Source organism: Strix uralensis, chromosome 1 (assembly GCF_047716275.1).
Source record: "Strix uralensis isolate ZFMK-TIS-50842 chromosome 1, bStrUra1, whole genome shotgun sequence".
NCBI classification, from domain to species: domain Eukaryota; kingdom Metazoa; phylum Chordata; class Aves; order Strigiformes; family Strigidae; genus Strix; species Strix uralensis.
The window spans coordinates 104,309,099-104,368,362 of record NC_133972.1 but is presented as its reverse complement, the minus strand read 5'-3'; the positions used below and the strand labels follow the sequence as shown (position 1 = coordinate 104,368,362).

Genomic DNA, 59,264 nt, shown 5'->3' with positions numbered 1-59,264 from the left:
ATTATGAGTCACATCTTTGTAAATGTATGCTACATGTATATTATATTAAATATCTCCAGTAATTTAGTCATGAAACAACATACTTTCTGTTCCTTTGAAACAGTGGTGATTCTGAGTATTTTGCAATCCTATTCTGATTTGAAGGCAAATGGGTGTTGTTTTCCTCTCATTAGCAATCAGCTAAGTTGTCCAGTTTGTATCCACTTGCCAAAGTTAATATTTGTGCCTAACATGATCATTGGACTATCATACAAATAGACTGTCAAAGCCATTCCTCAGAAAATCATGAAGACTGTGGGGAACATCTGCCAACCTACTGCTCCTTCTGAAAGTGTAATTCTTGATTAGTCGATGGAGTTTTCACAAGAGATCAGCAATACATATGAATTAAAATCCCTGACACGTGTGTTTCAGATAATTTTTACTTGATTTCACTCATAATTCAGACTTCCCTATTCTTTTTAATAGTTCATTATATTTTCTTTTCCTTTTTCTCTTCATGTTTTGGTCTACTTTTCTCAGGTTTCTAATTTTGTCATGTTCCAGGTGGAAAGTAAATATAAGGTCTTCTTTGTCCTGCCTTGGAATTGCTCAGATAACTCATTAAGATGAGAGCACAGTCATTTTCCAAGAGAAAGAGACTGCATTTTAGTTTTGATGTTTCCAGTGTAAAAATCTCAATGTCATTAACGGTTCTTCTAAGCTCACAAGCAAGAACTATTAACAAAATTTTGACATTTTGCGTTTTCTTTTGACAATTTCCCAGTTAATTGATCATTAAGGCAGAGATCACACTCATGCTCTGTCCTTGTCCCTCACAGACAAAGATCTCTCTATGGTACCAGCCCCCCAAGACACACACAGACACAGACAGACACACACACACACAGAGAGTCTCTTCAAGGCTACTTGATCCCCACAAAGACCCATGCTGTCTGAACCACCAACCCTGGGGCGGAAGGAACTGCCCTGCCCTCCCCGTGGGAGTCATTGCATTTGGCAGGGGAGAGATGGACCTGGCAAGGTTTGCTTGGGTGCTCCAGCTGCCCCAGCGGGACAGGCTGGATGCCACGCTCCAGGGGACCAACAGAAAAAACACTTAAACAAGCACTGGAGGAAGGGCTTGAGCCCTGGCCTGTCCCAGTGTCAGACGAGGAGCCCACACTGTGGCTTGCAGGGTGCTTCTGCCAACAGTGACCACATGAACCCTCACAGACAAAGGAAGGGAAGCGATCTATTTCTTACACCTGGGTGTGAGTTAGCAGCACCAGCTCATCACAAGACCAAAACATTAGCTCTTTTTTTGCAGGTTACAATAATTTCTTTCAAGAAAAGGTTATAGTCACAGTCCCTTTGTGTATCCAGGCTATAGTTTTCAGAATATCCTTCTTGAGGACAGATAAAATTGTTACTGTGTCTTCACCCATCTAAAGGAAAAGCTCAAGGATTAACGGCACAAAATGAGCCTTCTAGCATTTTTCATTTGCATCACGGTATAGTCACAATTTAAAGTTCACAGCCATATAGAGAGCTATGACAACTGTCATGTCTGAGCGTGGCTGTGGTGCCACTGTCAGCCAAGCTAGTTTGCAGCGGTTAGGATATGGCCCTGTGTTTTGCATGCATTTGTGTTATTTTTCACTTGAATGCTTCCTTTTATAACTACTCTCAGGTTCACACAAAATGCCCATGAACATACTCACATACACACAAGCCAACATGCACACATGCATATATGTAACCCCCCAAAAAACCTTAGAAAATGTTTCTTTTAAACAAACAATCATCACTACACAGGAACAGTATTTTCTGCACAGTCAATGAATATAAAATACCAGGTTAATGTGCTGTGTGCTTTATCCATTACAGTGGATTTGACAAATAGGTAATTTCTACTGTTTTTGTTAAAACACAAACCTAATTTCTTTGAAGTCTGTATTTTTTATATTTGAAAGTAAGTATCCCTCAAAAACAATCACCTTTTGCAATAATATTGTTTCATATCTTCTTACTACTCCATGGGATGAATTGCTCATGCAGCAGGCAACATTTAGCTTTATGTTTGCATACCCAGCGATGTGGCCAGGTTTCATAATGCTGTGAATACCAAACCATAAAACCGCTTTTCAAAAGCAAATTCATAAATGCACTCATGCATACCTTTTTTGAGTTATGAGGTGGCTGCAGATTTGGCAGTGCTGACTTGATGCAGTTTTGACAGGTTAGGTTAAAGGATTAAGTCTAGTCTGTCTTCACTTTGCCCTGGCTTTGACACACTCTAAAAAAAGTTGTAGGCTGGCTCTGTGCCTAGTATGACCTCTACATCTCCTCAGAGTGACAACACTTCCCTTTAAGGCTCTTCAAAGGTCAAGGCAGATAACTTGTTGAGTCTTCCAGATACTTTCTTATCTGTGGCTCTTCCTCCTAACCTCACACAGTGGAAGAAATATGCAAAACCTTGGAGGAGAATAAATCAGGTTTCTTGCATTAATAACTTGCATTAGATCAAATATATCAAGCTTTTCTTTATTATACAATCCTTATTTACAACAAACATCCAAGATCACAGGTCACTAAAATCAGATACGTGTTCCATATAAAGAGATCACTGTCCCTCTTCTTTTTGCCCTGGTTAATTTGCAATTGAAAGCAACTTTCAAGCACTTAAAATGAAAGAGCTGGGGAAATAATGATATGATGATAGAGGAGTTCAATGTTATAAAAAGGCCTGTAATATTTGTTTAACAACTGTTCACCTTTGAGAAAAAAATAAAGTGAACAAATAATAATGATAAGCACAGCCTTTTATTCTGGCATTATGCCAAAGACTTTTACAGAGAAGTATTGGTGTATACAAGATTCATAGAGGTTAATAGATTTTTAAAACCAGAATATCATCTGGTTTTCTATATGATTTAGCCATTTAATTTCATCTGGTATTGAGTTTAAGAACTTGTGACTGACTGCAAAATATCCTTTAGGAAAGAGAAAAAACAACTATTCAATTTTGATGTAAAAGTTCAAATTTAAAAATAATCATCTTTCTATACATAGTGTTATCCCTTTGTATTCTGATTGCTGGAGCAGGTGTTTTTGTCTTCTGAATTCAGGTGCCCTATTAAAGGGAAACACTTTTGGTAGTTAGAGAACTATATGCGGGGCACATACATCTCCTGGAGTACAATTCTTTAAGATACACTGAAAACTTTAAGCTTCTTGTAGGTTTGGTCATAAGGTGGCATTTCCTGTCCATAAAATCATTCCTGTAGCTCTTCTCTGAACACTCTCCAAGCTTTTACTATCTCTTTTGAAGAACAGATATCAGACTGCATTTTGGTACTGGTGTTAGTAACTTTGTGGACAGAGATAATACAGCTTTCTCCCTCTATTTGATGATTTCTTGTTCAGAAACCCAGACTTACACTAATTCTTTTAGCTGGAGCACCAGATGAGAAAATTTTTCCATTGAAAAAGTATTACCACCTTTTCAGGCTCAGTGCTTCTTAAAGTATTGTCTCCCTAATGTTAAATCCTGTACTTTTCATCCCTAGGTGTTTGGCCTTGCCTTTGGTTATAATAAAATGTGTGTTATTTCTTCCCAGTTTACTAAATGATGCAGAGGATCCTGTACAAATGACCTGTCGTCATGATGTTTTTACCACGCCATCTGTTTTTGTGGCACCTGCAAACCTTATCAACAATTATTTTATATTTTCTTACGTGCTTTTGTCAATGATTTATGGCTGCACTGGAGCAAGAACTGGTCTGTGTGAGACCTCAGTGGAAACATACTTGATTATGATTCTCTAGTAATTACTCTGTTGGATATTTATCATTTGTATATCACATATCATATCGTCTTATGATAGTGAGAAATTTGCATGGTAATATGTGGAAAATTGTAGAGACATTCAGACTGATCAGGCTAATAAAGGTACCTTTAATCAGCCCGTCATCTCTTAAGAAAGGAAATGAGGCCAGCAAGAACTATTTTATGTGAAAAAATATAAAAAATGTCAACTGAAATGAATTACATTCTCATCCTTTATTTTTCATCTCAGTTTTTCCATTATTTTGGCAGAGTCAGTGTCATCTTTACAGGTCTATCCTAATGATTGTTTTAAAATACAAATTTACTTGCCGTCCTTTAGGACTTCCCCACCATTCCAAAATTTTAAAATGTTGCCAGGAACAGCCCTCACCATTACTCTTGGATTCAAGTGATCAGAACTCTTCTTCTTTGTAAAAAAGGCCTTATTATAGTTGTCTAACTTGTTTCTGAAGTCTGTTTAGCTCTAGAATTGCAAATGACTTTGTGACCACTTTTTTTCTGTTAAAGAACACCTCATAGATGAACCTACTAGAGCCTATTTCATTTAAACTAAACTCAAATAAGAAGTTATAAACCCAGTTACCAAGTTAGAATGTAGCTATAAACTAAATTATTGACATATTGAATTCCCCATATATTTCTTTGAAGGTACAAATGAGTGACCTCAGTCTCAGGCCAGTTTGCGGCTGGTTTTCCATCCCTTTTTAGAAGAAGAAATTCAAGCAGGAGAGGGGAAAAAAAAAATCCTGTGAGGTTCACCATTTGTGGTTTTGTTTCCTTTTTTTTTTTTTTAAAGCATTACCAAAGACAATGGGTGCTTCTTAGTCTGAAGGAGTATGGGGACAAGGAGGTGCTGGCCAGTGAAGGGTGCTGGGACAAGAATGCCCCTGACTGCCCACAGGGAAGGGACGCCTGTACACCCCGTGTCCAGCGAGTTTTGGAGCTGTGCTGCCACTGCTTGCTCCTCAGCAAGGGATGCAGCCTAAAATGTGCAACATCTGCAAATTCAACTCCTTGCCCTTTCTGTATGTGTTTATCCTTGCATATTTCATTTAATTATTTTCTTCTACCTCCATGGATAAAAACAGACCCTTATTCCTTTTTAGTGCCAAAACATACGGTTTGTCATCTTTGGCAACACATGAGAAGATTTTGTGCCAGAAGGCAAATCAAGGCACTCCAGTGGCTTTGCCACGGCACCCTGCCCTATGTGAACATATGTACCAAATATAGTACCATATGCAGACTGCTCTCACTGTGTAGAGTGCTTCCTTGAGTACATTTTATAGTCACTACCCAGCAGATACATAGACATTTAGTAAAGTACTGAGGTTCAATACCTATATTCTGCTCTTCATTCTACACCCAGAAAGATTAAGCGTGAGATTTAATTTTTCTTTTTAAAGAGCTTACACATCCTTAAAGCTAATTTTCCTATGGACCTGAAAAACAGTTTGATGAATTTAAGTACTCATTGATTGTGATTCTAGAGTAGTTTTAAGCAGGCCAATTCCTACACGGAGTTATTATCCAGTGTGCACTGCTGAGTGTAAAGAGGACAACAGTTCAACAAGGAATAAAAACGAATTTCATGTTTTAACATTAGAGAGAGTAAAGAAGATCATGTATTAATTAAATAAAAGACTAAACAGGACAAACCTTTGGAACAACAGACATAACATTTAAGAATAAAATCAACATGGCAGGGTAAAGGTCGGAGAAGATCAAGTAAGACGCTAATAGTTGTGCTTTTTCCATTTTCTTATCGATCAATATTATGTTTTTCCCAGTGAAAATGCAACAGCAGAGTTATTGCTGACCTTTTCCTCACCCTTCCATTGTGTATAAAATCACAGCAAAATAACAAACAACTTCATAAGCTGCAGAGTTTTTTGAGCCAAAAAGCATATGTCCAGAAAATAATTGTTTAAAACATTCAGAGAAAAAATGTTCTTTCTATGATAAAAAGTAATCTACTTCACTCCTAATTGCACATGTGAAAAACTTTGTGCCAGCTTAAAAGTCAATAGTTACATGTCTTTTTTAGAAAATTCAGCAATAAAGTTTGTTGTTAATATTTTCAATAATTAACAAATCAAATACACTCTCAGTAATAAGAACAGGAATCATGTATACATTTAAATAACAAATAAAACTGGACATGTACATTTCAGTTATATTTTTCCGATTTTTGCTGTCTTCCTTTTCACTTTAATGCACTATGGATCAAAATTTTATTTATTAGTAATTATTACATATAATGCCATTTTAAAAACTAAGAAAAAGCTGTTGTAAGAACTTTACAGCATTACTTACTAATAAGGACATCGATGGCCACAGTGAGCAATTCAATAAGAAAATTGTGTTTTCTGTTCCAGCAAAATGAGGCTTTCCATTTTCTGCCACTGCCACCAGGAAGAATGACACAGAAACTGAGGCAAAGAATAAGAGAAATTAAAAAAAAAAAAAAATTAGGAAACAAATAATTTACAGTGATTTCACTGATTCCAGAACAAATAAAGTGAGTATTTTATCCCTTTTCATGTTTTTAGTTTGATCAGTTAAAATAAGGTTAGGAACAGAATAAAAGTTTACATACGGAAAGCTGAACTGATTCATCGTTGTTAGTGTCAGCATAAAATACAGCGATGTTATGACATACCATAAAGAAACACCACTTTCAAGTGAAGGAAGAAATATTTATATTTTTCTGGTGTAAATAGTATTTGCAGATCCATGAGTAGAGCTAATAAAAAATGGCTAATTCATTTATTGAAAAATAGTCACAGTTGTCCTTTCAAAAATATATACTGAAAACACCATCAGAAGTTAATAGCTGCCTAGTTATTGCCATTTCAAATGTGCATGTAGTGAAGATATAATTGTTTTACATACAAATTAGATAATCACAGGATTACCTACATCAAAGTTTAGCTTGATAAACTGTACGGTCTGGTGCTCAATGATACAGTAAGAGTATGTTTTCTTGCAGAGTGTTATACACTCACTAGATGTCCCTTTATGTGACATACAGGGTGTGGTGACTTTTGTAGACAAAGGAAGCCTCTTTGTCTTCATAAAAGTTAGAGCTCTTTCCCATATTAAATGCCACCAAAGGATAGAAGCATATAAGGTAACTTAAGCATCCATGAACATCTCAATATTACATCACAGATTTCAAAACCTGAACCTTGGCTTCAAAATATTCAAGATATATATACATAACAAATGCTTCGCAGGAGATCAGAAACCTTGCCAGCTCTCACAGCTTTCTCTGGAGCAGTGACATAGTTGATATTTACTCTGGAGCCACAACCTAGAAAGATAGGTGATAACTGGAGAATCTCCACCTTTGTTTAGAAAAGCATGTTTCAGCCAACCTGGCTGCATGAAGATGCTTGAAAATGGGGCCTCACTGTATTCCAGGAGTATTCTCAAAATGCAGATGGCAAATGCAGAGTCCCCAGATGCATTATTTATTACCAAGTCTCATAATTCATTAAATGATGTAACTGTTTTACAAGCCTGGGTCGTCATTTGTGAATATCTGAGTGTAGTGAGATAGAAACGAACCTAAAAAAATGTCACTACTGTGCTATACCATGCCACAGCAATTACTGTAGACAGTATGCAGCTCTCACTTGCTCTCCTCCTGTTCACTATCCTTACCTTCTTCACTAAATTGAAACTTATGCCGCTTGAAGTTACAGAAAACAACCTCCAACAAGAGAGAGGATGTTTTCTTTTCTAACTATTAGCCCAGCAGTTATAACATTCCCTTGAAACACTGGAAACACACTGGAAACTCACCGAAACTCTGGAACTCCAGACTGGTTCCAGTAAGATCTGTGTGAAAAAGAAGACATCTGAATGCAATAAAACACTGTGATGGGGACATGGGAAAACACAGAACCTTCTCTACTCCTTTTCTGCTATTTCTTACTGTAGAGTTACTGCTTCAACCCCATTTTTTCCATATTTTTAACAATCACTAGTACCCCACAACAATTCAAAGCTGAAATGAAAAGCACGTCACAATCCTCTATCAGGTGAAACACTGGCTTTGTGGAGGATATTACTGTTTGGATTATCAAATTCGCAAGGTGAATTTTTCCCACAGGTAGGCTTTGTGGTGGTTCCAAAATGGCTTTTTTTCCCTCACAAAGGTTGCTGTTTAGGGACACTCCTGCTGGGGTGCTATGGCTTTGTAAGAAGCACACTTCTATTTCTACTGACCAATACGCACGAAAAGGTATTTCCCTTTGGGTGCTGTAAGACTGTGTGGTTAGCAGCTCGCTCTGCTTCTTCTCCCCTACATCTTTTCTTAACTTTTGGAGGGTTTTTAACTTCTATTCCATTTCTCCTTCCTTCCCAGTTTCCTCATGCATGTCCCCTCTCTGTCCCTATGCTCTTCTCATTCTGCTTGATTGTCTCTCAAGCTGTCATTTTTTTCATCCATCCTCCACTTTTTCCCCTCAGCTTGCCATAATTTTATCACAAATGTGGTGATACACAGCTAATTTTAAAAGTATCTCTAACTTGTGGGTCACACACTTTCCCTTATTCAAATCACTTGCTATTTCTCATAATTTTCTGTGGAACTTGGACTCAAGAAGGTCTTTGTGGCAGCAGCTGCATTTTCCCTGCACTTTTCAGTGACACTGCAGATCTTGGTTGCCTGGCTAAAGACAGTTTGAAGGTCCTTCTATTTCTGCCTGGAAGGAGTCTTGGAAAGACATAGCATTTGAGGCCTGTGTGTAAGAAGCTGAACAGATAGCACAAAGGATTTTTCTAAGTGGAAGAAGAACATGGGAGAAAGAAAACTGTCTCAAGATATTTGAGAAAGAGAGCCTCAGCAACAATGGCAAAGAGCGGAAAGGTATGCACAGGGTATTGTTTGTTCTCTATATTTTTCAAAGATGTGACAGCTGGACTGTATATCCAGAAGTCTTCACAGGACATAGACAGTAATCACCGAATTGATCTTTGATGACAGGAGAGGGCAAGGCAGAGCATCACTTGAGCCTGTGAAGCTGAACCAGGTGACCACAGATCAGACCAGACCCAGCTGGGAGAGACCAGCTTACTTTCAATACTCATTTTTCTCCCTGCAGATTAATTAGATTTGCAAATACAGTAGAAGGGGGTATGAGGACTGTGCTGTTAAAAGAAGTCTTGGCCCTAAACAAAATATGAATTTGGTAAGTGGCCCTGCAATATCTTTCTACATTTCCTTTTTTTGCAATTTTCTGTTATTTTTGTGTTACGTGTTTTTTTCTCTGAGAGTTGTATGTGATTTTACATTTTCATGGAATTCCTACCACTTGACAGGGAACTGCCTGCCTGTGAAATCACCAGGAGATTTAAATTCCCCAAATTCTGAAGTGAATAGGGCTTTTCTGGGACCCTAAACCAAGCATTTTATTTTGAAAAGGATCCCTTGAAATAATTGACAACTCCAGCTCTTATTACTGCTGGTGGTTTCTGCCAGAAGGGCTAATGTTTGGAAGAGGAAAGTTACAAAATGTATCTTGTATTTAAACCTTAAGAATAAAGAATAAAACTTCATATCCTGGGAAAAAAAAAAAAAAAAGAAAAAGAAAAAGCATTTTCCAAGAACAGAAAATGCAATGTAGCTGTTTGTGGGTGAGAAATCTAGCACAGTTGCTGTGTGCCCATCAATCAGTGGCTGAGATGAACCCATTTGTAAAAGTTAATAGAGCAAAGTATAATGAAAGACAAATTGGTGTTATTAGTCTAAAGTTTATGGTTCAATTAAACTAATAATATGCAGTAAAGCAAAAAGAATAATTAGAAATTATGATAAATATACTTGGGTTTGTAAAAATATGACAAAACTTTACATATTTTGTTATTCTTTTTGAATATACTATCTTTTTGATAGCTTTATACACAGTTGCCTTGGGGCATACAAGAAAACCGCAACAGTAAGATTTAAAACAGATAATTACTTGAAACCAAATAGTATTAAATATGCAACATAAAATTTACAGTGGGAATTATCCTGAGAGCTGAACCAATTTGAGATTTTAAAAAATAAAAGGACATTTTAAATTGGTTCTATGAAATTACTTGTTTATCAGCTTTATAAATAGATAAATTATAAATATTTATAGCTAAGGATTATTATTCCATTCTCTGAACCCCCTAATATTTACAAAATACATATGATGAACTGATCTATTTAGCATGAACCAAACCTTTTATGTCCTCAATGCTTCTCTTTCTGGAAATGCATAAAGGAAAAACAGTCCTTTTCACTTGGCTAGCGCTCAGCACTGTCCCTTCCCTCCTTGCAGCGTGACATCAGGAAGATCAAGGAAACTTGTACCCTCTTTTCCCCAGAAAACCAGGTAGGGAGGTAGGAAGCCAGGCCAGGAGACTTGCTTACTGTTTAAACTGGCTTGTTCCCTAATCCCTCTCAGAAGCGTCCAGAGAACTGATGTGATCTTGACAAGCCTTCCAGCTCCATCAGGCTTTCCAACAAGACATGGCTCTGTCACCAAGTCTCCAGTTAGCCTGGGGATGTAGTGCTCCATTCTGCAAAGCAATGGTCTCCTCAGCTCAGGAAAACACTTATTACTTACATATTCTTATCTTTGACAAGAGGGCAGATTGGGTGCTACACCCATGAGCGCAGACTGCACAGACGTGGCCAGAATCAGCAGCAGCAGCTGAAGTTGGGACTTAGATTGAGAGGGTGAAACTGTATAAACGTCAGCCCAATGAATGTTACACTTAGCTTCTCAGCCTCCAAGTTTACAATACAATTTTTTTAAATTTGTTTTTTTAAAAAGGTTATTGGGATGCCAGCAATGTACTTTGGCCATTGAAAGATGGATGGGGAATTTGTATAAGGAGAATCAAACACAAATCCTACAGAAATAACCCCAATTTAAAAATTTACATTTAATCCATATCTGACTCAATCTGCAGTTGGTGGGACATCAGGTTTTCTTCCATCTGAATGGGGAAGCACAACATTGGAAAGCTGCAGAAGAAAAGAAAGTGGAAAATAAGACAGTAAAAATTTTGGTTTCATAAGAGGACAGAGGTCAGTTTTGAAATACAGTGTGAACGCTCCTATGGGATTTTATTAAATAGGCAAAGAAATTCAAGAGAATTTAACAACAGAAAAGTAATTGAACCAAGTAAAAAAAAAAAAAAGAAAGAACAAACTATTAATTCAAAAATTTCTGAAGAAAACAAGCAAGCCCAAGACTGTTCAACAAGATATTTGGATATATTTTATAGGCTTTAAGCATAGAAATGACCATCATATCATCTTCTTGGGGAAACTAAATTTCACACATGCTTAATTAATCAAATACCTTCCCTCAAGCCCTGGGCTGTGACATTTCAGTTAGTCAAAGGCAGAGGACAGCAGAGACCAAGACACTTCCAGAATGGGAACCTGATTAGATGTATACTCAACAAATACCCTCACAGCAAAGAAACAGTATTGTATTTCAAGAAATGATATCTTGCTTCTGTAGGATCTCTGGATGCTTTTGTCAACAAGATAGTAATCCCCTACTGTCAGAGTTATTTTCCACTATGAAATTCCTGTTGCCAGTGATCAAGTTACATCTTGATCTTTTCAAATAAGCTGAGCAAGATGAGCTCTGAAAGCCTCATACCATAAGACTTGACTATTTTGATCTCACATAGCCAAATATTTTGAAAGAGAATGCCCTGAAGAAAAGTTTTACACTTTTTCCCAAAACCAACTTAAATATAAAACCCATAACTTTCATGAAAATTGCTTTAGACTAGATGCTTTTAACCACAATTTAGCCTAGAAAGAGGCAAAATGTTGAGAGGCTCTTACTACTTTTATTCATCACTTCCATTTTCTTGCCTTTTAGTTTGGTAAATTAATTGCAACAACTTGACCTCTACTTATACTCAGAAAACACATCTTTTTTTTTGGTACATTTGTACTTTGAAATTTTATAACAGATTGCTTAGGCAAAGTTATTACAACCTATACAGTAACACTTACCTACTGCAATCATTGATTCAAATCTTGTCTCACTCAAACTTCTAGTTTCCGTCTATGATTGCTTAAATATCAGATGTTTGGGTATTTTTCCCCTTCCTATTAGTTGAAAGACTTTCAAATTTATAAAGAGTTTCCTGCAATAATTTCAGTTAGAACTGAGAAATAGTCTCCACCTAACAATTTAGGAAATGCATTATTATATTTTTTCTTGTTAACTCTCTGGGGAAAGATCCTCAAATAAAACTGATGTGTTGTTAGCATGAGTTGTTCTTCCCCTTCTTCCCACATACATACAGTTTACAGATTACATACAGTTCCCTGGAATATTTCATATTTGGAATTCAAAGTCTTTTGAATGTTCTCACTAATTTTCATAACTGTATCATAATCCTGAACTGGTTGAACACAATAGCCAGTAAGGCCTACACAACCAAAACATGCATGGCAGGCAAACCTTGACCAGCTTTTCCCTCTTTCTATTTGCTACACTTGCACAACAGCAGAGTTGGAGAAGCATGCATTTGAGTTGACACTTGTCATTCTCTCTAATACAAGTCAAACCACTTTTCATGCCCACCTTGGTCTAAGGGATGACGATCACTTCGGACACCAGAGTGAGAAAGAAAAGGCAGGGATAAAGTGAAAGCGATTTCTTTGTCTGCCTAGGCTTGGACAACACAGAGTATTCTGCCTTGCCCATTCCCACCAAAAAAAAAAGATCCCTCTCCCCAGACTGTCACTCCATTTCTGCCCTCACTCATATTCCTTTACCATGTCCTCAGTGCTCCCACTTATTCAAGCTAGAGAGGATCACCTTTGTGGGAGCAACACTAAACAGTGCAGAGGTAAGGATAACATGAGCAATAGACATGTGGGAAGGGGAAAATTGAGTCTGGTGAGAGGGACCGTCCCTGAAACAGAGTTTTTTCTGCAGGAGGCACCGGCTTTGGTCTCTCTGTGAATTCATTCATTTTAATGAGATTTTGATTCTGTCTTGGAAGTTCTTTTTCCCTTCCCAAATTTCCTCTTGGAGAATCCGAGTACCATCTCAAGATCAGGCCTGGGGTGTCTTTATTAGAGTAACTTAGATAGGAGAAAATTAAATGAATGGGAGAAGAGTTTTAATTTTCCTATTGGTGACTCAATACATTCTTCACAACATTTACAGAGAGCACTTCTGGTGGGAAGGAAAAACTTTCTGCTTTGTGAGCTTTTATTTTCAGTTAAGGGAGTCAAAATTACAATCTTCAACCCCTTTCTCATCTGAGACAATGCAGGCACACCTGCCTCAGCCTGGGAGCACCTGAAAGTCCACGAGCATCTCATTCACAACTCTAACTCTATCCCTACTGCCAGTCATTTCTAAGAAAGCTCCCAGGACTTCTTTGGGGATCTCTGAGAGGCCTGAAACTGCTTTGTGCTATATGGAGAAGTTCCTCCACCAAATTTGTGCAAGGCCAGGTCCACCTTCTCTTTGCACAGCAGGGAGAGCACTCACTGGTAAGAGAGACCAGGACTGAGTAATGGATTTCCCTCAGGTACCAGGAAGCTTCCTAAATTCCTGGCTCAGAGCTATTCTGGACCAAAATCAGCCTGACCTTATGTCTGCAGAAGGGGTCAAAATTTGGATGGGGTATCATTAAATCTGAATTAAGACACAGAGAAATCAGCGTGAGTGTGACAGCCTAACCTGGTAGTCAGAGCACTTGGTGGGCAGAAAGGAACTCCTGGAGTATATTTAACGGCTGTTTGATTATTTAAAATGTTCATTCAAGCAGAAGCTTTAAACCATGCCTTCCCTCTCCTTGCTGAGTGCCCCAGCTCACAGACTCAGGAATATGCCTGGGTCTTCACACACTTTTTCCATCTGATCCAGCAGACTTCTTGTTTGTACAACTCAAAGCACCAGAGCATAAATGGGAAGGTATGGGCTGTGCTATCCTCTGCTCAGGGAAGCCCACAGGCTCCTGCTGAGGGATCCCAGGTGCCAACTCCGATTTTCTCAGGCAAAGAAAAGGCTTCACACCAGGCAACCTAAAGACTCAGTCCCCAGTCATGCCAGAAACTGTCAGAAAATCCTAGCTTGAACTAGATGTAAAGAAGTGTTTGATGGGCAAAGAAAACCACAGCACATTTCCACAGCCTTTCCTGATGGATGCCTCTGGCAGATCCCCACTCTGTGCTCTGGCTGCTTGGAGTCCCCTTCTGTGGCATGTACCCTTCCTGTTGGTCATGCAGGAGGCTCAGGGACCTGCCCAACATAAGATACAGTTACAAACTATAGCTGTGGCATATACTTCTCAGGATTGCATTGTACCTCTAGAAGAAACCGAATTTCAGCCAACATTGAAATGCTTTCCAGCCTCGGAAAGTCAGTCGCTGCTTTCTGAGCCAGCAAGTACCCTGAAGTCCTGTGGGAAGCCCTGATATTTCTGAAGAGGCCTCGAGTCTAAATCAGCTGAGGGAAATAATGGTCGTGCCTTGAAACTGGGCATAAAAACATATTTTGTAAGGGCTAATCTTCACGTTGTCCTGCACTTCATTCCCTATTTCTTTTCGGGATTTCAGCCAGAACCCAAGTCTGTATGTCTTTTCAAACAAACCACAAATAATTTTCCCTATTGAATTTGTTTGCCATTGTAGTGACACTATTTTACAGCACACCAAGAATTTCCTGAGTTTTTTTTAATATTATAACAATACCTCAGTTTTAATTACTTGAACAAAAGGGTTTCAAGTCCGTCAGAGTGCCTTTCAAGGCCTGCAAAGATATTAACTGATTCCATAACCAATTACCTACATTTTCCTTTACTTATTGCAAATGTGACCTTTTGTTAGAGTTTGATTGCAAGTTTCCTGCTGTGGGTATATAACTATCTGTGTGTCTGAGAACGGCTGCCCTCCACTCATGTGATGACTGCTGTTAATTTTAATACACTTTGATGGCTGGAGAACAAATAAGTGTCTGTGACACAGAGCAGAGACATTTGAAGGTGGATAAACTACCACTTTAATGAGTAGAAATCAGCAAGTAAAGGGGCCTTCCAGTGACAAACCAGAAGACCTTCAACCTAAGCAAAGCAAAGTATTTTTCAGTCTGGAGGGGATTAAAAAATATTCCTACTTTCTGTATACAGGTAGAATAACAAAACACCCCATAAAAATGACACTAATTATAGAAAAGAGGAATATATAAATGAATGCTCTCAAGAGATAATCTATTCCTCTTATAAATAAAACTATCTGTGAGAAAATATCTCAGAGAAACTATTGCAGTTGTATATTTTTATTACCTGTTGATAGTAATTCTCTGACATACAAAAAAATTGGTTTGTAGACCTGTTTTCTCCATACTGGCACTGTATTATTGTTGTGCTTTTTTTTTTTTTTTTTTCTCTCTTGACTCCAAAGACAATCCTCAGGCTAAAATCCTACCTCTGAAGAAAAATATACTGACAGATTTGTTGGAGTCCAGAGAGAGCAAGAATGAAAATTAGGAAGCTGAAAGGATTCACTTGCAAGACAAGATTAAAAACAGTTACTTACCCTAAGTAATGATCAAGGTGAAATGTATTAATTCTTTATAAATATTTAAATAGTATGAATTCTTAAAAGTGCAGGGAATAAATTAACAATAGCTAAAGGAGTACTGGGATATTAGAAAGGTTGTAAATTGTCTAAAAATATGTAGACCGGATCATTTATTGTACAGGAAAAAAAAAAAATTCAAATTCTTCAAAGAAAATGAAGAAAAAATATTTTCTGCTTATGTAAAAAGATATTGGACTAAAGTTTGGCTCTCAAAGCTGCATTTTTTTTTTTACTGTTATTTCCATTAAAAATACACAACTGCACAGGGAGGTTCCATTGTGCAAAACCAGGAGACAAACAGAAAAGCCTTGCACTTGGGCTCTTCTCTTCCTTTTCTATTTTTCCTTCACAGTTTGTGGGTGTCTTCTGGAACCTAAATACTGATTTGTTATCACTAGTGGAATAGTTTGCAGAGTGCAGCAACATCTCTGATTACATGTAAAAAAGGAGGAGCAAGCAGAAAAAATTTTCTGAATATTTTCTTTATTACTCAATCACCATTGAACGGTTCCCCAAACTGATTAAATGATCAATTTTTAGCCTACAGAATTATCTTTCCTTATGTTCCCAATCACTGATTAGAGTGTCTCATTTCTTTTCAGAAGAAAAAATCAGTTTTTATCTTGTTGCTTCCAGAAAGAAATTCCATCTTTCCATTGACTCCAGAATCTACCACTTGCCTGGACCCTTACTCCCTTACTAAACAATCTATACAATAATAAGAAAAGTTTCAGATTTGTATGAGGACTTAGGGCCCTCTACAGTATTTTAGTTTCACAGCCTATAGCTGACTTGTTTAATGTTATCACTATTAATTAAATAAGCAGAGGAGGGCACATTGCCTTTAAGATGCAAAATACTTCTCGTTATAAAAGTCTTTTTCAGTAATAATTTCTGCCAGTCTCTTAACATTTTGGTCTGAAATTGCCCATGTGGAGTCAGATCATTTTATTCTAGTTGCTGGAAGAGAGAATTTCAGCAAAGATAACACAGCTGATTCCAAGAGTCAGGTGAGCAAAATTACCATGCTACTTATTCCAGCTCCTCCATTCAGTGACAGTGTCAAGAGGACACCCTGCTGTAGTTGACATTCTTCTCAGAAAGCAGGAAAAAGCTCTTGGGCTGGCCCCCATCATCACTACTTCATCCTTGCTAAGGTAAATGTTAATGGTAAATGTCACTTGACAGTCACTACCATGATGTGGTCCCACACTTTACTGGGACTTGCACTGTTGGCACACGCTATCCAGAGAGAGTCATCCAAAACTCAGGGTGCTGCTCTCTTTTTTTTTTTTTTGTTTTTTGTTTCTGTCTAGGTCACTGGGAGAACATTTTCTTTGTCCCATTACCTGAGTAGTTCCATGGCTGATAGGTAGTTGGCCTCCACCAAAATTGGCCTTCTACTCTTCTAATGTCAAAAAATGCCATGAGGTGGCTACCAGCTCACACTAACCTCTTTTATTCTACTGATCCTGGAAGTGGCCAGCAGTCATCCATAATGCACCACTATTATCTTACCAACTAGTCAATGAGCTTTTTAAGCCTCCTGCCTTGCTTATAGGTTCTCTGTTAGCAGTAAAGTTCTCTATCAGAAAATGTTTTTTCAGGACATTAATAAATATTCTCTTTAGTGCACCAGACTGGATCCCTCTAGGTACCTGGTGCACACATGGCTGTCTGGAAAAGGAAGCCAGTTTCCAAAGCAGCAGTCTAATGGCAAGAGCATGAGGGCAGGCAAAGCTTGAGCTGTCAGAGCTATACTGGTCACAGGACAGGACTTGAGAGTAAGCTCCTTGCCAGCTTGTATCCAGACTTGGCCTTCTTCTACAGTGCAAGTAGCTGACACGCTACATAGCATTTTGGAATACAAATTGACACACAAGGATTGAAAATGACCCTGAGGAGGATGAGCAAGGTTTGTGCTCAGCAATAGTCTCAGACTGGAACTAGCTCATCAGCCAACAGACACAGTCAAAAGAGATCTGGCACACAAGTCCAAAGACTTGGGTGGCATTTCCAAGAGGAATGACTGGTAACAAGGAGTTCCACACAACTTCTTTAAAAATCAATGTTGAATCCATGTTCACACCGAATAGAAACTATCCGTAAAAGAGAGCACTTTGTAGAACATTTTTCACAAAAAGGTTCAGTCAGTCTTGTTTTTTGTATCAGTGTGACCTGTGATTTTTTTTTTCCTGGTTCTCAGTAAGTATTACTAAAGCAAGCAGGAGGGAGGAAGTGCTTATATTGCGATGGATACTTTTTTAATAACATATAATTCATAGCCAGATGTCTGCCACTCAAGGTCATGAATCCTAGACTGTGAAATCCAGTGAAATAACAAATCTTACCAAATCTGCTATATTAAGGGCAAAGAGCATTTCAAATATAAGACAATCAAGATGAGTTAGAAATCAGAATGATACAAGATGCAAAGCTACATGTCTTTGAGAACTGAAACTGCTTGCTGTTGGCACATATAGTATTTTCACAACACCTTGCAGAACATCTCTGATCTGTATCTTTCTCCATTATCATCATCCTTGTCTTGTTTTTATTATTTTCCAATAGGAACTTATTTAAACATTTCAGGTTTTTTTGATCTCTTAGAACTGAATTTACCTTTTTTTTTTTTTTTTTACTATGTCATAACCTTCTAAAATCAATTACAAAAATATTGATAAAACCAGTAAGGAAATACTAATAGCAAAGAAAATTATGTATTTCCAATACACACCTATTAAAATGCAGTCAGTCTTTACAAATCACATCTTAGAAGTTTTACTGTACACTGTGAAGTTTCTTTATGAGCAATAAAAAGGAAAGTGTGATGCTTTGTATCAGTGAAAAAGTGTTACTGGACCAGCTATGCAATGACAAGGGCTTTCAAATCGATTTATTTTTTGGTCCTTCCTATGCAACAACAGCCCAATTTTAACCATGGTATAGATTGAGATAGATTGCCACATTAGTAGCCACTGGTCTTGCTGGTGAGGCAGAATGACAAGAGGAATCGCACTGCTTTCAGAGGCTAGAGGTATGGTGTGTGCAAGACGGACAGGATGGGTGGGCTTCAGTTGCCTAAGCATTGTCACCTCATGCTATCTGAGATGCCCCAGGGCAGCCACAACATCTGCATGGGGCTGGCAGGTCTGAGGTAGGACTTTACGGAGATCTACTCCCTTACAAAACAGCAAGTGGAGGCCAAGCAGGCTTAAAATGTCAGAGCCAATCCCAAAAGTGATACTTGACACTCCTGTTTAGACAACTGAATCTTCCCCTCCTCCTTGAGTATTCCTTAGTTTGACCTCCTTGGAGTGCCTGGGGCTGTAACTCACCTTTCACTCCATTCCTACTAGAAAATGGAATTTCTCCAGAGATTTCAATGAAACTGAACCTTACATCCCAAGATTTTGATTCTTTAGTTACTCAGCTGGGGAAGTATTGAAAAGATTTTCTGTCTGTTTCCTTTCTTTCTCTTTAGGAGTTCACAGAAATAATAGGATGCAGTAGCTGGGTCCTCACACCTCACTTCTGGTCACCATGGCAGAATGCAAGGGAACCCCTCCTGGAGGTGTTAGGGTTTGCTAACAATTTTCAATCTCTTTTCGAATTAAATGCCTAACACACATGACCTCTCACAAAATAAATAAAAGCTACTGAAATCTTTGCTACCTTATAACATTGTTCAGTGGTGAGTGCTCTCAGTTAGGAGGTGAAAGATCTGCTCTGAGATACTTATTAATTTGGAAACAAGGAGCTCAACTCAGTTCTCCTATTGGCCAGGAGACTGCCTGCAGCAGAAAACCATTGAAGAATTGCAGGTGCAGCCTTCCCAGGCTTGACAGAGCTGTTCCATCTCATGTTAATAATTAAATATTCATTGGAGCATGGACCAGAACCTGACTCTCCCACTTCCCAGGTGATAGCCCTAATTACATGCCTATGTCATCAATCTCTGTCTCTGCTGTAATGAATTGTCATTATTTGTATATACTGGAAGAGTTTAACAGGAGACAGCTCCCCTCCCTCTTCCCCTCCCCTCTGAATATCTGACAGCCAAGAGGTTGCAGCACTCTCTCTGGCACAGATGAAGAGCTGGGTTCAAGTTGTTCCTCTGAATCACACAGAGTACTGTATCTGAGGAGAGTTGCATAAAGAATAGCCATAGTCAGTGAGATAGCCCTTGAAGACTCTTCTTTTGGCTGAGGGAGACTGAATCTGGCAGGAATTCGACCGAGGTCATTATGAAGAAGGATCCTGACCAGGTTGGCTGTGGGTATGTGTTTGTGCATACCCATTAGCCACTAAACTAGGGCTTTAACAGTCTTGTTAGTTCCTTAAGACTAGAGTTATGCACCAAAAGGAATGCATGGATGTTTAAGTCTCTTCGCCCATCTAGCCCTTGTTATCTACAGCATTACCTGTGGAGGTATACATTGTTTCAAATAGTTTTCTAATGAAAAACTATATCAATAATCAATACACTGGCTCTATGCTCCTCTCCCTTCAGGTGTCATTACACAGCCCTTGCCACTGACCTGAATAACATAAAGATTTCACATTAAGACTCACACAAAAGATCCTTCAGACTCTATAATCACATATTGCCTCTCCAGGGCATTTTCTACAATGCAATACCATATTTTCATATCCATTACTCACATTCTCTGTAATACTTTCAACACTAACACTGTTGAAATTACTTGTGCAAGCTTTAAATAGGTTATTTTTACTATACTAAGTAGGTGTTTCCCCAGAGTTTCCATAGCTAGATGCTTCCTGAAATACACCACAAGAGCATTTCTTTATCACAAGTTAAGAGTCTGTTAATGCTTACTTTTTCTTTCAGAAAACAAATGAGATTAGAACAGACACACTTAGTACTATTTATAATAGACTCACTAGTTCTGTGCACCCACTGTGTGTGCAGAATTATTAACTCTACAGTTGTAGAAAAGCTTTTTCTATTACACTCCAGTCAAAATAGAGCATAGATTTTATTTTCTTTACATGACATCTTTACACATTAACCTCTTTTAATATTGTAGACTCTCTCTTTAGTGTCTGAGTGCTTTGGCAAGGCAAGCTGCAGCAGGGAGCAATGCAGTCCCCACGTGACTGGAGGAGGCAAGGGACAGAAGGTGAGCTTTACCCCTTGCACACCTGATCACATACTGAGGCATGATCCTTCTTGTCCCACCATACACTAGCCAGGACAAGGCTCCCACTCACCAGCTGCTGCATGGTATCACAGATTCCTTTCAGCGATGTGCATCTGCCTCCTGTGACCAAGATGCCGAAGAGAAACGGTAATGCTCTCCTGTGGATATCCCAGTGTTGCCACAAGGAGCTGGAGATGAGGACTACTGTGCCCTTATCCCTTTCTGTAAATCTGCACCTACAAATATTGACTGAATTCTATTACAGATAACATGCCCCTAGTCAATCCATGCCCATACCATCTATCTTTGGTCCTTCCCTGTTGCATCGATCATGTTTGTTTTAAAAGTAATTAGTATGTAAGGCAGCAGTAATTAAAACATTGCTTTATAAAATCCATTCAGAACTGTAATTTTGAAAACAGTCCCATCTAAATCTTTTGCACTCTAATTGTGCTTTTGCTAACAGCAGTTACAGCCATGTCACCCCAGTGAATTATTTGGAATTACTCTTAATTTCACTGTAACAGAAGTGACAGGAGAATCAGGCTTTGTGAATCAGACTTTAACACGCTCAGAGGGAGAAAAACACTGAGGGCAAAACTGAATTTTTCCTTTGTTAGTGCCAGTATTCAAATGTCATGCCCTCATCCCAGCATGGTCTTTGTGAAGCCAGAGAGATGTGCAGCAGGACAGCGTATATTGATTCACAAGGTCTTGTGGGACCAAGGAGAAAGTTTTGCCTGCAGTTGGGTATGAGTGAATGGCACACTGCTAGAGCTTGGATCATAGTGTTTCTACAACAGTAAAGACAGGAAAAGCAGTGAGAACATCTATTAGGACTCAAGTGTGCTTTCTGAAATACAGCTATAAACACTATTGATTTCATATCTTTTCATCCATATAGGAGAAAGATGAACTTTACCTCTGCTTATCATTGCTTTAATACTTAAGAAAGCCTAGCTGTGATCTCCCATATATAAGAAAGAAAACGTGATGAAAAATATGCAGAGCAAGAGAAGGGAATAATGTTGGCTGAGCAGTTGACTTGGCTACTGTGCAGAACATACTAGTACATCTGCCTTATCACATTATTATTATTGTGGTGGCTTGCCATGCCATCTAGCAGGGACTCAGGGAACTACCAGCTCTGGGGAGGAGGTGAAAAGGCAACACAAAAGCAAGACAAGGAAAAAAGTTCTGGAATATATATTTACCAAGAATAAATCTAAGCATTTGCATTTTTCAGATAAAACAATTTCTGAATGAAGAGTAGCTTCTATAAAAAATATTTTTAACCTTTAATTCTGTAATACAGACAGAGCACTTTCACAAGTTCACTATACATTGTGTGAAAATATTTTTCTTCTACTCTTACATGTCCTGTGTTTGCTCATTTTTTCTAATATTAAAACAGAAAATCTGCAGTTGTATTTCCATGCGGCATTACTCTTTCATCTCTGTTGTGTTCATTTTCTTAATCCCTTCTCTGAATTTTTTTCTAATACTTGTTTAATCCCTCGTGCTTCTAGACCAATACTGAGAGTGCACTCACAAGTGGCTTGTGAACACCACCAATGACCAGTTAAACTACACAACAACATCTGTCTAATGTAGTTGCACTTTATTCCTTACTGGCATGCAAAAATGGCTTGTTAGACTTTTGGTTTTTTTTAAAGGGGTAATATTCCATTTTTAAAGTTAAAGTCATTTCCCATCCAAGAAATTACTAATATACTAATATACAAATCAAAACAGTACATTAAGGCAAACTTCATCACTACAGCTTCTTACTTGAAGACTGTATTTTATATTGCATGAACAAAATAATATTTCTGTTCTCTTTTTAAGCATTTTCTGAAGCAGGAAATTGGAATGACAAATATTTTTTCTGTTGTTCTTAATATAAAGCTACAGCCATTCTATCACTTGGCCACACAGGCAAAGCCTTTCCGAACCTGTACATATACCGGTGTCATGTTTGCCCCAGGCAACTCTTAAAAAGACTCCAGAATATCCCTACTGCTGCCCCTCTACCTCTCACTGGGAGCCCAAGCCTCTGGCATTATATAGACATTGATAATGTTGACATTTTTCCTTCATTTTCCCTCCCTCTTCCTCAATTTCTACTGTATCTATCTTCCCTCTTTAGCATGAATGCTTTACACTCCACACCTTTATCCCATACATCTTTTCTCCTCACTTTAGCAGTTTTCTTTTGCTTTCTTTCTTACAACGCATAGCAGGTCCTACCAAAATGTGGTTATGACCTCTCCTGCAAACTGAAGCACTTTGGCTGCATTCTCCCCATTGCAGCTACCAGGATCACCATCACCACCACAGACAGTTTAGGGGAAAAATTTGGACAAGATCTGCTGATGACTCCACCACTGTATTTCCTTCAGTCCCCTCATCCAGCAGAATGGGCTGATAGGGAAAGCAAGGACACAAGCTCTGGCTAAAAGACCCAGCACATGACTCCAGCCTCACCCAGCACTGCTGTTGGCCATAGACCTATTTCTTCTTGGTCGCCCTGTGAACACAGGAGCATCAGTCCCTAGAGTGTGTATCAAGTGTGCCATGTTGCTGCCTGGCAGAGCCCATATCTGCAGCCACATCTCTTGGCATACCATCCACAAGTGCCGGGGTCCCTACCCATCCTGACCCTGCATCTGTGGTCTCCTGGCTCTCAGTTCATCCCATTTGAAAACGTACATATGGGAATTAAAGATAGGACCTTTGGCCATGGCAACACTCTCCAAGAGACAGAGAAATATGGTTTTCTCCCTGGCACTGAAGGAACCCTGCTAGACATGAGGGAGAAGGGGAATCAGGTTGTTGGGTTATCTGTGTCCCTTTCAGCATATGGGAAATCTTTAAATCCTACTACTCATCTGCCCCAGGATACTCATCTCCCAGCCCAACCCTCACATTGGGCTGTACCAACCTCACTCTCCGCCTCCTGCTCTCCTGTCATTAGAAGTTACAGACAATATACTGGTTGGAACATGGTGTCAGAGGGTCTGAGTCTTCACTGACAACACCAGGACTCCCTCTACCAGCTGCATTATTCCACTGAAAAATTCAGTGATATTCTTCTAAATCCTAGGGCACATTTGGAGGAACTGGCTTTCATCTAGGGGGAAGGTCAGACTTGCAAGGGACTTGCACCCCTTTCTTTCATGATGTAATCTAACAGGTCAGTGCAGGTACTGGGTCATGTTTCCTGGCAAACCACCACTGAACAACACCTGTTGTCTCCTTGAATGATTACAGTGTCAGGCACTGCCGGGAGGACTTCACTGGTATCCATCTCTTCATTTGCTTTGGACTTTTTAGCCTTTTTCCCACCCCTCCTTTTTCAGTTATCTTCCATAACAACTGGTTCATTGTCTTCTTCTGTAGCCCTGTATCGTGTTCCCTCTCAGTCACCTTTCTTCCAAGCAAGAGTCACAGCCTGTTTAGTTTTGCTTCACGCAGAACTTCTGTACCTCTGACCAGTCCTGGTGTGAGATGCCTTGATACAGGGTTCTGCAGATGCTTTAAGTTTACACAGGTTCAAAAATGGATTGAACAAAGTGAGAAAAAAAATCTGTCTAGTGCTACAGATTACAAAGACATGACACCAGGAAATTCCTGAGCTATGTGAGTGAAGCATCACTACATGTAGCCCAGCATATGGTCCCCAGCTGTCAGAGACAGGTTACTAGATCTTTGGTCTGTCCCATCAAGGCAGGTCCTACATTTTTATGTCTTACTCTCTACTTCCTCTAGGTTTATTACATCTTTTCAGAAGAGAATGGGGAGTAACAATAATTGCTGACAGTACTCCAGAGACAAGTGCATTATATTTTATATGGGGTCATCATGATTTTTTGGTTTTCTTTCCTATTCCTTCATTAATCATTTTTAGATTTACCTACTTAGCATCACTAAACACATAATCAAATTTTTAACAGAATTATCCACAACTTCAGTGTTCTTCCTTGCATAGATTCCTCCCTTGTCTGCATAATTTTACATTCACCAATATTGAATTCCTAAACCATTTTACGATTCAGTTAATCTGTATCTTGAAATTCTTCTGCCACTCTTGTTACTGCCCTCAATAATTTTGTATCATAATTTTTTCATAATAGTTTTTATTTTCTTTTCCAAATGATGCATGCACACACTGAACGATATTACAGATTCCTGATGTATTCTGTCACAAAAACCTACCTCTTCTTTACATAATTTTTCCCTTGTCTCCTGGACAGTTATTAGTATACAAGAGGACCACACAACAAATCCATTACTCCAGATGCCTGTAGTGATGAAACTACCTGAATGACCCCAGAGCTCCTGTAAAAGATGCATTTTACTACATTACTTATCTTTCACATCTCTGCTACCAATGCTGGCTTAGATGACATAGTAAATATGAAAATTATTAGTTCAGCAACTTCTTGCTTGGATTCTTTTAAAACCGTAGGGTGAATCCTTGTTGAAGCAGACTGTTATATCTAATTTAACAATTTGCTCTATGGTCTCTGAAACTTCTGTTCAAAATTCAGTTTACCAGACTAATCCCTTAAAAAATGTCCAAAACCAAACAAAAGTAAGCAAAAAAACCTCAAGTACAGAAAAGGAGTCTCTGGCATGGAAATAATGATCTTCAAAGACTCTGCTTGTATGAACAACTTCTCTTCAATAAAAAATGATCATAATTTTCTATTATATCTTCTAGAACTTTTCTGTATGGACTACTGATTTCCGTTTCCTCAGTTTGCACACAGAATAGTTAGCTAGGCCTCTTGCAGCAAATGAAAAGTGACAACACAGTTGAGAGCCTCTGGGTGAGAATGAAGGGGAAAGCAAATAAAGCAGAGGTTGTGGGAGTGTGCTATTGACCACCCAGCCAGGATGATGACAACAATGAATTATTCTCTAAAGAATTAAGGGGTATCTGTAGATCAGCTACTCTCGTCTATTCTGATGGATGACTTGAACTTCCCAGGTGTTAACTGGGCATATCATACAGCAGGCACAAACAGGTCCAGGAAATTGCTGAAGCACATTGAAAGTAACTTCTTGGTGCAGGTACTAAGGGAGTCGACTAGGAAAAGTGCCCTCCTAGGCTTGTTGTTTGCAAACAGAGAGGGTCTCGCAGGTGAAGCGGTGATTGGTGGCTGACTTGGTCACAGTGACTGTCAAGTAGTTGAGTTTCAAGTCATTGGTGATAGGAGAAGAACTGCCAGAAAAACTTTGATCCTGGACATGGGAAGAGAAGACTTCAGACTGGAGGAAGAACTAGCACATAAGGTCCACTGGGAACCTGCTTTTGAAGGTATTGGAGGTCCATGAACAGTGATCACTTTTTAAGAGCAATCGCTTAAGAGTGCAAGAGCAGGCAATTCCAAAGTGTGGGAAGTCAAGCAAGTGAGGCAGAAGGCTGGTTTGACTGAGTAGGGACCTTTTTCTAGAACTTAGGCACAAAAGGAAAGTGTATGGACATTGGAAGAAAGGACAGGCAACACAGCAGGACTACAGACATGCTGTTCACCACAGTAGGGAGAAAATTTGTGCAGACATGGCTTGATTAGACTTCAAGCTGGCCAGTACAGTGAAAGACAACAGAAAAGGTTTTTAAAAATATGTTCACTGCAAAAAGAGGATCAGAGATAACATTGGTCTGTTGCTTGACAAGGTCAGTCACCTCACAAAGAGGTGTGTAGACAAAGCAAGAGACCTTTAATGCCTTCTCCGCCTCTGTCTTCAACAGCGATGATGAACCCTGGAACACCAGAACCCTCTGTTAGAAGACCATGGCTGGGGTGATGATAAACTCCAAGCTGACTGAGCTTCTCAAGACTTGTTTCTCCAGTTGGATACACCAAAATATGTGGGGCCCATTGGGATTCATCCCAGGGTACTGAAAGAGCTGGCTGATGTTATCACAGGACCTCTTTCCATTATTTTTCAATGGTCTTGGGAGTCTGGAGAGGTCCCAGACAATGACAAGCTGGCTAATGTTGTCCCAGTTTTCAAGAAGGGTAAGAAGACAGACCCTGGTAACTACAGGCCTGTCAGTCTCATTTCAGTGCTAGTTAAAATTATGGAGAAGGTCATTCTGGTAGATACTGAAAAACACTTGAGAGACAACACAGACATTTGTCATAGCCAGCACAGGTTCACAAGGGGAAAGTCCTCCTTAACTAACTTAATTTCCATCCATTTGACCAAGGAAAGCCAACAGATGTGGGGGATTTTGGAATTATTGCAACACTTTTGCTACTGTCTCTCGAAGTATTCCTCTGGAAAAAATGTCCAGCATGCAGCTAGACAAGTCCATAATATGTTAGGTGAGCAACTGGCTGGTGGGTCAAGCTCAAAGAGTTCTAGTAAATGTGTTTACATCAGGCTGGCAGCCAGACATCACTGGGGTTCCCCGGGGCTCAATTTTAGGGCCAGTGCTCTTTAATGTTTTTATAAAGGCCCTCTCCATCCCACTCCCTCAGGGCTCCATGCAGAAGAGATGGCACCTCTTCACACTTCAGGGCCAGGGCTGGGGGATGAGAAAGAAGAGCTCACACCACACTTGGCAGTTTACAACTCCCTCATGGAGAGCTGTCAGACCTTGCGCAGGCTGGCTGGGTCTCCCTTTCCTGCCAGCAGGATGTCTGGATGCTTTGCCCCCTTCTCAGCCACTGCCAAGGCCAGGGGGCTGTCCACTTGCAGGCCACTGGTTCAAGGGTCACTGAGGACTCCCAACCCTCCTGGAACATGGTTGCCACTGTCCAGTGCCCATGAAGGGAGGTAGAGGGCAGTGCCTGTGCCCAAAAGGCAGCCTTTCTCCTGGGCAAGCACCATGGCAGGTAGGAGTGAGCCCCAGGAAAGGGACCCTCAGCCCCCATGGCCCTCCTCCTTCTTCCACATTTGGGCATCTCTCAGGCCATAGGTCTCCCCACACTCAAACCTGCCACAGTTGGCCACACATATCGGCTGCAGTCACAATCACCATCTCAATGGCCTTTTGTTCTAGCCCTACAAAAACAGAGGCCCCTGCAACTGGCCCACAAGCTGCTGAGCTTTCAGGCCCTCAGAAGCCAAGCATGCTTGGAAGGGAGAGGAGCTGGAGCAGCGAGGCAGGCGGCTGCCCACCTTTGCATGAGGCAGCACAGAGACACTTCCTGCATCCACCAAAGAGGAAGGCACCTCCCAGGAGCCTGAAGGAGGGTGGTCAGTGGAGGAACAACAACCACAACATCATCATCATCCCTCGTGCCATGAGAGCCACCGTCCGCACTTATGCAACCAGCGTTGTCCAGCACACAACTGTGGACACACAGGGGACCAGCATGAGGCCCCAGCATGTCTATCTGCTGAGACATGGTGTGAGGCCCAGGCCAAATGACAGCATGGAGCCCATGGAGGTGGATCAACATCAAGAATCATCATCAATGGCTGTGGGATCTGCCACAGGGATCACCTAGCATGTGCCCCAGCCATCCAGGATCCTTTGCGTGAGGTGGCTCCAGCAGCGTCACAGGACTGCAAAATAAACAACAACAGCAACAAAAAATGCTTTCATTCTCTCTTATTTGGCACTTTGGTAACTGCGTCTGCACTCCTGTGTCCCTCCCAAGTGTTGCAGTCCTCCCAGCGTAAAACTAGAATAGCACGGGATTCCCTCAGAGTCTCGGCCTTCTTCAGGCACAGCCACCTGATCCCGTGTGGGGTCCTCCACAGGCTGCAGGTGGGCATCTGCTCCACCATGGATCTCCACGGGCTGCAGGGGCACAGCCTGTCCTCTCGCCATGGGCTGCAGGGGAGTGTCTGCTCTGGCACACCTCCCCTCACCCCCTTCCTTCCACTGACCTTTGTGTTTGCATTGGTGTCTCCCTCACAACTCCTCCTCACAACTCCAACTTCTCCCAGGTTCCCCATCTTAAATATGTTATTACAGAGGCCTTGGCCAAAAGTGGGTCTGACTTGGAGCTGGGGTAGCTTCAAGAAGCTTTTCACAGGGAGCCACCGCTGTAGTCCCCTGCCCCACTACCTCCCTTCCCTCCCCACCGCCCTCCCCCATCCAACACACCCAAAATATAGGATATTTATGAATTCTCCTTCGCATTGTAAAGGATATACAGAAGATCTATCAGGATCTTCTATTCCACCTTTCACAAGGAGTCAAGAAATGTGAAAATGGAAAATGCAATCCCCCCTAAAAAGATATTTTCCCCATAAAAATGTGTATGGACTGGTGTCATGACCCTGCTGGGAGTCTAGGGAGTCATAATGGTTCTGTAATTCCCTCAGGTTAAATTAAGGTGAAATGACAGCAGATGACCAGTTAAAATGTTTTACTTGCTGTAGAAACAACTTAAACTTGGCAAAGGGTAATAGGCAACGTGGCTGCTTATAAATCTATAAGAAAGAAAAGAAGGGAAAGGTAAAGAAAAAAGAAAGGAGAGAGAGTTAAAAAAATCTGGTCACCACCCCTGGATCCAGCGTTGTCTCAGGTCCAGTAATCTTGGGTGGTGGGTGCACACACAGCAAAGCTTTCTGTCACCTTTTAAGTTCATCTTATCATCTGATTAGCATGCTAGACAAAAAAAGACAGGTATTCCACAAACTCATTTCCATGAGAATGGGGAAAAGGTGGAGCATGAGTTCTGTGCATGCGTTGAGGGGGAATGGGGTACATTAACGCTTTTGTCCAATTGATTCGGTGGTCACAATCTCCCCCTACCACCTTTACCTTTTCCTCAGTTTTTGTTTCTTGGTCAAGTATAGCTCCATCTGGTATTGGCTGTTTATCTCTCTTATCAGTCTTTTAGCTCTTCTTCAAGGCTATAGTCATAAATTAAGATGTAGGCCTTAACCCAAACATATGGTTTTACTCAGTTTACGTCTCCTTCCTTCAAGGCTTATCTAAGGATTTTGGCTATACAACTAGAAGGGAGCAGAGCTGTGCACCCTTCGATACATTCTATGCTTCACTAGGCAGATAATTCATTCCTTAGACTAATCACAAAGGCCACAATTTGTCCTTGAGGCTTTTCATGTCAATGAATGTTTGAGACATTAATTCCTCTAGTCCCTTACAATTGGGGAACTCACTGTTGCAATTCTTTGAAGACTCTTAAGGTCTTAGCAATTTTTGAGGAAGCATATAGAAATAACAAAAGGATCTAGAACTATAAATGTTAGTTAACAAAAAATATATGTTGAATATAAGATAATCTTATTCTTTGTGTTTTAACATGGATTTGAGACATGATTAAGAAAATCTTGTGGAGTGAGGGGCACTGATTATCCCTACACAGCACTTAAGTAGTTTCACAACTTCAACCTCAACTACTTGTTGGGATTACTTCTATGAAGAGGACACAGAATGGAAATCGCTGTGGGGTTTGGGGGTTTTTTTTAGGCTGTGCAAAATATTTAGTGAGATCAGGTTCACCTGTCAATAGAATTCCCGAGTCTAAATCCAATAACAACAAAAAAAAATGTTTGGAAACAAAAGATAGTTCCAGGCAACCTGTCTGTTTCAGTAGTCTCAGTAGCTATTGCAAAAGGAGCTGGGTTGACATCCAGAAGCAGCCACGCTGCGGGAGAGGAATGAAAGATCTTTGAACAGCTATGAATTTTCACACCCAACACTTAAATTCTTTAGCAAGTTTGATACATCTAACCAAGATCAAGAAGTACAGATCAGCCTTTCTGTGTGCCATTATCTGTTACTAGGGGGAGTGAAAGTGGTAATAGAACAAGGTATGTACCAAAAAATGAGAAATAAAAATAAATCTTAAAGCACTTTCCTCCCACCCCTCCCTTCTTCCTGGGCTCAACTTCATTCCTGAATTCTCTACCTCTTTCCTCCAAGTGGCACAGGAGGACAAGAAATGTGGGTTGCAGTCAGTTCATCACACATTATATTTGCTGCTCCTTTCCCCTCACATTCTTCCCCTGCTCCAGCGTGGGGTCCCACCCCCAGGAGAACATGAACTTCTCCAGTGTACATCTTTCCCACAGGCTGAAGTTATTCATGAACCACTCTGGTGTGGGTCCCTGTCACAGGGTGCAGTCCTTCAGGAACAGACTGCTCCAGCGTGGGTCCCCCACGGGGTCACAAGTCCTGCCAGCAAACCTGCTCCAGCGTGGGCTGCTCTCTCCACGAGTCCACAGGTCCTGCTGGGAGCCTGCTCCAGCGTGGGCTTCCCGTGGGGTCACAGCCTCCTTCGGGTGTATCCACCTGCTCTGGTGTGGGGTCCTCCACAGGCTGCAGGTGGATTCTGCTCTACCCTTAACCTCCATGGGCTGCAGAGGCACAGCCTGCCTCATCAGGGGCTGCAGGGGAATCTCTGGTCCAGTGCCTGGAGCACCTCCTCCCACTCTTTAACTGACCCTGGTTTCTGTAGAGTTGTTGCTCTCACATATTCTCACTCCTCTCTTCTGGCTGATGTTGCCCAGCAGTTTTTACCCTTTCTTAAATATATTACCCCAGAGGCACTACCACGGTTGCTGATGGGCTTGGCCTTGGCCAGCAGCAGGTCCATCTTGGAGCCGGCTGTCATTGGCTCTATCAGACAAAGGGGAAGCTTCCGGCATCTTCTCACAGAAACCACCCCTGTAGCTCCTCCTGCTACCAAAACCTTGCCACACAAACCCAATACACTGTATCAGAAGTTCCAGAGACTCTTCCAAGCACAGGTTTTTTTTACTCAAACTCTCTTATATTTTATCATTTGTTATCCTAAGGACTGTACTAACACAACAACATTATAAATGAACTAAGATACAGCTTTTTAGACAGATGAGCTGCCTGTTGACTATATGTGTTGAAAAGCAAATTAAAGTGCACAAGTGGAAACTGCTATGCCATTAAAGAAAACAGTGGTTAATGGCATCAAAAATAAGGAACTGAATGTAGTACCAAAAATAATAGTAATAATAATTTTGATCCTGTTTCTTCTTCTTGAACACCTAAACTCTTTTGTGAGTAGTTGCCTATGGTACATAGAGTTGGAGCATACAAGATGCATCTGCACAGTAAAGCTCCTTGAGTTTCTCATGGACTACCCAAAAACGGAGTTTACGTGGCCAGATTGGCTGCAAAGAGCACCATCAAGGAGGGGGTTGAGAACAAAGAGGTACAGAACCTTCTTGTGGCCTGGAATGGATCTCTACTCAGGCAGCATCTAACCGTGAACCTTACCTCTCTGCTCATGCTTAAAGAAAGGGACATCCTCCTCTTACTTGCATTCTCTGCCCTAACTTTATGTACTTTATAATATTCTTGGCATTTATCTGCCTTGCCTAAAATGTATGAGAATATGGCTGTTCTGCCCTACTTCCTTTTTTTCCCATCCTGGCTGAAGAGCTGATATTCAAGATTATTCTGTGACTGCCTCCACAGTAACTAAGGAACTGCTTGCCAAGAAAATGAAAGCACCTGTCACACCCATTTTGCTAGAAATAAGAAAATAATCCTCCCCCACTTTAACATTCTGCATCATCGCAATACCACAAACTGGTACTTTCATCTACTCATTAGAGTTTTATTTTTCCCATGGCCTGTTCAGAAGATACATCTTTGGACATGCATGTCTGTAAGAGGCCATAACAATACATTTTATTTCACCTAAACCAAGTAAACTTACATGGGGGGAGTTATCATACAAGTTTAGAACAAATCTTGGTTTCAAAATGCTTTGAGAATAAGAAAATATTGAAAGAAGTCTTTAAGAAGTATTTTACATCTGAGCAAACATGGTTACACTGCATGAAAATCTCAGTAAGAGCTTTTGGTACAAATACACCAATTACAGAACTTGTCAGTGAACAGTCTGGCCCATAAAAGGATTTACACAAGAGGTGGTATTAGGGGCACATAATGAAAAATGAATATAAAGCAACAGCATAAACATGTCAAGAGAGTACCAGAAAGACAAGGCACAAAGCCAGGTTTGGTTAACAATGAACATTAAAGGCAACAACAAGCAGTTCTACAGCTATACCGAAAAAAATCAGAAAGTAAAAGGGTGTTTTGGGTCATTGACACGTAGGAAAAAGCAGCAGCTAGCTGAGAACACAGTTAAGTCTGAAGAAACCACTCTTCCTTTTTTGTGAAGAAGCAAGCAAAGATAAATTGTGACCACACATTTAATGAGACCAGCCTTAATAAGGAGACAGAGATGCAAGTTAGAATAATAGAAAGAACATATTATAAATTCTTTGAAAGGAAATAAGCACGGTCAAGACAGCATGGTCTAAGGAAATTCATCCTAGGAACCGACAAAAAGAGTCTATCTGCATTTACTTTTCAAAAAATAAATAAATAAGAGTACTGAAGGAATTACATTTGAACCTTCCTTACAGTAATCCCTGGAAATATTAAGCAGTATACTTCAATCACATAGAATGAGGTAATTTTAAAAGAGCCACCACACATGAAACAATCCATATAGTTTTGCCAACAGCTCATCATATTAACTTCCTCTCTTAGCAGGCTAATTACCCTACTTCTCCCCCCTTATCTACTAGGCTACGTATCACCGTTAATAAGGCTGCATGCATTATTCCACACAATATGCCTAAAGCAAGCTAAGGAAGGCAGCCATGAGATGGTAACAGATCTCCACACAACCACCATCTTTTTCTTTCCACTTAGTGTACTAACAACCAAGTGACAGATCTGACATTTCTCATCGATTCAACCCACAGTGCCCTCTGAACACATGTGGAGAATTTTAGGATGTTGTCCCAGCTGTGAAAAACATGAAGCCTGCAAGACTAATTCATGCTGTGATGTCACCAGCTTTTTCCAACCCGTTCACGTTTCTGTTGTGAGCTTAAATTTGTTTTTAAAACCCTTTCATCTGAATTCTGTTCTTTCTTAATATTTGCATGTCACGGCCTCTTTGTTAAGCTTGTGTCCTGTCAGTAACCATAACTGCAGAACTGTTTGGGTATCACGGAGTACGTTCAGAGAGCTCAAAGCTTAAGTCAGCTATGGTTGGAACACTCCAAAAATGAGAAACCACCTGTTAACAGACTCCCAGACTGCTGTAAAAGAATTATTCCCTGGATTAACAAATTTGCCAAAAATCTGAAGACATACATTTGCAGTAGAGAATAAGATCTCTCTTTCTCTCTGACAATGTAATTGTTTTTTTGCCAAACACCAAGAATTTTTAAGGAGCAAGCTATTTGTTAATGGCAGAATTATTTTTTTGGCTAATTCATGGCTAGACTTTCTGTTCAAGCTTTCATTATTAAAAGAAATTAGTTAGTATCTTCAAAACAGATGGTAGAAACTTAGAAATGTATAGGCTATAAGAAGACCAGCTTCAAAGACCAGCTATAAGACGACCAGCAAACTCACTGTGTTTTTGTTTTAGTGGGTTTTTTTTTAATTTAAATAGGATGCTTCCTTTAGTATTTTGTGCAGATGGTTTGTGTTTTAAGGGAGAGAAGTACAAGAGGAGAACAGCAGTCTTACAGTCAGGCTTTGGGTCAGATTTGAGAAATGCTGCAGTACCTCCTGCTCTGCCTCCAACAGCTGCCTGGTACTTCTCCCATTCACTGCTCTTAATAGATAGACCACAAAATGCTAATAAATATGTTTCCTTTTGCTTGGCTTATTAAAAAACAAAAGCTAGAAAATAGTTACTTAACATTCGTCACCCTATGTAAGTTTTGCCAGGATTTATTTCCTTTTGTCAGACTTGTATTTAATCTGCTTTGGTCTACGTATAGTTATACCAGAGTCTTACAGAGAGGGACTATTAACTCAGTTTTACATGATCACAGCCCAGGACACCACTACCCTTGAATTTGCCGCTTTTTCTATATCTGCACATAACTGTAATTTACCTAAGAAAGGATTTCTTCTGGGCAAATTCTCTTTACATGAAGTGTTCATTTTGACTGTTCATTTATCTTTTCTGATAATGTAATTTAAAAGATGTATGGAGAATGAATACTATTATCCTTCTAGGCAGTTCTGGGGCATTTTATTTTTAAATAGTTTCCAAGTTCTTCTATTTGTACTTAGTATTGAATGTTTTCTAAAATTTCTTCCATGTACCATGCATATATATTTTCAGTATTACTAAAAAATCAGACAAAAATTTAGACCAAAGTTTGCTGCCTCTGAATTCTTCTGTTTTCCCCAAATACCCACTAGTTCTCATCTTTTCTTCGCTACTTCTTTCCCTATCCCAGTAAGTTCCACCACCTCGAATTCTCCTTTGTTTCTGCTTTATGTCAATTATCAGTGGCTTATGTCAAGACTTAAGTGTTTTTAAGATGGAACAGGTTATAATGAGGTATAGTTTATGTGATTTAAAATACTTTTTCTTTTTTGCTATTGTAAAAAGCCACAGAAGCATACAGAAGATATATAGGAGCCATAGATGTACATAGAAGATGTATATATCTGTAAGTCTTTCATATACCCAGACATGCACACACATTTTTCTTGGCATTTTGTATTCAAAAGTAATAAAGTTAGACAGAAAATATTTCACAGGTGACCTGCTGCCAAGAAGAATTTGAATTATTTTTGGTCATTTTGAGTTATGAGGTCTCAAGATAAAAGAAAAGAACATTAAGAATAAGCCATTAAGTCACTTAACCAAACAGTCCTAAAGGAGTTTACTGCTAAAGTGAACCACATTTCACTGTTCCTCTACCTGCTGTAATGAATGATACATGAAGCACTTCAGATAGTACCATGGGGTTCAGAGTAATGAGCTGACAATGTGACTTTTCTTGGCTTCACTGGCAAGCAACCAAAAAAAAAGTATTAAATCATTGTGGGCTTGTTGGTGGGTTTTCTTCCCCCTCAACTTTTTCCAACTGCCTAATGCACACATACATACGTTTACTTGAATGACATAAGGCTTTTTTCACCCACCCTTCATAATGCAGGAAGTACTGCATCATGTTTGCTTTGTAACTGAGTCAGGATTTACCAACATGGAATGCTATCTTTGTATTTGTAAAAATATTTTACAAATATCCATATAGTGAAATCCTCGTGCAATAAATATGACTCAGTGAAGACAGTACAGAAAGTAAAAAGTAGGGATAAAAAGAAAATAATCTAAGTTTAGACTCTCATACTGGCCAGTTTGGTTTTGTTGCATACGCTTCAGCTCCACTTTTTAAATTATATCAAGTAGTCATAAAGGAAAGGAAGAAAGGACAATTATTCTACACTTTTTTTAACATAAGACCTTACTTGGAAAACTAGGCCAGGATACAGAGGAACTTGGCAATTACAGAATTACAGCACATAAAAATCCCTTGCTCAGCTCCAAGACCAGAAATCATAGTGGTAATATTTCCTATATAACAAAAGATGAACACGTAATCATGTGGATTTGGCTTGACAACAGCCAGTGAGATAAATAGAGCTGAAGACAGACAAAAAGAGAAAGAGGGGGCAGGGGGGGAAGTCGTGGAGGGGGGAGGCAGGTGTGTGTGGTTGGATTCAGAGTCCAGAAAACATCGCTTGTGTTTCTACCTCAGTCATCATTACACTAACTGGAATAATAGCCAAATTGTTAGAATATTTGGCAAGGAACCAAAGCTCTGATGCCTGTGCTCATTACTTGCAAGTTTGCACCCTCAGCCCTTGTGTTACTAAGCACATCCTATACAACAAAGTACTCTTACTGTAAGAAAGCAGCCATATCCATCCTTTTGCTAACATTTTTGCCATCATCCAACCAATTCAGCAGAAATTCATGCACTCAGAAAGAAACCATGCAGGAGGAAAGCAGATGCTAGCTTAAGAGGCTATGACACTCAGTCAGATGCAATATGGTTTAGGATCCCAGCACACACTTCCTTACATTGTTTGTTTTACATTAGATGATCCCTGAATCAGAAAAATCCCCTCCACCAAACTAGACATAGTCTGGAGAATAGAATAATCTATGGATGATTGAGAGTAAAATGAAATAAAACAGGAATTTCATACAATTTATATTATTTATTTTTTTCTTATGTCCACAAATATAATACATAGAAAAGGTTATTTCTTCAGAGGTTGATGTACAGAACCTTAGTTAGTCTACTAACACCAAAACCCATAAAAGCTTCAGACTGAAATATTTCTACACAACATGTATTCCCACACCATTTTCACTTGACTGTGGACGTAGGTTCCCACTTCATTTACCATTAATTTGCTTATGGAGCTCTGTTGCAGGTGAATTAAGAGAAGTCATCATTATAGGGTTAGCTCAAAGGGTTTCATTAATGATCAAACAATGATCAAATGGTAATTAATCAATGATTGAATGAAAATCAAATGGTAATTAAGCAATAATTGAAAGCTAGTGATTTAGACAGTGGTGAAACACTCTACTACTTACTACACTTTTAATAATTAAACTATAGCTAGATATAGATAAATGTCACTAGCATACAGTATACTTTAGGCCTAATGTAAAATATCGCTTACCTCATTATAGATGTCAGATGCCAGGTCAGGGGTGTCTCAGCCTCAAGGAGTCACCCTGAGAGCTGTCCCTGATGATCGCCACCAAGCAGCCTGCTGCCCCATGGGAGAGCTCGGTGGGCTTGCAGGGGCTACGAATTTTTATTGCACTAAGTGACTGACTCGTAGTCAACCTCCACCTTTGGTATATGTGCAGGTGTAGCAGTTTTAGTTTTGTCTAGTCCCAGCTCAGGCTGGCACTGTTAGCTCCTGATAAGAGATGGCCTTGGCTCCTTAGGCCTGGCACAGCCCTCAGGTCGCACAGCAGGGCTGGCTTCAGCCAGGTTTCCTTGTTGGTGACACCCAAACCAACGTGCTGCTTACTCATCCAGAGTGGGGATACCCCTCACAGGCTCCCAGGCATCAGCAAAGGCCGAGGTTATTCCAAATAAATTTGAGAGGTGGCAGGTAAACCATTACATATTACCTGCATACACATCATTGCACAGAATGGCCCAAATGGAGGTAAGCAAGTAGATGGAGACTGTGAAATAGAGAAGTGTAGAAAAGTCATATTTTGTTGTACTAGATTGTAAGATTTATAATATCAGCTTCTTTTCAGCTTCCAAATATATGGATTTTTTCAGGTTATGCAAACATTTTTTTTAAAAAAAGGGTAGTATACAAAATTAATAAATAGAACAAAATGGAATTCCCTAAAATACCAATAAGCTACCTACCAAGAAACTGTCATTGGCTAGTAAGATCATCTGTTTCAGCAACACAAGAATTTGAACATTGAGTAGGAAGGTTTGTTTCCTTTTTGAAAGGAGAAAAAACCCATTTCATAGATTATGACCACACAGATCATCAAAAATCAGGTTATTCATATTTCTGACCTTGGATGAAACACAGGCAATTTCAAGAAAGCAAGTTTGACATGCTTCTTCCTCTTTGACTTGAATGGGTACAGCACAGCAGACCAGGTGTCTTGATTCACAACATTTTATTTCCAGGTATTTTTTCCTGTTCCCACAGCAATACAGTCAGTTACAGAGTTCGTAACAACAAATGGGGAAGCGATTAACTTCACCAAATAAAGTGAGCAACTGTAGCAACCTCAAGAAACCAACCATTTTTTTGTTCATTAAATAAACAGAAGTGTCACTAGAACTGTTGGAAAAACCTTAAAATATGTGGAGAAGGTTCAAAAAACAAAAATCTTAATGGAATGGGACTTTGCTTTTCCCAAAATACTTCTGGTTTGCAGCATATTTTTAAAGTATTCAGATAGAACTTCAGAACTGAAAAGCTCAATCACAAGCTGGAAAATGAGGGGTTTCACATGTGATGAATTAATAAATAAACAAACCCTGGCTTGGGTATTCCTCCCTCCACCACAAACACACACATCCCCATATCTGCAAAGCAAACAATCACAGAAAAAAATTACTATTATTATGAAATTTTTAGCACTTTTCAATCAGTTAAGAACTTTGGATAAGAGCCTGCTTTAAGAGGGAATAGCAGATTATAGTTACAAATAACTACGTAAACTATTGATGCATATGATCATAACAAACCAAATGAAACAAAAGATAAAACCAGTAGAAAATAGGGAACACAGAAAATGTTCTCCATAAATTAATCAAAACTTAAAGAACAGGGGACACAAGGAAAAATGCATATTGTAAAAGATATAAGGCCAGTAAATATTTTGAGTACATTAGGAAAAGTTTTACACTATTATTATATTTCTATCATTAGATGAAATTAGAAATAGCTAGGTGGCAGATTTCAGAAAGTTGCTCCAAATGAGGAAATCCTTGTCAAACAAGGATGTTTCTCATTAGGCAAGGCCTGACACCAAGCAAAACTGTTATCCAGAATTAGAAAGAAATACAAAACCACATCTGGTTATGCAAATATTTGCAGAGGAGTAAAAAAAGACAGAGATAGAACTGCATACAAAGCGATTTGAACCACTCAGCTGCGCACATCTAAGCTCAATGAAATTTCATACAATCAAGTGCAAGGTCACACAGTCAGAAACAGAACTAGCATACAGAACAAATCTATAGCATAGGAACTGCTAGGATCTAAAGGGCATAGCGGACAACCAAGTCTGCGTAAACTTCCAGCACTACGTTATCCAAGAAGGTGAACGTGTTCCCTTGTATACGAAGGGGATTCCCTCCCCAATACTTACTTTCTGCATGCAGCAGCAATGTGCTTAATGCTAAGTTATTACGTTCACTGTAGCTAATCATATTTTAATGGTGTTGAAAAATTGCTGAGTGCTGAGTCACAAAAAAAAAAATAAAAACTCATTCTGTGCATCTTAGCAAAAGAAAGGTTATAGGATAAGGTATATGAAAGCCTTCATGAAGGTAAAATAACAGACACTAATCATTCTTTTAATGGAGCAGGAAACAATAAGAATGAGCAGCAAGATGCTGCCATCAACAGAATCTTTAAATATTACTGTATTAGCTTTCTTACAGTTTTCTGAAGGCTTACCTGTGTTCCAAGAGGTTAGATCTGTCAATATCAGTGACAGGGAAAGCTCTTCAGCCAATTGTTTTCAATGTTATCCAGTCCTGCAAATGTAAAGGTTTTTACTGGGAGTATATGCCTAACATCCTTTCCATTTACTGTTGGAATAGAACATATTTCACCATTGTTCAATACAAGTATCATCTGTTTTCCAATCACAGGACATTATTTATTAAATATTTTCTCTCCTTTTAATACGTCTAGTATTTTTATCTCTTTAATGTAGACCACTATCAAGGATTATTGTTTGGGGTTTTTTATTGTTTGTTTCTTGGTTTGGTGTTTGGGGGGGGGTGCGTGTGTGTGTGTGTTAAATATACCTTAAAAACCCTTCCAATTGCTCTTAGCATTAAAAAAAGATAGATGTTTTACTGCTATGTACAGGGTCCCCTAATATTGTGTTAGGCTCCCCCAAAATGTCTCAGTATAATGACTTCTAATCTATGCTAATTGGCAGAAACATCAGACATTTCATGATTAAACAGTAAAAGCTTTATTCCATGGCTGTTCTTGAGGAAGATGCTGTTATCCAACACAGGACATGCTGAATGCTAGCTACTTCATCAAAGCCATGAAAAACCTGAGAAGCCACTGTAATCCAGAGTGGCATTGAAGAGGGTAAGCAAAGCTTAGAAAAGTATAAGCCTCTTCATTCCAGAATCTGGTATAGTATCGAGAGCACCACAAAAGCAATATTGACAAAAATAAAATTACAGTAACCTTTGGGAGCTGGGACTTAAGTTTGAATGGAAACAATCCTTTTTCATTTTCATCCCAAGAAATAGTGCAGATTTCACATATATTCTCTTAACTGAGAAAGTAAGAACAGATATGAAGTCCTCTAGTTGTCCTAAAGCACTGACTTTTTAATTTTAGTTTGTCTGCCTTTGTTAGGCCCTGAGCAGATGATAACAATTCCTCATGATAAACATCAGGATTTAAGGTTTGATCTTTTTCCACATTTCTACAAAGCCAGAGACTCTTTTGCAACAGCAGAGTTCAAGTCCCCATCACTCAGACTGCTAGAGTATTTTTGTGGGAAAACAAAGTTCAAGTCCTTTCTGTGCCTTATTCAGAACAAGGTCTGGAGGACATTTTTGACAGCACCACTGTTCAGTGGAACCAGTGTCTCTGGCCTGATACATGTTTCATTTCTACAGACTGAGAATGGACCAGAGCAATGATCTAATTACCTTTGTAACACAGTCCATAACGGTTTCCAGATTCCAGCCTTGTTTCAATTAATACACATTTTACAAAATATGAACCTTAAAAACAGAGTCATGAATGCTGCAGAATCTACTGCAGTCCTTGGTAAATCACACTGTGAAGTCCCATTTCCCCTGGTCTGAATCTGCTTGTCCATAGCTTCCAGCCACTAGATCTTACCCTTTTTAGCCAGACTAAAGATCCATTATCATGGTTTTGTTCCCTGCATTTGTACTGGTAGACCTTGATCAAGTCATGCCTTAACCTCATTTATGAGGAAGAGCAAAGATGAAGCTTTCACTACACAACACATTTTCTACTCTTGTAATTAGTGCCATGGCTTTTTCTGAACTTTGTCTAATTTAGCCATACTAATTAATGAACTACAGACCCCAAACTGGACACAGTATTCAAGTAACAAATGCACTCATGTGAAATTCAGAAAGATATGCCTACTCAATGCACCCCTATTTATTCCCCAAAAGTTCAATAAAGTTATTTAAGATACAGAATTGAACTGGAAATTCATAGTGATACGATGATTAACAAACTCCCCCAGACAAATGTAATAGTCAATGTTTTCTGTTACGTGAAGTTATTAAGGCTGCTACTCACACAGGATAAATCACCACTCAGGCTGTTACAGTTACCACTTCACAGAATTTTTGCAATAAATATGGACAGCATTTTATTTTTCCTGTACAATTCATTGCACTGAAACACATTCAGCTTTGTGTCAACTTTGGTTGGGTAAGCAGCAGCAAAGAGTATCACTGCTGAATCTTCTTCCTTACTTAACAATGCTTCATCCTTTCAATCCTCAGCAAATCATCTGTAGCTATTATGTGGGGTTTTTAGGACATTGATAAGAAGCTAAGTGCCATAGGGTTGAGAAAGGATGCCATCAAGAATCCAAGAGGAATGCATCCTTTCAGCAATGAGTCTCATTTTACACTGACATTTTCACACCTAAGAATTAGCTACCCTTTAATACATGTAAAACATGTGAAGTGTTGCTGGTTGATCACACAAGACTTTCATTTCTGAATAAAAATATGGACTACTAAGTCTAATCTTTACTGAAATCAGAGGATATTACATTAACTTTTAGCTTTATCAACCACTACTTCTAATTTCATCAAAAATACATCATGCTAGCTTGACATGGTCTGGTTTTCCTATAATTCATGTTGATTGGCACTAATTATACAACACTTCTTTAATTCATTATTAATTAGGTCCCTTATTATTTTGCCCAGAAGTGATGTCAAGCTGACAGACATGTAATTATCCAGGTCATGCCTTTTACCCTCTTTGACTGTTGGCACGTTAGCCATTTTTGTGCTCTTTCTCCAGTATTTCAAAGCTTATCAAAAAACAACATTAATGATAGAGGAAGTTCATTGGACAGCCCTGTTGAAACTAATTATCTGGCCATGCCAATTTAACAATGTCTAAATTTAGCACCTACTAAAGAGCAACCCCTTGAGTGCCTATTACTAGAAATTATTTCATTGACTTCCCATTATACAATTACATAATATAACACACACCTTTTAGTTTTTCTATCTTTTTACATTGCTTAACAATTTCACCACATTCCTCTCACATTAGACGAATACATCTGTTAAGACTCTGTCCCATTCTAAAGTAATTCAGTGCTTCTTATCAACCTTAGTTATGCTTGCTATCAGTCTTGTTTCTCTTCTATTTTCTTCAGCCTTTTACAATATACGTATTATTTAATTTTATAGCTCTACTAGCTGTCCTCTGAACATGAGGATAAGTTTTTAATCCATGTGACCTCCTTTAGTCCTGGATCTAAGCCAACAAGTAAAATTTCCATATAGCACACCCAACTATTTTTTTTTAAACTTTATTAACCTGATTAAATACTTCCAAAAGAACCAGCTCATTATTATTTTCTGACTTTTACAAATATCTGTGATTTTGCCTTTAAAACAGTCAAACCACCTCTTCCCTACCATTCAGGATTTTGTAGACCTCTATCATAACCCTAAACAGACTGAGAGTCCCAGACTGCTCAATCTCCTTATTTCTACAGAAACCTTTATCTTGTTTGCCCTTCTCTAAGCTTTTTCCCATTCTAATTTTTTTTTTTTTTTTAAATAGGGGGACCAGAACTGTGCAGAAAATACAAGGTGTGGGTAAAAAATTAGCATAACTGTTTTCTGCTTCACACTATTCTTTTCACAATAATTCCTTATATAGACTTAATTTTGTGACTGCTACTGAGCTTTAAGCTGATTTTTTTTTTTAATGGAAATGTGATAAGTCAAAATCTCACTCCTGTGTAATTCAGCTCAGATAATAGTTGATAATAGCTCAGATTCATAATTTTTGTATGTGAAACTAAGCTCACATGCAACACTTAACATTTATCTACATCACATTTCAGTTGCTGGGGGGGGGGTGGGGATGAGTGTTGCCCAGTCAGTCTAAAAAGTTCCTTTGGCAATTCTTCAGAATAACTTTCTCTTTACTATCTCAAATAACCTGATAAGGAAGATTTGCCATTTCACTTTCCAGCCCCCTTTCCCAGGCCTTCTACAAATAAGTTGAACAGTGTTTTACTGGCACAGCTTTCTTGTATGCAAACAAATCACAGTCATTTATGGCTATGCTACCAGTAGCTGTTGCTGTGATTCAGGAACCAGGCCTGCAAGGCCACTTCTCAACCACAGGACTCTGAAACCTTCACAGATTCCAAAACCCTCACCCCAAATCATTGCAAGATCCAGCTGTACCTTAGTCCCATTCTTTCTCCTGACCCTATGCTTCTCCTTTGCTTTTCTTAAAGGAAGGTCATTGTGGAGCATAAGCCAAGTGAAATAAACCCAAGTACATGTTCTGGCTTGACATCCAGTGTTCATAACTAGAGATCACAACTGAGGACTACATTGCAACACACATGTGTACAGATAATGTCAGTAATCCTTTTGCCAAGGGCTGCTAGAAATAAAACCCGACAGCTCAAATACCTCATTGTTCCTTTCCAAAAACCCAGGCAACCCATCCTCCTCAAGTATAAACTTGAACTCCCATCCAGAAATCTAGGAAACTCAGTTACTAAATCTGAAAATATCAGATTTCACCACATCCAATTCATAGGCACTGAGTCCAAGTATTTTAAACCTCCAGAAACATACCTGTGTAGAAGGAACAAGAATCAAAATAAACGCAAGAAAGTTTACAAATCAATAAATCAGCAATATTAGGTAAGAATCTTCTCCCATGTATCGATAGGCAATAGCCTCATTCCTGATGCTCATGGTTATGAGTGACTAGTAGACAGTACATTCTAACATTAGCCCCTGTATCCCCCCTCTGCATGTCATTCAGCTTGTTTTTCAGAGTTGGCACAAACTGAACTTGGAGCAGGTCCAGTTCTCACTCTAGATGTGCTGCTCCTGTGAGCATTCTTCAGGAGGCCACAGCTGATGGGATTTATAGCTCTGGAGCCAATCAAGAGGGCAGCTGCTACAATCTCTGCCAACACCAGCCCTTACAATGCTTCATTTCAAACCTGTCCACATCCTTTCCCCTCACAAAGGGACCTCACCTGTTGGGGACAACAGTGGAATCCTTGCCACATGGAATATGTTTATGGAACAAAACCTTTTTCCTTCTGACAATCTTTCACTTTCAGTGTCCAACTTCCCTTACACTCCAGGCATTCCAAGTTACAATTAGGTCGGGCAGATACCACTCTTCAATCACATTGTACTTCCAGCGTGCCTTCATTACACAACAGGGATAATAGCATTCCATTACCTTAAAATTTTAAATTGAAAGTAACTTTATATTAACCAAGATGTCTATCCTTAGCACCTGCCTGATATGCTTTCCATAGTCATTCATATGCTGCCCAAGTTATTTTTCTTTACAGCCTCACTATCCATGTGAAGCACTCAAAAACAGGAGAGTTTATGCAGTATTTTACCAGGTTGCTATATTATAAAGTCTCTTAGATCTTTCTCCTATGTTTGTAATTAGTCCAAAATAAAGAGATCTCATTTTAATCATTAATGACCATAGTGAAAGCAGTCTAGATTTCGTGATCCACACAACATTAAGAGAAAGCCTAGCCAAATGCCTGCCTACTTACATCACTTTAATTTATGCCTTAGACCAAGTGACAGTTGCAGAAGGAACAGGCTTTCAAGTTAGGCACTCTTATTGAAGCAGGAGATAAGCATTCCAGGCTGTTCCAGAGAGACAAATTTATCATAAGATAACCATTGCTTTTGTCAAAGACCTAGTCCTTAACAAAGGGATTCGGTGGAAGGGATGCAAGAGAAACATGGAAGAGGACAAGAATTAAAACAGGAAGAAAGTTAAAAAATGTAAAGGAATGCTGAACGTTAACAAAAGGTGGGAAAATACCTACAAAACTGCAGCTAGTTTTACAGATTCCATAATGTTTGAGTATATTTTCATTTCATGACTGGACCCACCCTGCTTACACTGCTTAGGGATAAGAACTTTTTGCTTGCATTCTAGCTCTCACTACAATGACATCTCCACTAGAAAGTGCTGTTGATAGCATTTGTCTGGCATCCAGCTGCCAGGACATCAGTAAAAATGTGTGCACAGCAGGCTGACAGGGAGGACTTCCTAAAGCAGGATGTTGTATCAGCAGAAGATGTATGGATAAGTGCAGTTATGCATATTCTCACAGCATTTGTATCACACTAAGGGAAACTAACAGCCCCTTTAAAATAAGTGAGGTGCTTTAAGGCAATGTTCCCAGTGCTCCATCACATCATTTCCACATTGCACAGATTACATTCCTGCTTCCTCCATTGCATTTCCATAATCTGTTCTTCCACATGGCAATTTCTGCTTTGTCAGCTTAATTTTTGACACCTGAATGCTGAGGATTTTGGACGGTGAAATCAGCATCGAGTGACTGGATGGCAATGCAAACCTGGAATAATCAATAATGACTGCATAACTTTCAGGTGCAGAAAAATAAGTTACAGTAACTGTCAGTTAAATTCACTGTCTCTCAAAGATATCAGAGCTGCACAAGCTGCTTTGTGTATGGAAAAATGGATAATCATCATGTTCCACTTGCAACCCCCCCACTGCAATCAGTCAGTAGAAAATTATTTGGGATTTGGAAAGCCTGAAGTGAAAGCTGTCACTACTTGGGCATGCGAGGTCTTCAACATATAGCTTGCTGCACAGGGCACTGGGCAATGCCCAACAAAAATAAGAGCATGTGAAAGAGTCATTATTCACATCAGAGTGACATTTACAGCAATGATACATATCATGTTTTTAATTCTCCTTTTTTTTCTCTACTATGTTGCCTCTGATTATGAAAACTGAAACTGCTATTCTTCCCTAATTACACAAGTCCCAGCTGACCTCTGGAAAGGGAGATGCATGTTAATTTGCACCATGAATTTTATGACAAGGTGAATGGAGGGTCATTTTTCCCTGATCAATCTATTCCATTGGCAAGACTGAGTTGTCAGATGTGCTCCTCAAGGACTGCAGACTTTAAATTTGGATGACGTATTGAGACCACCACAAAAAGATTGAATTGCCTCTCAAAACGTAGACCAATAGCAAGGAACACACCAAAGAAAGCCAACAATGTGGATATTACAGAACCAAACATTTCTATTGCTATTACAATACGCTGTATTTTATCTGATACTCGCAATAGTATTAAATAAAAAGTGCAAGGATCATTGGCAGCTCAGAGAGTAAGTATAGGGATACTATTTGCTGATTTGGAGAAGCCTGTTACAAGAGCAACTTCCAGAGCACTATCAGATGCCATGTGACTGAAAAGTTTTTAAAAAGGTGCACCTGCCTATTATGCCATAGTCATAGTAGTGCTTTGTGCTCTTGTGAACAAGCAGGACTTGCCTTGTAAATTTATTTTTGTTACTTTTTAATTAGAGGACAGAGAGCTACCAAGTAATGTGGGGAAAAGGCTGGATGGTCCTTATTTTGGAAGTTTAAATACACAGTGATTTTCACCAAGAAAAGCTTAATATATGTGTCAGTAAAGGGAAAAGAGCCTATCTGCTTTTAACAGGTAAAGGCAAGATGCAGGTGTTAAGGCAAGCCTCACATCAATGTAGGCTACTTCATATTTCCATAGAGATAAACTATGGTTTGTACTCTGGTAATCGGAGTAAGAGACTACAGTTCCAGCCTGGAATGAATTATCTACAAAGAACAGAACAGTGACTGATAGAATTTAAGTCTGAAAGTTTTATTCCATATTGCTCTCTAGTCTGAATTTGTTGCCTGAAAACTGTAATGCTGATTTGGTACTTACATGTTTTAGTCTGTCCTCGCTTTGATACTGATGTGTTTTAGTCTGTCCTCATAGATCCATTTTCACTTGTATCTGCTTATAACCACCACATTGAAAGTTTCTGCTTTCCCTCTCTTCTTTTTCCTGCAGATCAAGGTTGGCGTTTCCACAGGTACATGGATGGTGTGGGTTAAAGTGCAAGACTTCATATAAACAGCCATTCCCAACTAGATATATAAACTTAGCACACAGGAAACGTTAAGGAGCAAAGTCTGAAGTTTTCCTATGAAGATCACCAGAGCGAAGCAGAGACCTTCTTTGTTTCACTGGTGTCAACAGCTTCACATATCACAAGTACTTTAGGGAGAATATCCAAGAACAGCATTCCAGAGTTGAGACCAGTGGGATGGGATTTGTCTGGGTCCTCAATAGCTGCTGTGCCAATTTAAACACTGTTAATTTATTATGAGCAGCAGTGATCCAAGCAGATGTATTATTCATAAGAAAATCAAAGGCCCAAGGAAGAGGACCGCATACAATTACTTCTTTGCAGCATCAGAGAACTGTGCCAGCCAAGATGATCTACAAACTGGAAGAATCAGACTACAAAGCAACCAGATTTATGCTTAAAGACAGACACTGCAAGTTCAATTATTTTTAGAGCATGAGATGGACTTACAGAAGACCATTTATAATACCATATTTATGTTCAGTTGACGGATCATTTGCATAAGGTCAGATAGGCTGAATGCAAGTTACTGGGTTTTATGAAAGATCCTTTGCCATCTTTGTACATGCTCAGGTGCTACTCAAAACGCAACATATGTTAAGTCTTCTTGAACTTGGCCACTGCCCTCTCTAACACTACAAAACTACAAGCATCGTAACAGCCATCTAGCCTCAGTTAGACCCTGGGCTTATAAAAAAGTCAGTGCTCAGTAACCTACACTGAATTTACAATGCATAACTCTAATATTAAAGTTCCTAAATCTAGGTCATTACAAAGAATGAATTGAAGGCCACTCAGATGATCACTGAAACCAGCAGCAATGAAAAGGAGAAAAAGAGATGGAAGGAAAAAGAAGGGGAAGAGACAGAAAGGGAGGTTAAGCTCTTACAGGTGGAATGAATGAAAAAAGAGGAGGGGTGTACACGCATGTGAGTAATTGCAGTATAGCCTCTAAATACACAACTTCTACAGACAGAATAGTTCAGGCCTTGCTTTAAGCCTGACTCTGTTGGTTCAACTTCATCTATAAATTGACACAAGCAAGTTAAGCAATTGTGCGCCCACATGATTTGGTTCAATTTGATATCTCCACATCAATTTAACTAAAGTGATATAAAGAGCAGGTTTAGAATCATGCCCAAGTAAACTTTGGCCAAGCAGCAACTACCACCTGGGACCATGTTCCATCCCCAGCATTTAAAAGAAAAAGTCACTTACTGACAACAGATTAAAATGCTCTCTGAAGCAAAGACCAAAGCTCAGACCCTTCCTCTCCAGACAGAAACCCGGATTGAGAGTCATGCTTATGTGATGGAATGCTACATAAGTGAAATTAAGCAAGGCAGATGATGTCCTACAACCAGCCTCACACAGCCTAGGTGGTGTCACAGATAGGTGAATGCTCTCATTGTCAGATTATCTGTGTTAAAGGAGCAGAACCTGCTACCCGCAATGGAGCAATCCCTACTTTGAGTCTAATCAGATTCAGTTCCTGAAGAGATTTCAACGGTGTGAATTCCAAGCAGAATCAGATATTTACATCTCTGATCCTCTCAACTGGAGAACAAATGCTTATGTCCTCACCTTTCACGTGTGCCAGCTTAGGTAGTTCTCCAGCTCACACTGATTACCATTCTAAGGCACTGGCTGTTTCTTTTAAACAAGTAGCAAGTGTAGCTACTTAATTCAGGGATGACAATCTTGCTTTCAGGAGTAAGCGTTGTAATGCTGAGTATCATGGTATCTTTGTGCTTCCATTTGTGAATCTAGCTACAGATACTAGCCCACGAGCAAATTAAGTGTCAAAGAATGTCAAAAGACAAACATCAATAAACATTTACATCCAATTCAGTGTTGAAAAGAATACAAATCTACCCAGTACAAACCAAATCTATGCTGCAGCCGAACACCACTTCCAAGCGTGCGAGAAGTCTGCCAAACAAGGCAAGACATTTGTTCCATGAAAACCAAATTAAGTACAGATATTGTAATACCATTCAGCTCTCAAATACTTGACAAGCTGGGTTTTAAAAAGGTACAGACTGAACTTTCCACAGTTAAGATAAACACAAACACTAATCTTGGGTTTCTAAATATATTGTTTATTTATAGTTAAACGTTAACATCTGAACAGACATCTGCAAGCACACAGGAATGATCTTTCAGTGATGTTTCTGTTTAAACTGAAGTCCACAGTAGCCACATGTTCCGGTCTTTGTATCTTTGTCCTGCAAAAATATAAAAATACAACAGCTGCTAGTTTCACTTTACAAAACTTCTAGAAATTACAAATTTTCTCTTATTTATATGTGCCATCTTAAAACAGATGTTTCAATAGCTGAAGTACAGAGTTTAATCTTATTTGACACACTGGAAGTAAGAATGATGATATGAGGTTCATGCTTGATTTCTGTATCCTATGGAGCTTCCCTTCTGCCAGCCTTTTAATTAGCAGGCCTAATCTCAACAATATAATTTTGAAGTCAAGCCAAGTGATATCTCTTCAGCAATAAAGGATCCTCTTACTGAACTGGACATCTTAAGTCAGTTCAGTTAGAACTGTTTCAATGTTCTGAAAAGATCATTTCATAATTATTCTAACACAGAATAGGATTTCACATTCCCAAGTTATATCTAGAAAGGAATTTTGGCCAGTAATGTAAACCAACAGTTAGTTACAGGAAGGAGGAAATTTCAGTAGGATTCCAGGAAAAATTCTGAAAGAAAACATTTTAGAGAAAAGTAGCAGTTACTACTGTATAAAATTTTATTCTTATCTCCAAAAGAAACATTTAAGTTTGTTTTAAATTTAGCAGTGTGACTGCCAACCACTGCTGTAGTCCTCCTTAACATGGCAAAAGACAAGACAGTTAGATAAACACTAAAGGATCTTCTGTTATTTAGCAACATGACTATTTGCAGACATGAAGTGAAGTAAACTCATGGTTCCCCTTCCTTAATACAGGATTAGAAGTGAAAATTCCAGACTACTCTCCAGCCCTGAAAGCTTGAATTTCAATTGTTAGGGCTAGGGGAAACAAGCTGGTCTAATACCATTCTCTCTTTGTAGACATTAGAACGAACGGACGTCTTGTAATTTGATAACACAAAAAGATCTCAAAATTCACAAAACCAAAAGCATTCCTCAAGAAGACACAGGTCAAACAAATCAACATAAGAGCAAGAAGTTAACTGAAGACTGAAGAACACAAGCTTCCCAAGTCTTATGAATTAAAACTTCCAAGCATTTGACTTTAAATAATGTAAAACGGATCATTATAAAGCGCTTACTTTGTTCAAAATAGAAATGCTTGTGATTACAGTTAGGAGTTGCAACAACACTGACACTAAAGGACACCAGCTCTCCCCCACCATTCTTTTGGGTATTAAGCAAACGTCAAAGTTGAATTGAGCAAGGAAAGATTTTAAGACATGCGCAGTCAGGGTCTGCTTGAGAACAGTACCTAAACAGCAGGTCATCGTTGATTCCACCAAGGCCATATGACAGTACTACTCTAGAATACGAATACACTGGAAACTATCACTACTGTCAGGGTAAACACACTGATCCTCCGATCATGATGGAAACTTTTAACCTTCAGAACTACCAAGATTCCCAAAGACTGAAAGAGTTTTGTTGTGTCTTTTTTCTTTAATTAAATGTACAGGATTCAAAATAAATTGCACAATCCTAAGAATATTGCAAATGTATCCTCAATCTACACTGTAGCATTTAAACAATTAGAGTAATTTTTAAAAACACAGCTATCATATCATTTTTTGCTCATATTATTTCATAGTTAATTTATTTTTTTTAAAAAAAAAGGATTGTCCCACCAAACAATCAAGAGCAAGAAATGCCTGGTAACCTCAAATGGAAACCCTCTAGCTCTTCTGAGTAGAAGTCTTAATTTTATATTAGATAACAAATAAAATTAACACCTCAGGTGGTAAATCCTTTGACTTTGTTAAACTAACATGCCAAAAAGTAAATGATCTTACAAACAAGAACTGGCAGGCAAAACATGCTATACACAGATCAAAAGATATTACCAAGTTTATGTATACTTTAGGATGTCCCAAAGCTCCACCACCGCCATCACATGATATCACTCTGCTTTCAACTTCACTCACAGGCTGCTCTGCTATCAAATCAATCGCAAAATTCTTGTTCACCTGTAAGAGAAAAAAAGAAAGCTTTCAGATACCTCCCCCACTGAAACAGAAAGCAATTGCTATTTACCACCTCCCCAAGCAGTTCCACTACAGTCATCTTGAGAAGTTCCTGCAAGTTTCCTCCCACCTCCTCCACCAATTCTTAGGCTGTGCTATAAGCCAGATCAGTGAACTAAGAATGTTAAACTCTGCAGAAGTAATCCCCTTCCCCTGATACACAGGCCACATCAGTGCTCAGGTTTACAACATGACCTTAAGCAGATTCAGCAGAGGTGAGCAGGAACAAGCAGCCAAGAAGAGAAGATATTTAACTGACGCTGCCTCTGTATTGTGCTTTAGTGACTACATGATAAAATTGCAAAAGACTCACTGCTGATAAACTCAAAAATAATGGTGGGACAAGTAAGGTCAGGAGTGAGATAAAACAACTGCTGGTACTTTAGAGCCTCTCACCATGCACCTTATTCTATTGCTGCACAAGAACCTCAGGAAAACATGAACGTGGTGCATAACAACAGTCAGAAAGGCAAATTGTTCAGCATTAGGAAAAAAAACCCTCTAAATGTCACTACGCCACTCTGTAAATCTATCTTATACACACTTCCTGAATATGCACATCACTGACCAAGTAGGGCTTTTTCCTAGAGCATGTCTACGTGGCCTGGCAAATGTATCCACCTCCGGACAGGCCTGTGACACAGCAACTTGTGCCTCAGCAGGACCTACAGCACCCAGCCACAGTGCTTCCCTCCCTCATCCACACCAGCCTCTTCCAACACGGTCTGAGCCAGTGCCAGGCGGACAACCAACCCAACCCCTCAGGTAAACATGCTCCAGGAGGGGCCAGCTTTTTCAAAGGCAATGTTATACATGCAAGAATACAAAATAATATGCACGCCTGAAGATCCAAAGAAGGCACTGCAGACAGAGCAGTAGATAAGGTTCATAAATGTACTGGTATTTGAATGCAGATGAGATTCTTAGGAAAAAGATAGCTAAGTGTCCATTAAATGGATCCCTAAGAACTACAACGGTATTTTTATATAATTTTAGTACACAGCAACTTTGGGTTTTTCACCAACCCTCCAATTCAGTCTCACCAAAATTTGCATTTTTGGTACAGCAGTGGAAAATTCAAGTTTTGCCAACAACCAGATTTGCTTTACTTAAAGAAGATGATAGCTAAGTAAAGTTAACGAAAAATAAACTTTCGGTATTGAAGCAAATTGGCAACATCAAGAATCTCACTGCCTGGGGCCTGTCCGCAAGTCTCATGTAATCTCTGCCAGGCTGCAAGGATTTTTACTGCTGCTTTTAATAACGCTCAAAATTGTGCGTCCTTCATTTCATGCTAAAGAAGGAGGGATACACCACCATGATGCACCTCTGCTTCAAGATCAGAAGCAGAACTCCACTCTTCCCAACGTTTCTTAACCACAAAGATATTTGTGGGGACAGGGGGAAAGCAAGAACCTCTCATCTACCATACAGCTACGACTTGTCTGTGGTTCAGCCAAACAAGAGTCTAGGAATTTGCAGGGAAAACATGCCAGAAAACAAAGAGATGAAGAAAAACTGTGAGAGAAAAAAAAAGAAGTGGTTTCAGTTACATCGTGTCCCTTCAATTAAAGCACAGCGGTAGTTAGCAGGAAGGGGCTGTTTCCCTCAGCGCATCCAAATGCTCCTTGCCAAATGTATAATTCAGTGAGCAATTTTTTTCCTGGCCGTAGTGTCAGTTTGATAATCCCATTGCTGTTTCTCTCCACCTACTCGCCTGTACCAGTACATGGTCTGGGAAGCCGAGAGATAAAATCAAACTTGGAATTGACCCAGGTCCAAAGATCCAGAGAGAAGGCAGGAGGTTATACTTAAACTGGACCAGCTCTGAAGTCAGTTCTCCTCACAGCTTCCACTGCTGCACCAGCCTAACAGAAAGGGCAGAGCCAAAGCAGGAACAGTGGTGTTGAACTAGGTCCTGTGGTACAATGGCAGGATGACCCTAGTCGGACCACGAGGGATGCAGTTTGACAGTTGCCATGCTCAATTTTCTCACATCTACTTGTTTTAGACCCTTGCCAGAGATCACTAATCCCCTGGTTCTGTACATCCAGCACAGAGAACAATGATTTTAGCTAAAACACATGGATTTCACTAACAATTAGGCTGGCAGAACCAAGGGGGACAACAGCCACATACTCTGGGCCATGCCCCCAGGCCTAGCCGTCGCCCAGAGAGGCCATGTGCAGCACGCAGTCGTGGGCCCAGACATCCTCACTGAGGGCACCTGCGTTCAGAGGCTGCATCCCCAGACAAGAAAGCTGCCGACACTGGACTGGGCCGGTCACAAGCCAGACTCAACCACCCAGAGCGTACCGAAGATGAAGAGAAGAAGCAACCAAGGAAGTACAGTCACCAACTTTGCGGGCTAGCTTTAGCTTCAGAAACAAGACGACATTCAGACTACACACACAGCTGTGAAATGCTAATACTAGTAGCTGAAACACACTGGGGAATAATGGCAAAGCCCCTAGAGAGAGATCCTGTTAATAACTACAGATGAAGATTGCTTTAGTATTTAACATGTAAATTTTGTTCCAATTCCACAATTAAAACCTAGCATTAAACCTTGCTCAGACTTAAAGCTTGTCTTTTGCTGGAGAAGGAAGAACCAAACTGAAAACGCTGGGTGTTTGTCACCACAGAGTCTGAAATCAGCTGCTGGCAAAGGCATATCAGAGGGACCAGTGCCCTGTGGAGAATTAGGCTTAAGGAGCATTTCCTACAAAGTTTCAGAAGTAGCACAAAAACAGGCATTGCATTTGGGAGGGACCTATTTTGCTACTATTCTCCCAGAAGTAAACTACTTCAGCATTTTAAGTGACATTTTCATTTAACTATTTCCCATGTGAAATCCCCAATTTTGACACACAAACAGGAGTTAAATTGTAGCCCTGATACAATGAGGTAAACTCAATACAAAAACTCAGACATCAGCATAAATTGGTTCAGGTTAATTTAGGAAAGGAACAATTATAGTCAACTACATTAAAAATCTACCACACCTTATATTTAATGCCTCTACTACACATACACGTTTATAGCATTAACACTAAGGCACTAATAGGACGCTCGGGCATTGACGAATACAATTTATCTGAAACAACCTGTTTCTCTCCCAAAGGCCAGCAGATCCCTCGTGGAGCTGTGCTGCTCGATCACTAGAAAAAGCTTGGTGTTAAAAGACTTAAAATTTCACGTACCCACTCTACTGATAAGCAGCAGCAACAGGCCCACAAGATAATTCACAGTAGCACATTTGGCTAATGGTGGTGTTACTAGACTCTGCCTTTGAGGCTTCATTATTTCAGACTACTCTAAATTTTATTTGTTACTTCATTGTTTCAGCAAATGCTTCCCAGGCTCTGGAAATGGCCTCATTAAAAACTCAGTTTGGGTAAAAATCAAGATTTTAACTATGCAGAAGCAAAATAAGCTTCAAAACACACATTTAAACAGATATATAGACGCAAACTCAGGAGAGCATTTAATGATGGGATTTTTCTGAAGGCAAATGGCACTAAAAACATGCTTCAAAGTTTCTTGAAACACACGCTTAGCACAACAAGTGGTACAAGTTTAAGATGCTCAAATGTCTACAACTTCCACAGCATAGATGTAAGGACTTAACAGGTGTAGGACAAGTCTTGAATTTTACAAATTTGCCAAAAGTAGGGAGGTACGCAGAAGCTTCTATAAGCTGTCTTAAAAGAATAATTTTCACTCTAGTGAAAACAACACTGAAACCCAAAATCAAAAAAAAAATTTGGTTTTGGAAGGATTTCTTTTGGTTGGTTGGTTTGTTCATTGTTTTTTTAATGACAATCAAGTTGCGGACATGAATATCAGTATGAAAAACCCCCACAAACCACCCCCTCTTCCATAAGTAAAAGTAGAATGAGTTACCTCCTTTTGTCGTCCGGCAAACCTAATTCTTCTGTAATCCTTTTCTTCATATACCTAAAGTACAAAATAAACTTGATCTTGTTTAAAAAGCAATGACCATAAACAAAGAACACAAAGGCTTACAGCACTGTCAAAACTAAATAGTTTAAATCTTTTCCTCAGTTTCAAGTATTACCATCATCTTACATGTATGTACTGCACTGAAAAAGTAGTTTCCATTTCTCTCACACAGGAAAATAAATTTTAGGTTGGAAAGTGGAAAAGGAGGTGTGGGGTTAAAGCCAGTAAACAGAAGCCTCAGCTCTGACTATAGAGGCAAACATAAGATGTATTACTTATAATGCCATTCTTTGATCCCACACTGCCATCTGGAAGGGGAACTAAACTAAAAAAATCAAGTTTCATATTTATTTACGTTCGAGTTAAGTAACCACAGGGAGAATCTTCCTGCCTTTGCTCCACCAGCCGTGTCTCTTCCACGTCTCCAGAGGCCTCCCTGGTTCGCACGCTCAGTTTTTGCACTAAGGCACAGACAAAAGGGAGGCACTAACACCAGGGTACCTTCCTACCGGCTAACTCTTCAGCGGTGCCAAATGTCGGATCGAGACCACAACGCTTGGTGACGGCGAATGACCGTGTTCCTAATTAACAGCCGTCTTTCCGAAGCCGCGCGTACCTTTTGCCTACGTGCCGCTCAAGAACACTAATTCCCCCAGCGCGCACTGGATGAAGAAGCGCACCAGCGGGCTGCCCCGCCAGGAGACGCGGCCCGGACGCGCCCGCCCTCCCCGGGCAGCGGAGGGGCAGCACCGACCCCCAGGCCGCCCTCCTCTTGTCGGGGCCCCGCGCGCTCACCTGCCCCGTGTGCGTCACAAGCTCGCCGGTATCGGCGGCCCGTACCCCGTAGGGCCGGGCAGCAGCCACAGCCGCCGCCACCACCGGCCGGCTCAGCAGCGGCAGCAGGCGGCGGAAGGTCGCGCAGGGCGCCGCCATCTTGAGGCGGCCACGTGACCCCCGGTGGGGTGGGCGGGCGGGCGCAGGCGCAGCCTCTGCCCCGCCCCTCGCTGGCTGCCGCCCGCTTCCGGCGGGCCGCGGGGGCGCGCATGCGCGGAGCCGGCCGAGTTGGGGTCTGAGGGGAGCGGCGGCGGGACCGGTCAGTGTCCGGTACCTTCCAATAGGGGCTGGGGGCAGGCGGTGGGCGGGAGGAGGGGAGTGGGTCGAGGTGAGGGGAGTGGGGCAGCGGGGCGGGTGTACTCACCGGAACGCTGTCCCGGCAGGGCGCGGAGCATGCTGTCCTTCCTGGCCAGGGTCGCTGCCGGGCCGCTCCGCTCGCTGGGCCACTCGCCCTTCTGTTCCCTGGCCGCGCCGGTGCGCCGGGCCCTGCCGCTGTGGTGCGAGGCGGCCGCCCCCCGTGCCCTGCTGGCCGTCCCGCCGCCGCCCGGGCTGCCGCTGCCGCCGCTCCTGGCGGGGCTGAAGACGAAGACCTCGCTGAAGAGGCGCTGCAAGGACTGCTTCATCGTCCGGCGGCGCGGCCGGCTCTACGTCTACTGCAAGACCAACCCTCGGCACAAGCAGCGGAAGCTGTAGCCCCGCGGCCCGCGGGGCCCTCCCGGCGGGGAGAGCGTTAACGCGGTGCCGGGCCTCGAGTCCCGCGGTCGGGCTGCCCCGCGGCTTCCGAGCGCTGCCCGCTGGGCACGCAGGTCGCGGAACGGCGTGGGTAGCGGGGTTTCGTCTTCACGCGAAGGTAGAGCCGGGCAGGGTTCCTCACGGCCCTGGCCGCAGCTGCAGGCCGTGGGAGCTGAGAGCCGGAATGGCCAGCCGCGGATTTCAGGACCTCTTGTCATCTCGTCCGTGAAGCCTTACTTGGAATCGCCTTGCTCTTCAGTTAGCAAGGGCAAAGCTGAATCATCGGAGATGCATTTGTGTTTAATTAAAGCAAAATGAAAATAAACGCTGGTGATTGTGCGTTATTGCCACATACAATGAATCTTTCTTAAAAAAACCCCCAAACCTAGGTGTTGAAAACTGCGATAACAGAACCAAGAGTTTCAAACTCAGGTGGGCTTCTAAGTGGCAAATAATACTAAATATGATACATTGAAAGCTAACATTCTAGCTTTTGACTCGACTCATTGGTGAGGTAGAAATGTCTTTTGACTGTTGAGTTGCAGCAGATGTAATCCCATGTAGCTTCTGTAATGCCAGTGTAAATAACCCTTGCTGCTTATCATTGCGGCTCTTGAGGGGAGATACTGGTATTTTAATTAGTATAAAGTAATCAACCCTTTTTTTAACATTTTAGTGCCTAAAATCATCATTCAATGATATATTGACCCTTCACAGTATATTTGGAAGTATTCTTAGCGTCATCTGCCTTCAGATGGGTCCTTTCTGATGTTTCACAGTTTCCCAAACCTTAACCCAAATAACAAGGCACTACCTAGGAATCATTGTCTTTTGGGTGAAGTTTGTAAACCATTTTGTGTAGGTGCCTACAGCGAAGGAGATAAAAATAGTAATTTCAGATTCCAGTTAATTTACCTAAGTTTCTGGAGAGCTTTAGGCTCACTCATGTAAATCATGAGGCTTTAGAATTACCCTTTTTTTTCTTTATACAACTTTTCCTGTGTCCTGTAGAACAACTCTGTCTTAACAGAGGTGTGGGGAGAATGGCAGTAACACCTCAGAGGTCACATAGCCAAGCACACTGTTGGATGCAAACTTTAATGGACTGGTACCCATGGATTACAATTAGACTGCCAAAATTGCTACAAGCTCCAGAGGTGTTCCTCATGCTTCTGAATATGGCTGTGTTTGAGGCAGGAGTGTTTGGTCTTCCTGTGAAATGCAGGTTCTCAACAGAAAGTACCAAACTAAACTTTTGGACAACTATCAAGTTACTGCTGCAGGTTTGCCAGAGTACTGTAAGTGTCCCCAGCTTGGAAGAGGCAAAATTGATTGAACAAGATGAGGTTGCTGTGATGTTGGGTAGTATGATGACTTGAAGAACTTTTCTGCCCAGTTATAAGCCCACAACTTTAAAATTGCAGTAACTTTTATAACTACATCCCTTTTTTACTAGGTGTTTGGTGGACAGTGAGAAGTTAAGACTGGAAGGCTGTGGCCAAGCAACCTAGAGGCAATAGTTACTGACTGGTTCCCGTGTGTTGGGCAGTTTGTCTTTTCACTCATCTATCTCATCACCAGGAATGTGGGTTTGGAGAGAGGAGCAGCTGAGTTAACATGCACATCTATTTTAGGGGGATATCAAGTTCATGGCAATGAAGGGGAAGAGACATGGCTAGCTTCATCTAACTAGAGAGACTACTTCAAAATGTAAAAACCTCCTCAAAACCAAAGAACATTGTAGTGGAAATCTTGCTGTACTTCAGAAGGTTTAGTTGAAATGTAGGGACTCACAAATAAGAATTTCTACTTTCTAAATATCTGTAGCTTCTAAATATCTGTGCATGTAAATGAAACATAAGCAGAGAAATTTCTTGGAAAAGTTTTACACCTTTAACCCACTTTGCCAGTTAAGCAGCCTAAGCAACTGGAGATTTTAAAAGCTTTAGTTGTCAGATTAGGATTAATGGTACACATTTCTAGGTGTGTTTTCTTCCAGCAGAAGACAAGGCCTGTGTGCTGTGAACCCCTGTGATACCTTGTGAGCGTAGCTATTAGTACACCTTTAAGGTAAACACTGTATGTATGTCCAGAAAACCCTGTGATTTCCAGGCCTTCCCACTTTCCTGGAGGATGATGAGGACTGTGC

General features: G+C 40.2%; 2 protein-coding genes and 1 long non-coding RNA gene across 3 annotated transcripts; 1 reads left to right on the top strand and 2 right to left on the bottom strand.

Moving 5' to 3' along the window:
• Positions 1–6,095: 6,095 nt before the first annotated feature.
• Positions 6,096–39,768, bottom strand: LOC141954066 (uncharacterized). Its single transcript, XR_012632078.1, has 4 exons — positions 39,573–39,768; positions 10,761–10,844; positions 7,643–7,678; positions 6,096–6,264 (listed from the first exon to the last, which is right to left on the bottom strand). It is a non-coding gene; the product is annotated as an uncharacterized LOC141954066 (long non-coding RNA).
• Positions 39,769–49,431: 9,663 nt separating this feature from the next.
• On the bottom strand, positions 49,432–56,523 carry NDUFS6 (NADH:ubiquinone oxidoreductase subunit S6). The gene is made up of 4 exons (XM_074875965.1): positions 56,345–56,523; positions 55,490–55,543; positions 51,404–51,526; positions 49,432–49,578 (listed from the first exon to the last, which is right to left on the bottom strand). Exons 1-4 carry the CDS (start codon positions 56,480–56,482, stop codon positions 49,513–49,515), a joined length of 381 nt encoding a protein of 126 aa, XP_074732066.1. The 5' UTR covers positions 56,483–56,523; the 3' UTR covers positions 49,432–49,512.
• MRPL36 (mitochondrial ribosomal protein L36) lies at positions 56,524–57,440 on the top strand. Its single transcript, XM_074875979.1, has 2 exons — positions 56,524–56,642; positions 56,767–57,440. The coding sequence occupies exon 2, from the start codon at positions 56,777–56,779 to the stop codon at positions 57,074–57,076; it is 300 nt and encodes a 99-aa protein (XP_074732080.1). The 5' UTR covers positions 56,524–56,642; positions 56,767–56,776; the 3' UTR covers positions 57,077–57,440.
• The last annotated feature ends 1,824 nt before the right edge of the window (positions 57,441–59,264 follow it).

Coding starts and splice junctions, on each gene's coding strand:
- NDUFS6 (XM_074875965.1), bottom strand. CDS start 56,482: ATGGCGGCGCCCTGCGCGACCTTCCGCCGCCTGCTGCCGCTGCTGAGC. Junction 51,527..55,489: donor TTGCCGGACGACAAAAGGAG/GTAACTCATTCT, acceptor TTTCTCTTACAG/GTGAACAAGAATTTTGCGAT. Junction 49,579..51,403: donor CTAAAGTATACATAAACTTG/GTAATATCTTTT, acceptor ATATTTTTGCAG/GACAAAGATACAAAGACCGG.
- MRPL36 (XM_074875979.1), top strand. CDS start 56,777: ATGCTGTCCTTCCTGGCCAGGGTCGCTGCCGGGCCGCTCCGCTCGCTG.